Source organism: Tasmannia lanceolata, unplaced genomic scaffold (genome assembly GCF_043159265.1).
Source record: "Tasmannia lanceolata isolate RefF3 unplaced genomic scaffold, GAP_Taslan_0.1 ptg000007l, whole genome shotgun sequence".
NCBI classification, from domain to species: Eukaryota; Viridiplantae; Streptophyta; class Magnoliopsida; order Canellales; family Winteraceae; genus Tasmannia; species Tasmannia lanceolata.
This window is the reverse complement of record NW_027518684.1, coordinates 26,826,825-26,898,913: the sequence shown is the minus strand read 5'-3', so window position 1 is coordinate 26,898,913 and position 72,089 is coordinate 26,826,825. Positions and strand designations below refer to the sequence as shown.

The 72,089-nt window shown below is 37.5% G+C and overlaps 2 protein-coding genes and 1 long non-coding RNA gene across 3 annotated transcripts; 2 read left to right on the top strand and 1 right to left on the bottom strand.

Moving 5' to 3' along the window:
- The first annotated feature begins 17,316 nt into the window (after nt 1-17,316).
- LOC143881194 (uncharacterized) lies at nt 17,317-18,361 on the top strand. Its single transcript, XR_013251904.1, has 3 exons — nt 17,317-17,397; nt 17,967-18,050; nt 18,134-18,361. It is a non-coding gene; the product is annotated as an uncharacterized LOC143881194 (long non-coding RNA).
- A 10,870-nt stretch (nt 18,362-29,231) lies between these two features.
- Nucleotides 29,232-33,114, top strand: LOC143881193 (uncharacterized). The gene is made up of 2 exons (XM_077384177.1): nt 29,232-29,768; nt 32,742-33,114. Exons 1-2 carry the CDS (start codon nt 29,406-29,408, stop codon nt 32,961-32,963), a joined length of 585 nt encoding a protein of 194 aa, XP_077240292.1. The 5' UTR covers nt 29,232-29,405; the 3' UTR covers nt 32,964-33,114.
- A 4,188-nt stretch (nt 33,115-37,302) lies between these two features.
- LOC143882335 (uncharacterized) lies at nt 37,303-57,382 on the bottom strand. The gene is made up of 5 exons (XM_077385878.1): nt 57,197-57,382; nt 38,645-38,759; nt 38,428-38,517; nt 37,892-37,990; nt 37,303-37,767 (listed from the first exon to the last, which is right to left on the bottom strand). The coding sequence occupies exons 1-5, from the start codon at nt 57,262-57,264 to the stop codon at nt 37,666-37,668; spliced, it is 474 nt and encodes a 157-aa protein (XP_077241993.1). The 5' UTR covers nt 57,265-57,382; the 3' UTR covers nt 37,303-37,665.
- Nucleotides 57,383-72,089: the final 14,707 nt, after the last annotated feature.

The window sequence follows — 72,089 nt, the reverse complement described above, 5'->3', positions numbered from 1 at the left end:
GAGGTGCAAGAATTTGGCGAGACTAAAGAAAACCCCGAAAATTCTAAAAATACCAGGTTTTTTCACTTGCTTGGAAACTTGAATTTTTATTTTCTAGATACCATTTGAACACCCTAGAAATATTTAGGATCGCGAATCAACTTTAGAATTCTTTCAACGAGGCGAAATCTACCCTAAAATGCACAGATGCCTAATCCTAGGTGGATTACGGACTCAAAAAGTGACAAACTACCGAATCTTTTACGTTTTTTAAAGTGTAGCAAAATGAGGGTGTCTATAGATGCCCCTCTTTGGTAGAGATGGCGTAGTCATCAAATGCCAAAGCAAAAGTGACAGAAACATTTTGCTTAGCTTTAATCAACAAAAATATTCACTACTCGTAATGCAACATAAATGCTTTCTAATGCAAGACCCTAGATGAAGTCCTAGAATTAAAGTTATTTACCTTGAACACCCTGAGTTTGGTGGCTCAGAATAAATAGAGAAATGAATTCAATTTAAGAGCGAAAATCACGCAACTTAGAATGAAAAATAATCCCGATGCGGCGCCATTCACAAACGGGCAATGAGAGAATGAGATATCATTTTCAAATGGATTCTGAAGAGAAGGAACAAAGATCATTCTCAAACAATTTTTAGAAGAAAATGAGACACCGTTCACAAGCAGGCTCAAGGAGGATAAGAGACCATTCAGAAATGGACTTGGAAAATGAGACACCGTTCACCAACAAGCTCAAAGACGATATGGGGCCATTCACAAATGGACTCGAAAAATGAGACACCGTTCACAAACGGCCTCAAGGAGGATATGAGACCATTTGCAAATGGACTTCGACAATGAGACACCGTTCACAAACGGGCTCAAAGAGGATAAGAGATCATTCACAAATGGACTCGAAAAATGAGACACCGTTCACTGGTCCAAGAAGGACATGAGACCATTCACAAATGGACTCGGAAAATGAGATACCGTTCACAAACGGGCTCAAAGAGGATAAGAGACATTCACAAATGGACTCGGACAATGAGGCACCATTCACAAATGGCCTCAAGGAGGATAGGAGACCATTCACAAATGGATTCCGAAAATGAGATACCGTTCACAAACGGGCTCGAGGAGGATATGAGACCATTCACAAATTGATTCGAAGATAAGAGACCATTCCCAAATTGATTCGAAAAATGTGATACCGTTCACAAACGAGCTCGAAGAATTTTAAGAGACCATTCCCAACTGGACTCGAAAAATGAGACACTGTTCCCAAACGGGCTCAAAGAAACGAGATAGCTTCGATTGATGAATTCAACAACGATGAATTTAGAGATTTTTCATGAATTTGAATTTGACGTAAGATTGGATTTGATGAATTTTAGATTTTTTGAAATCAGGGATAATAGAGATTGTGCCCGATAAAGATATTGGAAACTAAGACTTTGAGGAATGACGAGACGACAAACCTTAGGAACGAAGAAGCATGACTAACGAGAATGGTTTAGGAACACTTTCATGAAACTTCAACAAGATTTTTTGCAAAGAGACTGTTGGTCTTTGTCTTCTGGGAATTTGATAACTGAAACCTTGATCTAAATTCCTGAAGTTAGTAATCTAGAACAACGACTCTCTTGGATACTAACACGGCTCTCTTGGATACTAACATGAAAAAGTGGGATTTGCCTCTTGACAAATGTTTAGATAAACATTTCTTGACCAGGATAGTATTTAACTAACTGGAAGGAAATTCTGAATTTTAATGGTTCATCTTTCTGAGAAATTGGCTCAACCACCATTGCATCTGAGGCTCTTCCAAGCTTAAGGTGCCTTCCTGGGGTATGATCTTCTAAAAGGAACTGGGCTTTCTGATGTTTCTACTTCTGAATTCTTCTGAGCTGATCTTCTTTGAAATGAAGGTGTTTGACTAGATTCTCGAGCTCTTTCAGGTACAATCACAGGGAGCTGACGAGGTCCGGCCTCACTCACCGAGATAGTCCCATCATTTGAACACAAGGACAACGATTGACTCTTTCTAAAGAGAAAACTCAGATAAAAGGCACCACTCAAAGGATTGAAGAGCTCTGAATGAGTGAACTTAGAATAACAAAGATTGACTAACTATACTGACAAATAGAGTGATGCTTCTGACTTAGTTAATATTTTGTTTGGTAAGTCTATCCTTTCGAGGAATAGTTTCTCAATTAGTAAACACTAGACTTCTTCCTTAAAACAGTAATGCCTCAATAATTTAATTACGACTCCTAAGATTGCTTAGCTTCAATGCCCCCAGTTTTTAGGATGGCACTTGAATTTGCCTGAACTTCTGTTGATCTTCAGTCTTGATACCGGCTGTAGCCTTCTTATAATGATTCATTTACCGTGACCAAGTAACCTCTTAGGGGTTTTTAACATGGCGGACCGTGTTAGCCTTTACTTTTGCCTAAACCACCTTTCTAGGTTTTCGATCCAGCAGGCTATCCCCTTAGCTTTTGCCAAAGGCGCCCTTTCGGGTTTTCAACTTAGCATGGGAATGATCTTAAATTTTGCCTAGACCGCCATTTCAAGTTTTCAGTCTAGCAGATCTTCAAACTCCGTTCTTTTTTTTTTCTTTTTCCATTTTTGTGTTTCGGAACCTAGATCATTAATTCTGAACACCGGAAGGACTTTATAGGTAGGATAGGGCTTTTCAAAGAATGGCTTAAGGTTCAACAAAGATTTCGACCGAATCTGTGAACTGGTTGCCTACGTATCCCAGGGTAAGAATCAGGTCGTGCGTAGTTCAGGGCGAATGCCCCTAGTTTGAAGGTAAATTGATTCTTTTTTATTCTTTTTGGAACAATTGAACTTTCTTCTCTGATTGATTGACTTTCTTCTTCTTTTTTTGAACAATTAACCTTTTTTATCTAACTAATTGACTTTTTTTCTTCTTCTTTTTGGAACGATTGAACTTTTTCTTTTGAAACGAACCACCGAACTCGGTTTGACCAAGCTACCTATGTACCCCAGCGTAGGGATCAGGTCTCGCGTAGTTCAGGGCGAATGCCCCTAGTTTGATTGGTTTTTAAGAAAATTTCATTCAGGCTCAAAGGGTTTGCAAACCAGTATTCTTTTGACGCTGAGTTATGATTTTGGGATTTATTCAGCCAAAGAAGGCCTCCCGATGTTCAGATTGGGAATCGATCTAAGTTACTAGAGTCCCTCTGATACTTATTATTATTTTTATTTTTATTATTTTTTCATGGAGTTTGACGGCATTTCCCGGTAAGAGATTATGATTCTTCTTCCTTCTGGATATTGATATGTACTTTGACTTTGAGAGTGCATACTGGTTTTTGGACATCCTTTCATCCTTGAATCGGTGACTCTTGATATTTGATGATCGCTCTGAGATGATTGCTCTTGCACTTTTCATATTGAATTCGATGGCTTTAAATTATCACTGGTGAAACAAGTGACCAGGGCTATTGACTGGAGATACGGAAGTTGTTTCCAATCCATGCCCCTTGTATAGCATGTGACATTTACTTCATTCTTTCTTGAACCTTCTATCTAAGTCTTTTTCCTGGCATTAATGGTAGCGCTTACTGGACCATCTCTTTATTTTTGAAATAAGTTTATCAATTTCTCACACTCTTCAGAGGGTAATGTATTTTCAATCGGCATTCACTGAATCAAAGTTTCAGTGCCAATGTTTATCACTTCAATTTCATCTTTGAAAGGTTGGGATTGGCGCTCCTCTTGTTCAAATAATTGTTGTGACTCAAGTGGAGTTTCGTCAATTTCGTCCTCATTTGAGGAGGGAGTCTTACTTTAAGATCATAAGCATACTTAAGAAACAGACACAAATGAACTATTGGGACTGAAATTTTATTTAAAGAAAAAGCTATTGCATCTGACGACCTATCCTGAACATGCTTAGGATTCACAACTCTAAATAAAAAGAAAACCAAAATATAGCTTGCCTGGACTAGGCTTAGACCTTGCACTGTAAGACCGGACTCAACAATTGTACTAACCATGATGACTGACTCAACATAAAATAGTAAATAACTAAAACTTTAACCGCTGCAACTGTCTAGCTTTGGAGGCTCGGCGAAGGCTGGTTCACATCAGGATAGCAGCTACTAGAACATCTTCACTGTCTGTATCTTCTTCTTCTTCAAAAGGATCTGACCCAGATGTTCAGAGGTTGGTTATAAGGCACAAATAAGAATGAGAGGATCAAAATTTAGGTCTCCTATGGTTATAGCATTGACAGCAGCAGCATGGTTTGCATGACCAGGTAATGGGTTATTAGTAGCATTGGGTCTTGGCTGGAATACAAGGCCTTTATTGTCGAGCAACCTCTGGATTCTCAATTTTAGGGCAATGCAATTATCAGTGAGATGGCCGGAATTTCTATGGTATTCGCAGTGTTGGTCTGCTCTCCAATTTGCTGGTAAAGGATTAGGGGGAGCTCTAATGCCAGGTAGGGTAATACGACATGAGGCTAGGCACTGCCTGAGTATCTCTGATGGTGGAAGAGGGAGAGGGGTGAATTCTGTCTGGGTCGAGGTGCGACCCTTGTTAGATTGTATCCGAATGCCATGGAGTTTTGCGACTGTTAATTCTTGATACATTTCTTATCTCGGGTATCTGAGCTAGTGTAGGTCCCTTAATATCTTTTGAAGGAAAATGGCCCCTATTATAAGTCCCATATGCCGTGGTCTTTTTTAGTTCTTGACCTGTGGAGATCGGGCTTGCAGCATTCACAGCGTATTGATGATTCTGATAATATTCCATGGTTCTGGCGGCAAGGGATCGAGGAATCCATCTGGCAACACTACGTTCAATTTTCCTTCGTCATCTAAATCACTGTCACTGCTGCTGCTACCACTGAGTTCAATTATCGGATCTGGCTTGGAAAACCCGAATCTCTGATTTCCTACATCTGACATTTCTTGTTCCATACTCAACCACTCCAAATCATCGGATCGTGGGATTGAGAGATTGATGAATTCCCTTCTTGGTTTCTTGAATGACTCTCTGTGATCATGTTCATGGGTCAGAGACTTGAGTGGTTCTTTTGAGCTTTGACCGTCCGGATTCCATATAACGAAACTTCGTGCTCTATCATCCTGGTATTCAGAGTCCTGAGGTTGGGAATAATTTGTCGGCATTTGCTGCTTCACTTGATGAACTTCTTGTGTTAACGTGGTCACTTGTCTAGAGAGATTCGCAATCAGTTCTTCAAAACCCATAACCATGGAACTTTGAGAATGCCATATGCCATGGAGAAGCTAGGACTTTTGCCCTTAGAAGCAACAGTGGTTGGACCAAATTTCTCAGTCAGTTGAGCTTTGATGAATTGATTTTCTTTCTTCAATTCCTTCATCTGCTGGACGAGCTGAGTCAAGGCTTCCATGATGTAAGAGAGCTGGGAATTTTTCATGAGTATGGAAGGAGAGGATTAGAGACACTTCCAAAGAAGATGGGGAATTAGCTTCCTCACTGACCATGAATAGATTTAAACCTAAGAAGCTTACCTAGATTTTCAGTTGTGAACAGTCCTGACATGGAAACAATAAGAACGGTGTATGAGCTTGACATTCAAGGGGGGCTTTCTACTTGATGAGTGAAAGATGATTATGGGCTAAATAAGCAATTGGAATGACAGAATGAATCCTATAATGACTGAGGTATGATGACACGACTGCGCAAGGGAATGCCCCTAGTTTAAGGATCATGAGAATGGACTTTGAGGGACTTGGCAAAGCAATCTTGTAAAAAGGTTACCCCTAGAATAAGAAGAGACCAAGGGTACAAGTATAATTAGATCATCAAGATTGCACAATCAAATGATTGAGACACAATTCCTGCTAATTGAGAAAGCGAATGAAGACATAATCGAATCAAACCAGAGGCGAATGATAGACACATGATCAAAAGATTAGATGAGATTGCACGAGATTGCTTTCAATGGGTAGATCAAGAAGAGACTAATCCTATGAGATCATTGGAAAGATGGGATTTATATCTTAATTCCATAGGGAAATTTTTTTTTTAATCTTTTTATATTTTAACAAGGGTTACCTGAAGGACCAACTCTTGACTTTTGTTTGTGGAGAAAGAATCTCCCCTCTTGACTTTGTTTGTGTACCTAATGACCGATCGTAGCTATTGGAAGATGGACTACGGCCTAATCTAGACACAAATGGGTAGGATATCCTAAACTAGGCTCACACACATGGTGGACATGTGTTCGTATACTATATGCATGTGTGGGTTAATCAAGGGGTAAGGCCAAGAGTTCCCTTAGCTTGAATTCGTATTCGATATACTGTACCGGTGTCCGACGTATCAGTACGTGATCTAACGAATCTGTTTATGCACCATAAAGGTACTATGCTAAGGGTGGAATGCTACTCTAGCACAGAGACATCAGGTGATGAAATCCCCGTCAACCATGCTAGATAACACTCCGGGTTCCTAAAAAGACGTGTGTGCATGTGAGATGCAAAGGTTTAGACGCAAGTGATGTAAGTGTGTGCAATATGTTTGCGCAATCTATGATGCCTTCAGGTTTTGTTAGATTAAGTTTGAGTATGATGTGATGAGAAAATAAAGCAAGACAAACAAACTTATCTAGCAAACATATAAGATAGAGTTTTCATGAGCCAATTAAAATAGATTCAAATGAGTTATCCTTTGAAATTTTAATGAAGTTAGGTGGTCCACAGCAGAGTCGCCAGTCTGTGGGACCTGATCCCATGAGAGGGTCACGAGCGCACGAGCCGCCATTCTCTCTCTTGGTCTCTCGTACCCACACGATTGGCGCGTGTCTTTTTATTATTATTATTGATTACCCAACCAAGCCGGCAACAACCAAGCCATAGGGTTCAAACAAACGTGCAAACCAGTACCCACAAGCGTAGGGGTAAGCCGCCGAGCCTAGCAAGCTGTGATTTAATTCATCATTTCCGTGAACTTGGGATCACTAAAAGAATTCAAATTTCACACAAAGGAGAATGACAGAGTCGCCACCTGGATGAGGGATCTAGGACAAATAAATAACCAGAAATCTATACTCATTACCTAGTTACGAGAATGGAAGGTATGAGGAGTTACCACCACATGCACCATCCTCGCCCGATAATCCGGTCTTTGATTCCAAAAGTTAACTCTCTTGAATTTCTTTTAAATGGCTCATTTAACTCTATTGATGTGCGAACTACGTGACATACATCCTAAAATCTAATTTTAATGTAATTCTTAAATGTGTATCTTGATTTTCTTAATTTGTTTGAATTCAATATAAGTGAAAGTTGTCCTAAAATTCTAATTTCATCAAAAGTTCTAAGTGATTTAATTACTTTTAATTCAAGGATTAATATACAAAACCCCACCACTTATGTGTGGAGCCGACTCAAGCTTGGTATGCCACTCAAGTATCTAAGTTGCCTACATATCCCAGCCTCACTGGAATCAGAGTCGATCGTAGTTCGGTGCACCTGAACTAAGCTACTTATGCCTAACTCGTCTAGGACACCGATCTAGACTGGATTGATCGTTTTAACAGTTTAAGAGAAATTATTTAATTCAAGTTGAAAATTTTATTATTCCTAGTACTTCATCTAAGATGCTATATGGTCCTATCTAAGTGTAAGTCGTCCCTTAGACTAATGCATGTTAACCTACATCCTAGGTAACTAGGTTTGTCCTAAGGAAAAATTGGGTGACTACTGTAACTAGATCTATGGCACGGTTGTTATCCATAGCAAACGGCCATAATGAGGCTGAACTCCTAACTTTAAGAATCCCTAAAACCTAGGACACAACGTGACGTAAGTGTTCCTAAGGGGCCCTAAAAGGTTCCTACGAGAGGAGACTGCAATCTAACATCTCCTAAAACTTTGATTAAGTTAATTCAATTTGTTGATATTGGTGATTTTTAGATTGACTGATGTTTTATTTTCAAGGATTTTCGATTCCTAAATATCTAAGGGATACCAAAGGTTCTATGGTTTCCCAGTTTCGGCCTCGAATCGCAACCATGGATGGGAATCGCGCTTTCAACCCTTGTATAATTTAGCACTTAAGTTATAGTATCTTATTCCCTGGCGTGTTTCTTAGGATTTCCATGAACAGTGCTCTCAGAGCCAATATCATACTATAATTTACGCACTCTAATTATGCAGGATTAATCGCAATTAGTATAGAATTGTGGTTGCGATCTCGGCAATTAGACTATCGCGGTATAGCAAATTTACATGGAGATCTATGAACCCTAAGATTTCTGTTTTAAACAAGTTAGGAATTAAATTTATGATGTAAAGTTAAGATTTTTTGGAGGTGTTTACTGACTCTTGTGTTGATTGGCTATTAAATTATGTTTTATTAACATTAAGACCAGATTGCTAGGATCACACAGATCCCTAAGCAGTCGAACTCCAAATCAATTGAAACTTTTTCAGTAACAAGATATGGATGATTGTGGCTTACTGAAATATTTTCATGAATTTTCATTAAGATTTGATATCAATCTCCAATTTGTTAAAATTCAAATGAGTTCATAGGTTAACACAGTATCTTATAGCATATCAATTTCTAATTAATCCAAACTTTCACAGAATAGCGATATAGATGAGTATAGCTCACTGGAAAAATTTTATGGATTATCATTAAGATTTGATATCAATTTCTGATTTCTTAAAATTCAAATCAGTTCATAGATTAAGCCATGTGGGGCATCAGCCATGTGGGGCACCCACCATGGTGGTCGACCCATATGGGTGAACCCACATGAGCTCCATCTTTGTGAGCTTTAGCCCAATGGGCCATTTCACACGGGTTTCGGGCTTTTCTGTAAAATTCAATAAAATCTTTCTAAATTCAACATTCTGTATATGGACCCAACCCATTTGACATTTATGGTGCATCCCTAACACATTATCGAACCATCGTTTATTGAAAAATAACTTTTCGGACCAAAATGCCCCTATTTGACCATTACACATCCAAATGCGACAAAAATACCTTCAAATTGGTTCACCTCTAAAGGGAAAAATAAAGAAAATGGAAAGTCTTTGTGGTCAAACTTCAAAAATAGAAACTTTTAAGGTTTGGTCCTTTCGGTGAGCAATATCAAACAGGATCATTTGATATCCCCTGAAAATACCCAAAATGCCCTTAACACTCAGAATTTCTAAATTAGGCGAAACCCCTGAGAAATTCTAGATTTAGCAGGTTTTCCAAAATTACACAGGAAAAGACCAAATTACCCCGAGGTGCAAGAATTTGGCGAGACTAGGGAAAACCCCGAAAATTCTAAAAATAGTAGGTTTTTTCACTTCCTAGGAAACTTGAATTTTCATCTTCTAGATACCATTGGAACACCCTAGAAACCTTTAGGATCGCGAATCAACTTCAGAATTCCTTCAACGAGGCGAAATCTACCCTAAAATGCACAGATGCCTAATCCTAGGTGGAATACGGACTCGAAACTTGACAAACTACCGAATCTTTTGCTTTTTTTTAAAGTGTAGCAAAATGGTGGTGTCTACAATACCCTGCTTGGTAAATGAATCATTACTAAAGTTGCTCTTGATAGACTTTCTATGATTTCTCAAGGATCCACCGGGGGCTGCTATACGGGAAATGGGCACAATAATCTCCAAACCAATAATGAATTCAACCTCAATTGAACATTACAGGAAGAAATATGGTTGATCAAATACCTAGCACAAACGGAATAGAACTTTATCTTGTGAGAGTACAAGCTACACTGTTCTAAGATCCCAAGCATAACAAACCCACATCAAAATACGTCTGACCTAGATTATATGGTAACCTAAATATATCATGTATGTATAATCACATAATCACCATATAATCAATCCAGAACATTTGATAATTTCCACTAATTCAGACCAAATCGGTTGATACCCTAAATAGGTCGAATTCCAAGCCACTCAATGATTAAAACAAAGTAGGTTTACATCATTAGATAAGCAGTCAGACATATTCACGTTTTTAGAGTTGAACCTTGAGAACAATTCTCAATCATTTGAAAACAATATTCACGACAGCAATACAAGTGATTCCTTACTGAATTTGGGTGCCCAAGAAGATGGTGTAGAGAATTTTGAGATAATCAACTAAAATGAGGATCCTATCAATACCTTAAAATGAAATAATGCAAACATAAAAAATATGACAATACAATGCCGGCCATCTGCATCTTGCTCAAAGAAATAACATCACCATGGCCCAAAGTATTATCAATGACAAACTTCTTTAGAAAATTTAACCAAGCAAGTTCTGAAGACAACCAAGTGTTGTACATTACATCATTTTGTTTTGGGCGAATGTCCTTTAACTAAACGGAAGTGGTAACAAATGTATGACCATCACTAAAGTGTAAGCTACCCCGCCTAACCAATCACCAAGGCATTTAACATGTGACAAGACATATATTTGGACACAGATTATTCATCAAAGAGCAGACAAATTTCATGACTTTGGGAAATCTTTCAATAAACATCAGTCACTGATTGATGATCCTCATAAAATTGAGCAAAATAAGCTACAAGACAAATGAAATATGACAGAGCCAGTGCTTGAAAGGTGGATACTTTGTAAAGATAAACTGAAAGATGTAAGTACTTCAAGATAGTGATTTTAATCAGCAACAATTAATGACCATCACTCAGCCAGGTAAAATAATTTGCAGACGCATGTGATATATAAGCATGCAACATCTTGTATGTGCTATGGCAAAGTGATGGTTATTGAACTTGTATGAACGCAGGATCCATGAAACCCGAAGTAACACTCTCATTCATTAAGGTATGAAACTTAGAAAATTCTGAAACAAAGCTTCCTTAAGACTCCGTGACGAAAATGTAAAGATTGGGCTCATGCCATTATGGAGATATGATGGTACAATGTCCGAAACCTGTATTTACTTTAACGAAATGATTTCATCATTGTTCAAGAAGCAAACCATGGGGAAAATAACAGCGACATCAGTGGGAAATTATTTAACTTTGTATCTTTGCAAAGAACCCATGCTATTGAAATCAGGGTCAACTCTCAGGGCTCATATTAGTGATAATAGCATTACAATGACCCCTTTTTTAAATGAACCATAAATACCAATGAAGCAGAACTAAACAGGGACCAGATCCCATCTTAAAATCACTCAAATACTCCTACAACATCAAATATCGAAGTATGACTATGGTCGACAGCAAGACTGTATACCTATGTTTTTTGTTTGATCAAAACACCCATGATAAAAATCTAAAATGTAGGGGTTGACGTTCAAAATCCTATTGAAACCAACATTCACACAAAAATGTCGTAGTGGTACTGATTTTGGAAAACCAAACAACCCACAAGAATGATAAAAGGAAGGAGAATTTACAGGGTAATGGGAGAGACTACCTTGAAAATGCTATGATCCTTTTGATTGTCCTCCGAACAAACCCCAAATTTAGAGCTCTCTCTTCTTCATTCGAGTAGCCAATCTTTACTCCTTGGAATAGCTAGCAGTGATTAGATCTGGGTTTTGGAAATTGTAGAGATTGCCTGAGAAATTGGTTTTGGGCTTGCTGGTGGGAGCAAATGAAATGGGTTCAGAATTTGTTTTTAAAAAAAATGGTCAGATCTGATGGAGGCTGAATTCTCTTTTTCTTCTTCTCAATGTGAGCTTGAGAAACCCTACTCTAAGCTTCCCTTGCAAACATCTCTTATAAAAACACGAAGATATAGATGTGAGGGTAGATGATGGAGGTGATGGAAAATAAAATGGGGTTAGGAGCTATTGGTGGATCAAGGTGAAAATGGTGGTGGAATGGTATGGGTCAGTGGCAAAGGAAGAGAGATGGCTAATGGAAATGGGCTTGGGGAAGAGTGACCGATCGGAATTTGGAGGTGGGAGAGATGGTGATGAAATGATAGAGATGGGGGTTTTGAATAAAACAGGGGATGGGTTTTAGGAGTGGATGAGATGGGTTTGGTAGTGATAGAGAGGAGAAGATGAAGATGGGTTTTTAAATGGGTTTAGGGTAGTGAAAAGGGTTTGAAGAGGGGCTGGTAAAGAGAGTTCTCGGCCGGATTACAGCAAGATTGCCGGAATCAATGGATGAGGGTTTGGTGGCTGGGTTTTGCAGAGATGGCTGATAGTGGAGGTGGTGTTGATGTGGGTTCTGGGTTGGAGATAAAATGGTGGAGATGAAGGTGGTGGTGATGGTGGGTTGAACGGAGAAGATGATGGTGGAGAGGGGTTTTAATGGAGGTGGGTTTGGGGGTATGGATGAGGGTTGAAATGGAGGAGAAGAAGAGAAAGTTTGGTGGAAAAGGGGTTTTAAATGGTGGATATGGAGATTGAGTAGAAGAAATGAGGTTGGGCCGCGGGTTTCCAACGAGGATCACCAGAGAAGAAGATGATGAGGGGCTGCTGGTCTCGGAAAAGGTGGCGGGCCGGAGATGGGGTCGGTGGTGAGAAGATGGTGGTGGTGGGTGATTAGATCGAGCTCTCCAAGACTCTCTTCTTCCTCTTCTTTCCCTTCACTCTGTTAATTTTTGCCCAAAAACGAGAAGCCCCTTTGCAACCCTAATTCGATGGGTTATGTAGAAGGGGAAATGATAAATTTGACCCCCCCATCACCCCTCCTATGGACAGCCCACTCTAGTATACCTCATACATTTTCTCCTTACCAATGGGGTGGTCCAAGGTGAAAAGAGAAATGATATATTCATACCCTCCATTCTTGCTCTAGACAACCCCCTCTTAGTGTATTTAAAATTCTCTTTTTACTCCTAACAGGGGTGACTCGGGTAGGAAAAGGGGGGGGATTTTGTGAGAAATATCTTCTTTTCCTTTTGATCCCAACCCTTCAAATCACCTTTTTGCTCAAGGTTTGGGATCAAAGGGATTCTAACCACCTAAGAAGCTTCCTAGGATTTTCTCCAACTAACCTCAACCCTAAACCTTCCTTAATCAGGATTAAGCCTAATTGTGGCTTGAAAAGAAAGAAAAGAATCTTCCCTATTTGAACTAGCTTTCCAGGCTCCAGCACACCCCCCTTTCTGGCTCCGGCACTACACTACAAACTTCATCCGTTTACTAGGCAATCGCGATGGATTCTGACGAAATTTCATAAGGACCTAAATGAGACCCTAACCTATTCTAGGAACAAATTTGGGACACTAAAACACTAGTTTGATAGGGTTTCTATCCTAACGACGCCATTAGGGTTCGGTCAAGATGGGGTGTCTACATTCACACACTGAACTTGATCATTTACAGAGTAGCCTATGGGCAAGGTTATGGATAAGACTATTATGCCAGTCATGACCCTTTATATGTCCTTAGACCTGAGGTGTCATATTGGTCTGTGGGCCTGCCTTTTGGCTTTGGTCTATTTCACAAAAGTCCCACATTAGGATCACTTACGAGTAGTATTGGGTCTTAGGGTAACCCATGGGATCAATAGGGATGCCCAACAAGGAATCCTCCACCTCTGTTTAAGAGGATAATCATTTACAGTTTACCTCAGCTAAGTGCGTGTTTGGCGTACCGTTTAAAACGCCGTTTGGCGTTTGAAACACCATTTTGGGGCCAAACGGCCGTTTGGGAGTGTTTGGGTGCGCAGCCACCGTTTGAAACTCCGTTTGAAACACCGTTTTGATCCCTCAAAACGGGGTTTTGCAAACGGAGGGGGGGAGGTCCGTTTGCAAAACGCCGTTTTGAACGGAGTTTTTGGGGCTTGGGTTTTTACATGTTTACCCTCAACAAACCCATTTTTACACCTTCGTTTTTTTGGCACAAGTTAAAAACAAAATTTTCCCCGACTCTCGCTGTGCTCCAAAGAAAGAAGACACGAGACTTGTCTTCCACCTCCAGACGTCTCCTTGCAACCTCAGACTCTCCAAGCTTCATAGCAGGTACGGAGATCTCTCTCTTCTTTCCGTTTATTTTTCCTTTTTTTTATCTTGTTAAATCTCATAAAATAGGGTTTCTAAAAACCCAAAATAGGGTTTTGTGGTTCTCTTTTTGTTGGGGTTTCATGTTTTTTTATTGTTCCTGCATCTGTTATCTTGGTGAAAAACCCAAAATAGGGTTTTGTGGTTCTCTCTGTTTGTTGTGGTTCTCTGTTTGAGGATACCTTATAAAACAGAGGAGAAAAACGTGAGTTTTTTCTCATCTTGGTATGTTTACCCTGCCATTGGAAGGTTGGGGAGGAAGCTTTGATATGTTTATATGGGATTTTGTTCAATTTCTATGTGAACTGAGATTCATTGATTTCCTTCCGTGCTGCTCTATTGCTAAATCTGCAAATATGCTCGCCATCTAAAGTCATATGTACTGACCTGAGTAATAATTTTTTTTAATGGTTACTGAGCCGAGTAAGTTTGACTCTATTTAAGATGAATGGTGCTTTAAACAATTGTAAAATTGGGCTCATATATTGATTTGATCATTGGTAAGTAGTGACTACTTGTCACCAAAAGCATCAACTCTTCTGAGCTTGGCCAATTAACCTATTATAATAATGACAGAGAGTGAGTTTCATGTTCAGGGATGGTAAAACACCCTCTGGTCTCTTATGGATCAACTTTGTGGCATGAATTTTCATAATCTTCTTTTAGAAAGCATGGTAAAACACCCTCTGGTCTCTTATGGATCAACTTTGTGGCATGGATTTTCATAATCTTCTTTTAGAAAGCATGACTTCTGGTAAAAATTCTGGTTTTGACACCATGCAATGGTCTGAACACCATATTTTAGGGGAAGCAGGTTGTCAACCCACAAATCGATTTTCTAAGTATTGCAGGCTAAAGTGGAGCCTACACTAGGTGCCTCTTTTGTTTTTTGTTTTGTATAGAGAAGTAATTTTGAGTCCAAAACTGATTACTCGACTCAGAATTAAGGCCAGTTTGTTTTGGAGTTTGAGAATTGATTTCGAGTCAAAAACTGATTATTGGCCTCAAAATTAAGGGCTGCTGGTTTTGGATTTTCAAAATTGATTTTGATTCCTAAACTGATTATTGACTCAAAATTAGCTGGACATTGAATGGCATTGACCGGCTCTTGTCAATAGGTTGTTTGAGAATTGAATGATTCCAAAACAGATTATTGAACTCAGTTTGAGTCCCCAACAATAATCAGTTTTGGACTCGTAACCAGTTTTTCATAATCCAAGATGAATAGGGAATAAACGTAATTTTGAGCCCAATGATCAGTTTTGGACTCAAAATCCAAAACGAACATGGCCTTGTAGAAATCTATTCTGAAGAAATTTTTGAAGGATATGATATTTCAACCTCCTTTTGCAGCAATTCAAAACCCTGCTGTGGGATTTTTAGCCACATCTCATTGCAGTGGGATTTTTTTAGCCACATCTCATTGCAGTGGCATTGGGACTCCTTTTTCTTTCTTCTTTTTATCTTTCTCTTGTTAATTCTCATGGTGGGTAGAGAAAGCTAATCAAAAGGCATTGGGACTCTTTTTTCTATCTTCTTTTTGTCTTTCTCTTGTTAATTCTCATGGTGGGTTCTGTTTAAATGCCTATTTTCTGGGTTAGATTCAATGGTTTTTTCTCCATTCATTTATTAGAATCTTGATAGCAAAAGCCCAGTTTGATTTTAAAAACCCACGTCCAAAATCCGATTTTTTTATTGATTTAAGTGGTGTTTCTCATTTTCTCTGGTTTGTAACGCTTTTGGTTTTGCATTGTCTGTTATTCTACTTAGAATTGTTGGGAAACTCAGATCTCCTTGATAAGCACAAACCTTAAAAACTTCTAATCTTTTGGTAGTGGTTTTCCTTCTGTTCCTTTCTCCTTTTTACGTTAGCAATTCCTTGATAAGCACAATCCTACTTTGAATTTTTTAGATGGAAAGTGATCAAGCAAAAAAATCTTCCCAGACTACAAAAGGGAAGGCAAATGGAAAAGATATTATTAAGAAAGCTCAATGGGACACTGATAGCCATTATGCTTGGATTGACATATGTAAGGACTTAGTTAGGAGGGGATTTAGACCCGGTTCACACTTGAGTAAGGAAGGGTGGGCGCTAGCAACTGATGGTTTTAATGAGAAGACGGGCAAGGGATTCACTAAGGAACAAATGAAAAATCATTGGGACTCGACTAAAAAGGAGTGGCAGTTGTGGCATTCTTTGTTGACCAGTGCAACTGGTTTGGGTTTTGATCATGCGAAGCATTGCATAGATGCATCAGACGATTGGTGGGATACTCAAATTAAGGTAATCAATAAACTTAAACTTAATTTATTTTTATTATAAGTTTTTTTTCCATTTCAGTAAAAGGATAATGTTTCTTTTTTTGTTTTGTGTAGAGAAATAAAAAGTATGCGTGCTTTAGGAGTCGAGCCTTGGAAAGGTGTTGGGATCTTGAGGAGTTGTTCTTAGATGTTTCTGCAACTGGAAGACTTGCATTTTCTCCTTCTGCAAGCCAAGTTGAGACACAAAATAGCAAACCATCTACCCCATTTGATATAGAGGAAGAGGGAGATGAAGATGTAGGCACACCAGTATCTTCGAATGAGCCTTTTTATGGTGAAGATGAGACGGAACCAGATGTAGTAGCAAGGAAGAAAGAGCCTAATGTAAAACAAAGGGTTGCAAAAAGAAGATCGGTTGCAAATCATATTTCCAAAAACTTAGAGCGTCTCGCGACTGCAGTGGAAAGCAGGAGCACGACTACATTTGTCCGTATGGAGAAGTTTGATGCTGACATGACTAAAATCGTGAGGCAATTAGCCTTGTTGCCAGGTTATGAGAGGGGGTCACTAAATTTTTATGCCGCTTGCAAATTGTTTAAGGTGAAAGAGAATCGTGCATTGTGGGTGGCTATGGGAGATGACAAAACAAAGATTGGTTGGCTACATTATGAGTTGGGAGTCCCATTGCAACCGTCATTCGATGATGACGATATTTACTATCCCCAGCCCATTGATTAGTTTTCTATCTGTTGGTTGTGAACTTGTGTTACTTGGATGTTGACAAGTCACGTTATTTTTTATCTTGTGATCGATGGTTGTGAACTTCTGATAGTTTTTTGGGTATTGCAACTTGTTGGTTGTTACTTTTATTTCGAACTGGTTGGTTTTTATATGTTAGTTGAACAAGCTCAAGACAATGTATAACTTTTTCATTCGTATACAATTTATTTTGAACTGTTTTTACACTACAGAGGCCTCGAGCATACCAGTAACATCTTCCCTTGGTGTGCCATACGGGATTTGAATATGCTAGTTGTTGGTTTTTTATTTCCAGGGAATATGGATTCAGGAGATGGGTCAGATGCATCAATTGAATCAATTGACAGTGACGAAGATTATGATGATGAAGATTTGATGGCCATGGTTGTTGAAGGTGTGCAAGATGCAATTAGGTATTATTCTATGTATTTTTGCAAGACACCTTGCCGAACAAGTAAATACACTGGGCATAAATTTATCATGGACCTATTAGATGGTGCACCAAACCGATGCTATGAGCAACTTCGTATGGAGAAACATGTATTTAGGAACTTGTGTAATTTATTCAAAACAAGATATTGGTTAACACCAACGAAAGCAATGTCTATTGAGGAGATAATGGCAATGTTTCTTATGACATTAGGACATGGCGTTTCTAATAGGTATATGCAGGAGCGGTTCCAACATTCTGGAGAGACAATTAGCCGGCAATTTCATAAAATCTTAACTTGTGCAATGCGATTTTTGTCTGATATGATTAAGCCAGAGCCTAATTACAATGATATTATTCCTGCATACATCCAAAATAGGGCAAAAATTTTTCCATACTTCAAAGATTGTATTGGAGCTATTGATGGCACCCACATTCAAGTGATTGTGCCTCAAGCAGAGCAAATTCCATATCGAGGAAGGAAAGGTTACACCTCAACAAATGCAATGGCATGCTGTGACTTTGACGTGTGCTTCACCTTTACATGGGCAGGATGGGAAGGTGCTGCTCATGACACAAGGATTTTTTCAGAGGCACTGCGTACGCCGGATCTTAATTTTCCTCACCCAAGGGGAGGTAAGTACACAAATAATACTATAAATTTAATATAATATAATATATAATATCTTACATAACTTTCTTTTCAAATTTTGATGTAGATAAATATTATGTGGTTGATGCCGGCTACCCCAATATGAAGGGATACTTGGCCCCGTACAAGGGAGAAAGGTCACATGTTCCAGCTTTTCGACATGGTACTCAACCAATAAGTGGTTCAAATGAGCAATTTAATCAAGCACACGCCTCTCTTAGGAACATTATAGAGCGCACATTTGGTGTATGGAAAAATAGATGGGCCTTGCTATCCAGAATGCCTAAATTCGATTTAAAAACTCAGATACAACTAATTGTAGCATCAATGTCACTACACAACTACATCAGAAAGCATGCAAGTCGTGATGAGGAGTTCGATAGAGCTGACCATGATGATACATATATGCCTACTGTTAATGTTGGTTTGGGTTATGATCATGCTATGGATCATAACGATACATTTGACTATGCACATGATGATGCTTTCATGGGTTCAGTTCGGGATCGCATTCGTGATGAATTATGTTCTATATAAATTACTCATTGTGCCACTTTTTAAATTTTGTTTTTTGGAACAATAGTATAACTATTTATGGCAATGATTTTTAATTTTAATTGTGTTGAATGAGATCCTAATGACCTTCTAATATTGAGCCTAATGAGAGAATAATTGAGTTACATTGAGGCCAACCAAACAATGCCCTTTTTGGTCATTTAACCACTAAAACTCCGATTTGGGGCATTTGCAACCAAACACACAATACCTCCGTTTGCCGTTTAAAACGCCGTTTTGATCTGGCCAACCAAACACCAAAACGCCGTTTTGAACCAAAACGCCGTTTTGCAAAACGGCGTTTCAAACGCAATAACGGTACGCCAAACACACCCTAAGCCTTTTAAAAATGTCTCGCCAAACAATTTGATAAAGTGATTATCAAATGGATTTCAAAAACAATTGTTTGTTTTTCAAAAGGCTTTGCAAATGCAATTGTGGGCCCTACTGATTGATTGGAAGGTAAACCGCCGGGTGGGCCTAGGGATAATTAGTGTCCATCCCTCGTAGGGCCCAGCCCATTAAATGTAAATTGGAGGAAGGACTTACACATCACCGTCATCTCTGATACAACTCCAGGCCAAGAGTTTCCTATTTTCATAACCTTCTATTTTCCCTCTGCCATGCGGGACAAAGAGACAATGAAGTTTCCTTTTTCATGGTTCTAAAGAAAGAACAAACACAGGTAATACCTTATAATTTGAGGCAAGAGTTAACTGGGTAGTAAAGGAAAGGGCAAGTAGGTAATTCCGTATAATAATAGGCAATAGGAGACAAGTTTTATGTAGCTTTTGTGGAAAAAAAAGGGATAAAGTCAAAGAAAGTTACTTTTATAGGAGATTGCTTTTTAGAAATAAAGTTACATGTCACATCAACTTTTGTGAATACTAAATTGCTTGTCTCAAAAGTAACTTGCCAAATACCCCTCCTTTTGTTCCTTTTTAGTAGTGGCTCATGTGACCATGGTTTAAAATTCCGGTTTTAGTACCAGTTTCGGACCTTTCAAAAATCAAAATTTCGATCGAAATTTGGTACTAATTAAAAAAGAATATTTAATTCATTTCAAAATTTCAAACTAAATTTTGTGACATTTTTTTTAAAAAAAATACAATTTCTCGAAATTTCAGACCGAAATTCCGAAAAGGCCGAAATTCGGAATTTCGGCAAAATTCAGTTTCGGTCTACACCGAAATCCGAAATTTCGGATTCCGGCCGAAATTTAAAACCATGCATGTGACTTCTCGGTCACGTGAGTGAAGTCGAAGCAAGCAAACAAACAAAAATAGAGAGAGGTAATTTTTCAACTTGCCCCATCTTATTACTTGGACACCCCCCGTTAAGTTATTCATTCCCTTCTATATACAAGGTAATTTTCACCCCCCCCCAAATTTTCTGTGGGCACCCCTCCACTTTTTTTTCATGTGACCAGAAAAAAAAAGAGGTGTCTTTTCACACACACCCCATTCTTCCTGTGAGCACCCCCTTCAATTAAAGTCAAGCTAGTTCCACCCCCTCTTTTACCTTCAGGCATCCCCCCAAAAAAATTTAAAAAAAAATCAGAAAAAAAGAAAAGGAAAGAGAAATTCCTTCTCTCTATTTTCTCTCTCCTTCTCTTTACTTTCTCTCTCTACCCATCACATTTTCTCTCCCTACTTTCTCTCTCGTTTTCGAGCTATTTTCACTCGGAATTGGCCCGCAACTTCAACACGAAAATTGATGTGTTTGATTAGTAGAGCACACCCATATCAGTTTCAGCACCAGACAATGAGCTTCAGCACAGTTTCAGGAGCCATCTCAGCCATTGATCGCACCCCTTCTTCCAGTCATCAGCTTTCACTCATCCGTTTTCAGATCCGCGACAGACGGTGTGCTTCTTTTAAAATGCCAGATAGATCACACAGTTGATTTCAATTTTCGACGCCAATCACAATGGCTCTGCCCTATGTTCCATATTTTGACGGGTACGACGATCAATATTTCCAAGACCGCACTCCCTATAGTTATTATGAGACTTTGTGTAAGGTGGATCAATGCTCTAGATGCAAATCATGCGTACTACGGCTATGATCACCGAGCTAACATCTACCGAGCCAGCGAAACTGTACGACGACAAGCCCAGAGGTTATGGATAAATCGAATCACGGACCGTCATCGCAGTTCTCTATATCGTCGATGGGAGGATGTTCGCGATGAGTTTATGGGTTTTTATGCAATAAGGGCATATCTGTATGAAAATCAATTGATGCGTGAAGCAGTTGCTCGACGAGAAGCTGCTGCTCGTCATGAACAAGAAGCAGCAGCCCGTAGTGCACGCGAAGCTAAAATTGAAGCTGAGAATTTAGAGTGTCGCATGCGTAAGTCAGGTTTGCAGAGCCGCTCCACTACTTCATCCATCTTACTCATTGCTGATATTCTTACGGGTCCATATGCTAGTATTGATGAGATCATTGAAGTTGAGCCATTGATTCCATCAGATTCAGACTATGAGATGAACGATCCAGAGTTAGAGACTCGGTTGATTGTTGATATTGACATCGTTGGGCATGATGCTTCTGAGATTTCTACTGCATGATTGCCGGTCATTTAGAAAGTGAGCTTCACTCTTCTGAGGCAGATATTGAGACCGAGCCATGTGAGGCTGCTCCACTGACTGAGTCGATTGAGCATCATCCTGAGTAAGAGCAGAGTGACATGACTTTTGAGTCATTACCTGAGACAGATGATCGAGAGTATATTATGGAGGATTGCCCTATTTTTGAGCCGATTGAGCAAATTGTCGAGATTTGTGCTGACACAGAGGTGCTTGTTACACAGATTGACCAAGAGGATTGCCCGCCTGATATTACTATGCCAGATACGATTCTAGCAGATGACTTTATTGTTGATTCCATTGCGCCAGATGTAATACGAGTGGATGATGACCTTATTGAGACTAGTCATGGATTGGTACTTTCCATATCTGTTATACCGATCCCACCGATCTAGGAGGAGTACGTTGCTATCTTTCCGGCCAGTTTGCTTCTTCAGCGTGGGTTGTGTTATTACGATTCTACATGGGCGATTTCTTCACTCTCATTCAATCGGCATTTCAGACGCTTCCCACGGTTTTCACGCGTATTATACTTGACAGAGTTTGATGTATTACTACTACTATTGCTCGAGTTGCTCGTCTACGTATTTGATCCAGGCGGATTAGAACTCGAGGGCTAGTTCTTTTCAAGCGAGGGAGAATGATACAGATATTAGGATTTATTTCCGCATTCTTTAGTTTCTAGTATTTTTATTTTCATTTTATTAGTTTCTAGGATTTTATTTTTCATGTTATTCTTAGGAATTCTTATTTTAGTAGGTTTCTATCTTTTAGGTTGTTTATTTGCTTATATATAGGCCTCTTTACAACTTTATTGTTAACTTTGATGATTAGTACAATTGATTGAGAGCTTCTCCCTCAGATCTCTATTCTTCCCTCTCTTCTTCTACTTCTCTTCTCCTATTCTTCTTCTACATCTCCCTAATTTCGTCTCTTCTTCAGGTTATTTTCGTCTCTTCTTCCCATATTCTTCTAATTCTATCCCCTTTCGTCTGTTTCTCTCCCCTTTCGTCTGTTTTTCTTCATGGTGCTGCATCATATACGATGTATATTTATTGATTAATAAATTTGATTAATTGAGGAAAAATGGGATTTCTAAGATATGGAGAATTATGTGGTGCCAGATAAGAGAGTTTCTAATTTTAAGAGTTCACTTTGGAAACAAATTGTATAGCAAATAGAACATTTTTACAAAAGTAGAAAGAGAAGTTTATGGAAAGGTTGGACGTCCAAGTATTCCTGGATGACCACACACTTTCCACACATATACATAAATACATATATACCTATAAATAGATACATATATGTATATATTAGAGAGATGGGAGGAGAAAATGAGCTTACACGTTTTTACACACTTTCCCATCTCTCCAAAATGTTTTTCAAGAAACTCTCTTATTCCTTATCCATGTTCTTCAAGTTCTTCATAGATTTCCTCATTGGCTTAGAGCCAAGGTAGACGAAGTGTTCTTCACATGTCCTCCCTTGTCCATACGATCAAAGGGTGCCGTCACTCCAACTTTCGAGGCGTTTGAGAAAGGCAAAAGCCGAGCGGGGAGAGGTTACCGCTCGGATTAACCAAATCGGTATTGTTTTCATGATCACTTGGATTTTATTTACATCACCAATCTAGTAATCTAGGTATTCTGGGTTAAAGAACGAGGGAAACTTTTGTTTTCGTAGTTCCATGGCCTCTTTCGCTACGCCTGGATTCCTCATTCACCCAACATATCCAACATGTTGATTTTTTTTAGCATTTCCGTCCAACAAAAAGCTTATACAAGAAGGAATGGGCAACCTCCAAACTTTATATCACAGGAAGGAAATGGCCTTAGGAAAACCAAGAAAGTTGTAGAAAGATCTAACAGTGAAAGCCGACCTAGGATCAGGGTCAAACTGAACTTGAGCAACAATCAATTTATGACTCAAAAGAAATTCCTCAGAAGACAAGATTTATGAAACAATCACTTTTGGACTACTTAAGAATTCTATAGAAAACCGCTTACCAAACTACTCTACCCTCACTCTTTTGTAACAATCAAATACGCTGCTCTACTTATTTCTAGCAATGCCAGAGAGGCTCAGATAAGCAAAGGACAAAGGACCCTCATGTAACCAAACGTCACTCCAAAACCCTAGCCTATTCCTATACCCAACCCTATACCTAAACCTTTGAGCAAAATGGTCAAAAATAGGAAAAACATATTTCCACACCCGCAACTCTCGACAACTACTTAATCTAACAATGTCCCATCCTCCTTTGCTAACGCCATATTTTCCTTTTATAAACTTCCTTCAAAAATTATGCTTCTCGCCAAATACCCACAACCATTTACGCAAAAGCAACTTGTTTCTTCTTATCATTCAAAGGTATTGTGGCACATTCTCTAATCGCAATCCATACACATGACATTGCAAGCAATAAAGAAGAGACTGCCCATCCTAATCGAACTATCAAATCAAGTAGCCCAAGTGCATAAAATGGCCTAGGAAACTAATCACCACGAGCGCCTATGGGATGATGGTCTAGGTGCATTGACGGTTTGGTCAATTCTGTTCCACTACGAATATCATTTTTCTTACAGTATGGTGGGACAATTTTGTGTTTTGCCGATTCTTGTATTCTTTTCTGAGAAGAACACAAACATTATTGAAAGCATTAAAAGATTAATAGAAGAGTACTCCAAAACCTAAATTAGGAACAACATAAATATCTTACTAAATCTAACATCCGTCACTGTCAATTTATTGCCCATCTAGAACCCACATATTCCAAGAAACATCTACATTAAGAGAGTGTTTCAGTAAGTTTGAAACCCAAATTCAATTGGGGTTGGTAGTCCAACCAAATAAGCCGTAATGACATGCATGTTTCCTACAAAAATTATCAGAAAATGAAATGAACAGACTAGAACAACCTGAATAAAATAAACAACAAATTTGAGGGCATAAAATCTTCCCTACAAAAAAAGAATAGAAAATGGAATGGACAGACCAGAACAACCCGCATAAAATAAATAACAAACTTGAAGGTGTAAAAATTACAAAGAAAAATTAGAATAACAAATAAATAAAATGACAAATTTAAAGACATAACTATTACAAAATAAAAACAAGAAGAATGTAAGAAAAGCAAAATACAGTAAAGCAACACAAACACTTTACTAGATCTACCACCTATTAGTTAGGGGTGCAACTAGGGTCGGGTCAACCCGAAAAAAGTCGGGTCGGGATGAATTCGGGTCGGGTCGGGCCGAGTTTTCCCGACCCAGGTTATGTTTGGGTCAGGTTCAGGTTGAGGGTTTGGGCAACCCAACCCGAGTAAAACCAGACAATTTTTATGAATTTTTATTTTGTAAGCTTAAAAACTCAGGTTGGGTCAGGCTGAACTTGGGTCAGGTTCGAGATAGGGGCGCAACTTGGGTTGGATCGGGTTGAACTTTTGGTTAAAAATGAATTGGAATCAACCCAAACCCGACCCAATTTTAAGGTAAAAGCTCAATCCGAATTCCCAAAAAAATCAACCCAAGTTGCACCCCTAGTTCGGGTTCGGTGGGAAAAAAAACAAAAGGGTTCCTCGGGTTGAAACTCGTTGGGTGGGAAATTGGGTCAGGTTGGGTTTGGTTGGAAAAAAGGGTTCCTCAGGTCGGATTGGGTTGGACCCAACCGGACCCGAGTTGCACCCTTACTATTAGTATCAAGTTATCCACCTAGAATCCACATATTCTACGTAGCATCATAAAATCACCATAAATAGTCGATTTTCAAGGTTTAAAATTTTAAATAACCCCATTCAAGAGGAATCATTTTTTCAGAAAAAATGCCATAATATATATATATATATATATATATATATATATATATATATATATATATATATATCATGAAATGATATTTCCACAAGCTACCACCAACCCATTCAATTTGTTTAAAATCGGATGAAACAGTGGCAATTGAAGCAACTGGTAAACCCTCTCTCTGAAGAAGACCAAAAGCAAATGCATAGATGCCATTATTTGTCTCGCATCTCCTTGGTTGCCCACTTCACAATGCAATAACAAGAAAAATAAATGGAATGAAAGACAAAGAGACAGAAACTAATGGAATAAATGAAATCCAAGTGGCAAAAGTGTTTCAAAACACGAATGCGGGTCAAAATGAGGCCAAAGATAATCCTAGTTGACTCGACACAATGTGGTCGAGTACTCAGCTGATGCGGCTGAGTACTCGGTTGATGTGGTCATAACTCGGGAGAGTCAATGGAATTTTAATTGACTTTGTACGGCAAGACATGGACAAAACGCAGACTCAGACAAGAACGCAGCTAAGGGAAAAGGGAGTCCATGCTGATGCGGGGGAGTTTTGAAACTATTGATTTCCTTTGTTCTGAGCCCAAAATCTTGAAGAATGAATCATCCAATCAGTTGGGAGGTCATTGCCAACCTAAAGAAGAGGATTTGGTCTCCAAAGTATTCTTGACTCGAATAGAGCAGCCCCACTTACTTGCCATGTCTGATCTTTTATTAATGGAAGACTCTCTATCTATTGTGATTGCGTGAAAGCCAAATATATAAAAGGCAAATCCCTATGGGATCTGAAGATCACCTCATCATCGTATTGGGAATGGCGTAGCATTCTCAAAGTTGAGACTTGCTAAGCCTTGTGTTCACATTCTTATCGGAGATGGCAGTAATACCAACTTTTGTAATGACCCTTAGCACCCTCATGGCAGTTTATGCGAACAACTCAAAGGTCGCAGCACACATGACATCAGCTTTCCAAAAGTTGCTCATACCATTAGTCTCAACAAACATGGAACATGGGATATGGATCTGTCATGAGGCCCTCGATGCATGCTATTAAAGAACAAAGACAAGCTCAAAGATGCAACCTTCATCTCTAGTTCAAAAGATTCAGCGGTTTGGAAAGATACACCTAATAGAAATTATTCCCTAGTATCAGCTTGCTCAAAGATGGAATCTTCATCTCTAGTTCAAAGGATTCAGCTGTTTGGAAAGCAACACCTAATGGAAATTATTCCCCAGTAACAGCTTGGAATTCCCTTTACATTAAACATCATCAATCTGAATGGTACCCCCGTATATGGTTCAAGGACAACATTACTCGACATACCTTTATGGCTTGGCAAGCAATCCAAGGTAGACTCAACACAAAAGGATCGTTGCTGATTGGGACTCATACGTGGATTATTTCTAGCTTCATCTGAAAAGGACCGATAGAAATGTCATAAAGATAGCTTTCTCCTCCTCCACTTTCCACGTATGGAAAGAACGAAAATTCCGAATAATTGACAAGAACGAACTCCATAAGAGCAATGTTCTCCGTAGTATTCTTGTTGATGCTTGATATTCAATACCACATCTCCTATCTAAAATCCCATGAAGTCCATGCTCCAAGGAATGAAGTAGGCATTTCCATTGAAGAGCCCATGAATTATGGCACACCACAAGGAATATGAGACAAAAATAATATTAATAATATTTTTATAGGAATTTGCAACCAGTATATGAAAACCAATATCGTTTGAAGTCCAAAAGTTTAGAAAAGTGGAACCAAGTAATAAAAACCAACACCGTTTGAATTCCAATATTCTGTTTTCGAAGTTGCCTTAAACATCTTAATTACCCCAACCCCCTCTGACTCCCATTAGCTTGTTGGCTTGACCTCACGGCCGGTTCCGCCAGGATTTGTTCACGGCAGATCCTACCGCCTAAGGACTCATGGTCTCCGTAGGATTCCAGTATCAATAGGGGTTGCGCATACTCCCGTATCGTGTCGGGATAGCTTTATGGCTTCTCATCCCCTTTCCCATCATCTCTTGCATTTCTTTTTATTTCTCATAAAATCTAAATGTTCACTTTATTTTCAAAATAAAAGACAAGCATGATTTAATATTTAACAATGAATATTTTGAATTAAAAATAAGTAAGAAATATTTGAAATAAATAGCATATAATCATATCTCTATCACTATTATTGAGAAAAGATACAACTCAAGTCTAGCTATCACCTGCCTTGATGATTTGCGAATCGAAAAAAAATGAGGCGGAAAAGTGGGCCTCCTTCACCAAATCTACCACATTTTCACTCTCGCCCTCTCTCTTTCTCTCTCTATCTCGCTCTCTCTTTTCCTTTCTCTCTTTCTCTTTCTCTCTTTTCCTTTCTATTTTTCTTCTTCTCTTCCTCTATTTATAGGAAAACTTGAGTTAATAGTAACTATGAATAGTGACAGGCAACTTTCGTCAACCATATTCAACCCTCTTAAATTCCTTTGCAGTTATATTTATATTTTATTAAAAACATATGAGTTGTAAATGTGCAAAATAAATGAATAGTAAAGGTTTTCAACAGTAACAACAGAACGATTAATATTATTTTATTATTATTATTATTTTATATTATTTTTATCGGTAAATATTATTTTATTCTTTATTTAATTTTTTTTTTCGTCGATGAAGCTGAACTACTTATTCAGTGAATTAATGAAAGTGGTTATGGAGGTGATCTATTTATTTTCAAAAAAAATGAAAGTGGGTGTGGAGTTTTAGCGGTGGGTTCCGTTATTGGTGGGTCCCGCTAGTGGGTCCCACTGTGAATAGTAAATATGAATAGTAATTGGTGGGTCCCACTATGAATAGTAATTTTTAAATAGTAAACTTTAATAGTGTTTTTGAATAGTTTGTTATATATGTGCGCATTCTCTTCTGTCATCATCAGAGGTGGTGGCCTAGCGATAGGAAGCGGTTCAATCCAAGTAGCATCTTAGGTTCGAATCGTGCTAGCCACATTATGTCAGATGATCTCATGCCGTGAGTAATTCGGGGAACATAAGCAGAGGCCGATAAATACTCACCTATGAGGCTTTAAATATTTGAATAATTGTCATCCTTTTACCCTTTACCCTTTACTCTTTACTCTATTTGAAGGTACATTCTCGTTGAAAATCATAGTCTTTTTCAGGAGAATTTACAGAGTCGAATTTCGAAGATGAAATTCCTTTTAAATGGGGTAGAATATAATATCCGGCACCACCAAAGGTAAAAATAGCAGCAAATAGAGTAAAAGAGTAAGGGGTAAAAAGATAACAATTATTCAAAAGTTTAAAGTCTCGTAGGTGGGGTATTCATCAGCTTTTGCTCATGTTCCCCCAAATTACTTAGGGCATGAGATAATCTGACATAATAGGCCAAACACGATTCGAACCCAAGACGCTACTTGGATTGAACGGTTTTCTACCACTAAGTCATCATCTCAGATGATGACAGAAAAGAATGTGTGTGTGAGATACTATTAAATAACATTATTCAAGTTTAATATTCAAAAATTACTATTCATAGTGGGACCCACCAATTACTATTTATATTTACTATTCATAGTGGGACCCACTTACAGGATCCCCCAATAGCGAGACCCACCGCCAGTGGGACCCATTGCTAAAACTCCACACCCACTTTCATTAATCCACTAAATAAACATATCACCTCCGCAACCACTTTTATTAATTCACCGAATAAATAGTTCAGCTTCATCGACGAAAAAACATATGAAATAAAGAATAAAACAATATTTACCGACGAAAATAATATGAAATATTATTATTAATAAAATAATATTAATCCTTCTGTTATTGTTCAAAATCTTTACTATTCATTTATTTTGCAGCTTTACTATTCATATAGTTTTAATAAATTATACATATAACTGTCAAGAAATTTAAGAGGGCTGTTGAATATGGGCCCAGCAAGGATAAGAGCGTTGTGGCTCCTTTACCAAAATAGGTAACAAAAAATCCCCAAAAATGTATGCATGCGGTGGAGTGAGATTATCCGCCAACGCCACGCTTGTATCTTCTTAGATTTTGTCCCTTCAAATATAACGTCTCTATACACTTCATCTATTAACAATAGAAATCTCTCTAGATTTACTTACCGAATATATACTATTCATTTAATTTCACCATTATACTATCGTACGCCGAAAGCGCCCCTTCCATCAACCTGAATAAGAAAGTAAGTAGAGAGAAATTGCTCTTGCTTGCTAGTTCCGTACACCTCACCCATCGGAGCATTTTAGAGTTAGCCACCCCTTTTTCCTACTATAAAAACGGGCATCTTGCTCAACTAACTCACAACCTATTTCGGCCTCTGAAACATACTACCAAACTCTATCTAAGATGGACTCCCACTCAACAGCTTCCTCAGGTGACCTTTCTCTCCAATCAGACGCACGTTACATTCCGACGAACCCCTTACCGGAATTTGATGCGCCGGTGGAGGATTCTGAGAACGTGCTCATGCCTCCTCCAGCAAATGATCCAATTGCGAAGGATAATACAAATTTTGAGAAGCAGGATTCCTCTGGTAAGGTAGGTGTACGATCTCCGGTGTGTTGTACGAGTTCCGGCGAGGGAAGTGTAGGGTCTTCGGTGACCCCGGCTATGAGATGCCGGAATACGGCGCCGAATTGCTTGCCAGCGGGATGGCATACGAAAGTGAAGGTTGAAAATTCCGGCGTGATGGCGGGAACAGAAGACAGGGTATTTGATCCTCGAATTCCTTTTTTTCCTCTACAGCTCTTTTTGCATTTTTTTTCTAGTAATTAGGAACTCTGGAAATGGAGACTTTGATGTGATTAGTTTCTCTATTTTATCTACATGATGTTTGTCTTGCTATTGCTAGGATTTGATTCTTATGTTCTTTTAGTGATCTTTTATATTATTTAAGTTGCTTCTATTATTCTTTAGCATTCCCAAGACCTGACATTGGAAAGTTTGTGCTTTATATTCTTTAGGCCTTGTTTTGATTGTAAGAAAAACCTTTATGATGGAAAACTTTTTCTTGGGAAAAATTTCTTTCCAAATGTATGTGGGGAAATAATATGGTTGTGGTTAATTTAGAGGACTATTATAAAAAATTGAACGTCCCTCTAGGTAAAAGGTTAATATGGTTGGTTCAAGTTATATTTTTTGGTGTGTAAAAAACAAGTAACTTTTAGAAATGTTTTTCCTTTCTAAACTTTTTTCATAAAATTCCTACAATCCTAACAAGGCCTAAGATACTTCTGTTATTCTTTAGCATTCCAAAGACCTGACATTTGGGACGTTAGTAATTGTAGCATGAATTATTACTTTATATTCCGATCTTAGGCAACTAAGTTTGAAATAACACAAGCGTTAACATAAACTCAAGTTGTGTGGTTTTCCGATCTTAGCCAGTGTCATGGTCGGATTCCGAGCATGACAGTGGCTCGGAATATATATATATATATATATATATATATATATATATATATATATATATATATATAGAGAGAGAGAGAGAGAGAGAGAGGAAAGTGTTTCTGCCCGCAAGCTCAGATAAGCTTATCTAAGCTTGAGCTTAAAATCTCATGTGGGCCACATTTTTTGGGCTGATCCAAAGCATTTATTTCAAAGGCCCTTACATGGATAGGGTGCCTACAAAAAATCAGGTCCATAGAATTCCTAACTCTTCCATTTGTTGAGGGGAAAAGTGGGCAGATCTGTGGAGAAACAGTATATGTCCATGTTTTCCTCCCTTTTGGATGGGTGAGGATGAGCCTATGGACCTGATTTTTTGTAGGCACCCTATCCATCTAAAGGCCTTTCAAATGAATGCTTTGGATCACCCCAAAAATGTGGGCCCACATTACCTTTTGACGCTCCAGCCCAGATAAGCTATCTGAGCTCGAGCTCGAAACACTTTACTCTATATATATATATATATATATATATATATATATATATATATATATATAAGAGGATCGTTCAATGATCCAAACCTTTTGATTTGTGGTGCTCATTTGTGGAAAAACGGACAATTGGATGATCCCAACCTTTAATTATTAGGTGGACCTACTATTTTGAAACTTATATTTTGATGGGTGGGGTCCACCATTTTAGACCCATGGATAGCATTGTCCAGGATTACTGGTATATATATAGGGAGAGGAAGAGCATCATTCCCAAGAAATCCAAGCAAAAAGTTCCACTTTTGTTGTGGATGGCTTGGATATCATATTGAGGAGACAAGGGTGACACATCACCAGACATGCAATTATTAGCCAATAGACATCTCTGAGAGTCTCTTGGGATAGTGATGTAGATCATCTAGCCCTCCAAAGGCCTAATGATCTAGATTTATCAAAGGCTGAAAAAGCTTCAAAGACGATATTAGATCAATTCGGCACCAATCCATCGGATAGAGTGTCAGATAACATGGATCATCGATCAACCCCGAGATATTGCCCGATCATTGTATCCATAGGCCGATCACCCCAGATTATCCTTAGATCAGAATGGCAACCAAATCAACGACGCTCATTGATCACAATGTTTCAAGAGTTTCTTTTTTACTATTTTTTTATTTTTGTTTTGAATGAAATTTATTTAGGTTGGTCGTCCAGGTTTGCTATGTTTTACGCAAGTTTATAAATTTTAGGACTTTTGAGAGTTTCCAGGAATTTTAGAAATTTTAAGAAAGTTAAGAAAATTTAGGGATTTTGAGTATTTTTAGGAACTTTAGGAAATTGAGGTATTCTGGTAATTTAGAGTGGATGGAAATTTGGAGATTTCTTAGGAAATTTATTTACTTTTTTTAGTTCAGTTAAAATAGGAAACTTGCAATGCGAAAGTTTATAAATTTCTATGCAAAGATGTAAACGAATTTAGGCCAACTTGAATACTAGATCATTATTGTCATTGAATCTAACTACTATGCTACAATAATACAATAGATATAAGATCCTATAATGCTAAGTTTGGTACATGGAATGAATATAAAGAATGATCAGATACTATAATATTTTTTCTTGTTTTTATATATTACCAATGTCATTAGTTGCATTTGGTATTGATTAAGTGGCTTTTAAGGTTTCGTGTTAATTTTCTATTCTTTTCCTAGAAAAATTGTTTCATGAAATTGGTATGTTGTAGCTAATAAGTATGAGAAATTTTATTTGGTTTTGTAGCATTACTATGATTCTGTTTCTCATCAAAGATTCCGATCAAAGAAAGAGGCTTTGGATTTTCTGAAAATAAGTGTTGTCCAAAGACTCAGGCCTGAATCTGTGGATAGCCACACTGTGAGCTTGGTTTTAAATTTTGGTTTCGGGAGTAATTTCGCTCCTCACCGAAACCTAAATTTTAGCCGATATCCCGAAATTTCGGTCGAAATTCGGTAATGGCGTTCGAAATATCAGTTTTTTGGGCTGAAATTTATGCCAAAATTTCAGTAATTTCGGCTGAAATTATGTAAAGAAATAAAAAATTAATATTTTATCAAAAATTTCACCTAAATTTCCTAAATTTGGTAAATTTCGGCAATTTCTGTTTCTGAACATTTTGGTTTCGTTCCTCAACAAAATCCAAAATTTAGCCGAAATTCAAAACCTTGGTTGTGAATTCTAGAATTTACTTCCTGGCAAGTTGAAGATCTATTAGAAACCAGTATTTCATTGCTAACCTTACCTATATGCTAATGTTCATTTTCAGTCTTCTAGAAGCTCTCGACATCATAAGGAAGGTGTTTCTCGTCCTAATGTGAAGAAGGCTATGAAGTTCAATTATGATGACACTCCTGAGACAGTCACATGGACTCTCACTAATCCTGCTGAAGGATCATGGACCCCATTTATTGGTGAAGAAATGGTCTCTGAGTCTACAAAGAAAGAATGGGAAGCTGCCTTTGAGCACCTTATCGGCGGTCCCAATTGATTACAAGAGTAATTTAATACTGTCATGTTCTTTCTGTGATCTAATCAGCACTTTGTTTTTTTGAGTTGTATGCTCTAAATCCTTCTTTGGAGGTTTTTTCCTTGTTTGATTATCAGATATTGTCTCTTTTACAAATGATGACGACACACATTTTGGCATGCATTTTTTGAATTAGCAATTAGTTCTTAAAACTTCCCTTTAGTGAAACAGCTCCATTAATTATCACTGGCTTCTTTGTTGGGCCTTTGGGCCCACATGAGTAGCCAACAACATATCAATTGAAAACATTTTACTCAGGAACCCAAACTTGATGCAAATAAAGTTATTTTGTTTTCATTTTATGTTCCGTCACCTCAGCTTTTCGATCAGGACTATTAATTTTCGATACAATCCCAAGATAGTATTGATCATCTCGAGGCCAAACCTCAAAGCAGTTTCTTCTAAGATCTGCTAGGGAACGAATGGTGGATTATTGATAATCAGTTGATCAATTTTGTCCACTTTGTGCAATGGTTTGTTGGGTAATTGTCTATACATCGAATAATCTGTGTATTTTTCAGACCTGATGATTCCTCTTCCTAAAGGCTCAAAGAGAGAAGACAGATGAGACACTACTAGCAAGGTGTGGTAAAAGTTCATGTTGAGAGAAATATGTAGGGTGGAGAATCAAAAATGAGGAACAAGAGCTAAAAGATAGTGCCCAACTAGAACCCCTCTTGACAATGAACTACATTTAAAAAAGGCTACTAATATCCGCACTACTATGTTTTGATAATTGCACTACTCTCTCTATCTCAACATGAACAGGAGAGTAACTAACTAGTGCTAGTGGGCCCCCTGGTAGAAGCAAATAAGGATGCTATTTTTCTTGCTCAGTGTGAATCCCCTGACCATTTCAACTCACACAATGAGACATTCAGACGGGCATATAGCCCTAGGGTAGCAACTTGGGTCGGGTTTTACCCGACCTGCATCGACCCAACCCGAACATAACATGGGTAGGGTTAAGAAATCATGGGTATGGGGTAGTGTTGGGTTTTAAATTGAACCAATCTTGGGGAGGACAGATAGGGGTGGTTATTCGGTTATAACCGAACCGAAATAACCGAAATTTGATAGCCGCAATAATTTCGGTTATCAAATTTTGGTAACCAAAACCGAACCGAAATTTTTAAAAACCAAACCGAAACCGAACCGATTAAAAATTCGGTTATTCGGTTATAACCGAATAAACCGAATAACCGAATAGTGGGAGAAAAAGAGGGAAAAAGGCTAAATCTTTGTTTCGATCGGAGGGCTAGGATCATCCAATTGAAATGATTTTTTTAGCACAACCTAATTAAGTTGTGATCAATCAAATGGAGGGTTTTGATCATCCTTTGGAGTGCCCATATCACACTTTTTTTGAAAAAATAATGGTTTTTTATCATTATTTCGGTTAACCGAATTTTTTTTGGAGATAACCGAAACCGAAACCGAATAACCGAATTGCCAAAAAAAAAACCGAAACCGAACCGACCGAACCAATTCGGTTCGGTTCGGTTATTCGGTTTTAACCGAATAACGAACACCCCTAAGGACAGGGTTCTCAAAAAAACATGAAACCCGACTGACTCATATGGGTGAACTACTGTGACTTTCTTAAATATCTCATGAATAACATAGAAAATTAGTTTCCCATACAATTGTTTTTAGGGAAATGATTTTAGCACTCCACTACGTTGATATGTCATGAATGCTTATTGTCGTTTTGTATTTAATTGGCATTGTCAAAGCTTCTAGAGAACTGTAAATAACCTTTTGGCAGCCCTTTGAACGGTAAAAGACAAGAAGTTTCCGCCACATATCAAAAGAGTGGATAGTATTTGGTGTGAAGATTTGTTTTTTCTTTTTTTATAATCTTTAAAATTAGTCAAATCCGACAAAAAAAAAAAAAAAAAAAAAAAAAAAAAAAAAAAAAACCTGACCCGACTCGAGAAACCATCTTGGGTAGGGTCGGGTCTACGAATCTCGGGTTTTCCTGTAAAAAGAAAATCAGACCCGACCCGATTCGAGATAATTCTCGAGTAGTGTAGGCTTTTGGAAAACCCGACCTGCCCGACCCAAGTTGCACCCGTAAACAGCCGGGCCAAAAATCCTAACATAAATTAAGACCCTGGCAATTTTTAATAATGGCACTCCTCACTTTCCTTTCTTCATTTGTGGGGCCACCGTGTTGGCTTCTGTTTCCTGATTCTTTTTTCTGGTTTTCTCTGCTGCCATTCTTTATGCTAGCACGGAAAAGCTGGGTTTCTTGTTCAAAGTGAAGGAATTGGATTCTCCATTGATTCTTATTGGAAATCTCATTGTGCTCTCATCAGTTATGTGAGCTCTGCATATGAATCGAGATACCAAACTGGGTTTCCATTACTATCTGAGCCAATGAAAATGGCAATTGCTGCTCCACCTTCTAAAATTAATAAGCCTGCAATGGTGGTCGAATCCTTCAACCTCATCTTTTAATTCCGGTTCCATGAGTCCAAATATCTCTTCCTTATCCAATACACCAAATAGATAAAACAATGAGTGAAAATGCCCTGAATGAAAATAGTGTGAAAACGGTATTCTCAACCACTCTATTTCCGAAAAAAAGGTCTCATGAACGTACAAAATAAGACTGTCATTCCCACAAGTCACTCCCACAATCTGAACTTTCTTCTTTGCCACTCTTCTCTTCCTTCATGGTATCAGAGCAGGGAACAACCTCCCCTTTGGATGTCTTCTGTGGTTCCGGATAAAATTGTGCTCTTTCATTGATCCAAATCTTGCTTCTTTTACCTACCAAAGGCAAGATAAAAAGAAACCTGCTTGTTTTCTAAATCGTTTTGTCTATGAGTCGTAAGGATTGCAGGATGCAAGATTTTTCTACATTCTGATCAACGATTTGCTATCCTCTTTGGAGTCAAATGAAAATGGGTGGGGAAGGTTTTTAAATCGCAAGTAGTCATAAACCTTTTTACCAACATTTAACTAGAGATTTTATATGCTGTTCCCCAAAGTCATTTCCAAAGGATGATCCTAACCCTCTCATCTATGGAGGGAGTCCACATTATAAAAACCTCTACGGATCGGGAGGGTTAGGATCATCCTATGGAAATGATTTTCTGGGCACAACCTATTTACGTTGTAACCCGACAAGCGAACGGTTTTGATCATCCAATGAAGTGGGTACAGTACTTTTTGAAAAAATACAGAAGTATACAGCCACACATCATATAATTTCTCATGTAAGCTATACAACCCCTCTCTCTCTCTCTCTCAACGGCTTAAAGACATACAAGAACATCTTTTTTTTTATCACGCTTTATCAACAGTAATCATTCAACAGAGGGTGGGACCAAGGTAAATTAGATCGGACTTGGTATCGGCCATGGTTTCAAATTTCGGTTTCGGAATGCATTTCGGTCCTCACCGAAACCAAAATTTTGAAATCCAACCAAATCATTCAAAATAATATTTTTATCTAATACAAAATTTCGGTCAACTGGTTTGGCACAGAGGCTTAGTTGAGTACAAAATTTCAGTAAAAATTTCGGGAAAAACAAACGTTACGTTCATTGTGGGTTTCGGTTTCAATCTCAACCAAAATCCAAAATTATGGACGGAAATTTCAGATTTCGGTCGAAATTTAAAAACATGGTATCGGCCAACTATATCCATGGAACCCAACCCGGTAAAAATTGTAGCGACTCCATCCATTTGATCTCCTGTTCACTCGGTTTGGGGGAAATGGCCTTTAACTTGGGCGTTCTTTGGCAACCACGAATTTTTTTTACAGGGAATACCAGTTTGCAAAGTGGTGTGAGAGAGAGGTAAAAAGGGCGGGAGAGGGAGATAATTAAGAGGAAAAATATACCAGTTTGCAAAGGGACAACTGACCAAAAAATAGGAAAAATAAAACTCTATTTTGAGTGTTTTTCTTTTATATGCTTCTAACTTCTCACACTCCTCTGCTCATGCCCTTTCAATTCTCTCCCTCTCCTCACCCCCCCTGTGCCACTTTCATCACTGGATAAAGTAATATTCCATGGTAAAAAAATTTCTTCACTGCCAAACATGGCCTTTAAGAAAATTGAAGTTCGGAAGAACTATTCAAAACCATCTCAAATCCCTAAATACTGGATTTGGGAAGTAAACATATGAAGTTTAAAGTTAAAATTTCTTCCGCAGCACAAAATGATTGTTGAGCAAACCAGGTAACAAAGCCTAAAACATGGCTTTCTACACTAGTCTATCACCTGCTACTTTAGAGGAGAAGATTCATCTGTTATGGGTTAAGATTTTTGAGTGGAGATTCATGTGCCTCCGACCCCCAAGTAATTCTTGGAATTAAAAAAGAAGCATCGTATGCTAAACCTTGACATAATATTTGTTGTGAAAAAACCTAGTTCTCAAATAAAGCGGAAAGAACAATTTTAGGTTTCAATCTGTCTGGGAAGATGAAAATCTATTCAAAACCTCAAATCATGTAAATGAACAGAGGGTTCCATAAACAACACTGATTATAATAAAATCATCCCTCTGAAAAGACCCCTATAAGCATGCAAAACTAGGAAGAGAATTTTACCCCGTGACTAGATTCGGGCGGATTGTCCTGAAACTCAGGCACCAACCCAGAAGCCAAATCCAGGCAGCTGCTAAGCATTAACACGGTGCCCCCAATCTAGGTTGTCTTTGTCTTGGTAACCTTCTTCTTGGGTAGTCTCTTTGGGATCATGTTCTTCATCCCTAGGAAGAAGAGCAATGCCCCGAAAAGAGCCAGATTCTGCAGTAAAAAGTAAAAACTAATCAGTAAGAATTTTAAGCTAGAGAGAACCAGGGGGATGAATATTAAAAATGAGGGCCAGAATTTAATCAAAAGAAACATGACACAGATGAGAATGCCTGACCTGTGTAAACTTGACAAAAAGAAGAAGAAATTCGGGCTTCTCAATATCATAGTTGTAGAAGTCATACAGAATAGGAGTAGTAATTGCCAGATGTAAAACCTGCAAGGATAAATAGTTAAAAATCTTAAAGGACCTATGGAGTCAACGGTAACGGAGAAACAAGCATTGACTTGTGTGAACCAAAGTCACAAATATCTCCAACACTTTCGAAAATATAGCGCTATTTTGTGATTTTATGACAAAATGACATAATCCAAAAATTTTACCAAGATTTTGAAAAGAGTCAAGATATGTTCATATTTTTTTTACCGTGCAAATATCGTGATATTATTTGTTGACGCAAATTTGTTCTTAATGTTATATTTTTTAAAATATTTTTATTTTTTCCATTTTCCTGATATAAACCCAAAATTACGAAAAAATTTAAAATAGCCCAAAGATACACCCTTCCTAAGAAATTCCTGAGACAAACATTTGTAAGTATACAATGAAATAAAGGAGAAAAATAATGCAGAATCGAAGAGATATATGCAGACCAGGAGATATGCACCAAGGCTGCTGCCAAAGATAAATAGGATACCGCCAATCCCCTTCAGTGCTATAGCTGCGGCGACTATATGTTTAATCTGCAAAAAAAAGAAAAAAAGAAAAAGAAATAAATGATAGATAGAATTGAGATTAACAATGTCAGCAGAGTATTGAGATAAGTCGATTTACTAGTAAGAAAAGGATTAAAAAGGCATTGTTTCTCACTTCGATTTCAGGCAACTGTACCCCTAGATTAGAGGTAATGTGATTCGTTAAAATGCCAAACTTGGGTTTGAAAACCTTGGCTGAAGGCCCACCATCATCCCCAAATTCATTAAACCTGTAACAGATAGATGCCATACAGTCATGCTATATGCTAGTTTGGTATAAATGATCAACAGTACTTATCCATTTCTCTTGTGATTTTTCTACAAGGAAAAAGGAAGTGTTTTAACGTTCAATGGGAAAAGAATACCAAAACCTTAGAAGCTTTTAATCTTGAGTGGTATACCTAAAGAAAATAATATATCTACTAGCAACAAAACATTACTCTTTATGGAATATATCTTAGTGGAAATGTAAGTGAAATCTTCACCAGCAGCAAATATTGATGTTATGATACATCATTCCCGTGGTGAATATGCAATTTAAAATAGTAGTTCAAGCTTAATATGGTGTCATGTAAACCAAAATCAGAGTACTGGTACCTGATAAACCAAGGCCATGGCACAATTCAGTATTAAACAATGAAAGGCATTGTTTCTTAATATGATGTCATGTAAATCAAAATCAGAGTATCGGTACCTTATAAACCTAGGGCATGTCACAACTCAATATTAAACAAAGAAAGGCAGTGCTTCCCTATGCCACTAGATCCCATATTACGTTGTGTAAAGACCAACTATATGGATAATATCAAGGGAGTAGAAAACTCTTTCTTGGCCAAGATGTAACGTGACTTAAAAGCAGTCATCTGAAGAGGGTATGAACTATGAAGATGGAATTTCATTCAAATGAAAAAGCAAGAATATAGTTCTGTAAGACGCAAGGTGTACTATAGGACTAGGAGTTCCAAAGGAAAATGAAAATTACAGTTCTCGAAGGTAGAGACTATGATCTCAAAAGTCAAAACTCTAGTAGACAGAACATGGGAGTCGTAAATAGCTTTGAAGGATGATAATAGAAGTGTACAATCACAAGAATTTCCTTGTGAAAACTAAAAGAATTTCAAAAAAAAAAAAAAAAATTCCCTGTGAAAACTCAAAGAGAAATTGCTAGACAATCAGCTATGAAAATGACTCTAAGTGTCAAGACTTGATGATAAGGATCAGTATAACATGTTCATCCAAAGTCATAAGAGAGCAGCAGTCCCAATTTCTTATTTTAAAAGCAACGATGAAGTGGGGCCCATTGGAACTGCGATTAGAAGTTGATGAGCATCAAAGATTTAACAAGGTTGTGTATTCAAGAAAGATCACGAATGGTTTCCCAACAATAAAGAGCCCAGTCCACATGGGACGCACATTAACTTAATTGTAGTTCTATTTCCTTAGCTTTTATTTGTTATTCTTAGAAGTTATTAATAAAATGAATGTTATTAAGGGGGAAACATGGTCCACGAATTGTTTTAAGTGACTATATTTATTACTGCGGTTCTGAAGTTAGAAGTCTAGAGGTTAAGGCTTATTTGCTATTCACGTCACTATTCAGATACATACTAAGGTTCTTAGGAGTCCAAGTTTGGAATTCTCTAGAAGTCATGGAGAATACTATATATTGTAAGCCTTAGAAGTCTCAAGGTTAAGGCTTATTTGCTATTCACCTCACTATTCAGATACATACTAAGGTTCTTAGGAGTCCAAGTTAGGATTCTCTAGAAGTCGTGGAGAATACTATATATTCTAAGCCTAATGGTCATCGAATAGATGCTGACCTTATGAATGAAAGAAACTTATAAAAGTTATGCCAAAGTTTTTTTTCTTTTTTTTTTTTAATGATAGCCAAATTTTGAAACAGAAAATACGAGTTTCAAGTTATAGTATACAAAGAAGGAAAGGAATAAAAATGGCGTCGGGATTATAATAGATAAGAGCCTAAGAAATGAGGTTGTGGATCTTAAAAGGAAGGGTGATAGAATTATTCTAATTACATTAATATTAGGTGAAGAGACGATTAATGTTACTAGTGTGTCTGCCCCTCAAATAGGATTAAATGACTCTGTCAAGAGGCAATTTTGGGAAGATATAAATGAAGTAGTCCAAGGAATACCACATGGAGAGAAGTTATATATAGAAGGAGATTTAAATGGGCATGTGGGAAAAACTAGTGGAGGTTTTGATAGGGTTCATGGAGGACTGGGTTTTGGCAATAGTAATGAGGCAGGAGAAGATACTTTGGAGTTCGCAGTGGCATATGATTTGTTGTTAACAAATACTTTTTTTAAGAAAAGAGATTCACACTTGATAACCTTTAGCAGTGGCACCAACTTTAGCCAGATAGATTTTATCCTCACTAGGAGGACAGAGTTGTGTGTAAAGATTGTAAAGTCATACGTGGGAGTGTTTAGTCACACAACATAAGCTGGTGGTGTTGGGTATATGCATTAAACATTGGAAGAGAAAAGATAGAGACGTTAGACATCCGAGGACTAGGTGGTGGGCTCTCAAAGGAGAAAAACTAAATATGCTTAAGGAGAGATTGCTTAAAGAAGGACCTTGGAGTCGTGACGAAGTGACTAATATTATGTGGAATGAGATGCCTAGTTATATCAGGAAAGTGGCTATAGAGGTACTTGGTGAATCTAGTGGAAGTGGGACAATGTCTAAAGATACGTGGTGGTGGAATGAGGAGGTTCAAAAGGCGTCAGGTTTAAAATGGATTGCTATATTTGTCTTCATAAGTGTAGAAATGAGGAGAACAATGAGAAGTATAAATTGGCTAGAAAAGAAGCTAAGAAGGCAGTAAGGGAAGCTAGAGGCAAGGCCTATGAGGATTTGTACCACAGGTTAGGGACGAAAGAGGGTGAAAAAGATGTTTACAAGCTTGCTACGATGAGATAAAGGAAGAGCTGAGACTTGAATCATATAAAATGCATCAAAGACGAGAATCAAAGATCGTTAGCAAAAGAAAATGAGGTTAACGAGAGGTGGAGAAGCTACTTCTTTAAGTTGTTTAGAGAACCAGTAGCAAAATTGGGAGAACTTGGTAATGCTTTTGATGATACAAACCGGAGGTTTGTTCGTAGTATCCGAACATCAGAGGTAAAAGTAGCTATGAAAAATATGAAATTAAGTAAGGCTATGGGGCCTGATGAAGGTATTCTTAGTGAGACTTGGAGATGCTTGGGTGATGTGAGCTTGGTCTGGTTAACTAGATTATTTAACAATATTTTGAACACTAAGAAGATGCATGATGAATGAAGGAGAAGTACATTAGTACCTATTTATAAGAATAAAGGGCATATTCAGAGTTGCACCAATTACCTGGTAATTAAGCTAATGAGTAACACTATGAAGCTTTGGGAGAGGGTAATTGAGCATAGACTAAGAAAATAGATTAAGGTGTCAGAGAATCAGTTTGGTTTCAAAACCAGACGATAGACTATGGAAGATATCTTTTCTTGATTAGGCGGTTAATGGAGAGATTTAGAGAAAATAAAAAAGAACTTCATATGGTTTTCATTGATTTGGAGAAAGCATATGATAGGGTTCCCATGATTGTTATGTGATGGGTCCTTGAAAGGAAAAAAGTGCCCACTAAATGTGTTGATGTGATTAAGGATATGTACGATAGACAATAACTAGTGTCAGAACTAAGGATAGCACGTCTATTGAGTATCCAATTACAATAGGACTACACCAAGGATCTGCTAAGCCCTTATCTTTTTACGCTAGTTATGGATGAAAATACGGAGGGTATCCAGGATGAGGTGCCGTGGTGTATGTTATTTACAGAGGACATAGTATTAATTGATGAAACAAAAGCAGGAGTTAATGCTAAGTTAGAGTTATGGAGAACTACTTTAGAATCTAAAGGTTTTAGACTAAGTAGACTAAGACAGAGTATATGAAGTGCAACTTTAGTAATGTAAGGAAGCGAGGCGAGTGGTAGTAAATATGACTAGACAGGAGGTACGTAAGATGGATATCTTTCACTATCTTGGTTCAATCCTACATAAGGAGAGATTGAAGATGATGTTAACCACAGAATAAGAGCAGGTTGATTAAAGTGGAAGCATGCTTCAAAAGTTTTGTGTGACCGCAAAATACCTACCAAGTTGAAGGGAAAGTTCTACAAGAGTGTTATGAGGCCAACCATGCTGTTCGGCTCAGAATGTTGGGCCACCAAGAAGCATCATGTGCAGAAGATGAGTGCAGCGGAGATGCAAATGCTTAGATGGATGTGCGGCCACATAAGGTTGGATAGAATTAAAAATGAAGACATCCATAAAAAAATGTGGGGGTCGCACCAATTGAGGAGATGAGAGAGCACCGCTTAAGATGGTTTGGGCAGATCCAACGTACGCCTTTGGATGCTCAAGTGAGAAGAAGTGACTTGTGCCAAGTTGATGGAGTAAAAAGAGGAAAGGGCAGACCGAAAACTACTTGGGTAGAAACAGTGAGGAAAGACTTGATGGCTAGGAACATAACAGAGAACATGGCCTTGGATAGGAGAGAATGGAAGAAAATGATCCATGTAGACGAACCCAACTAGTGTCAGGATTAGACTTAGTCAATTTGAGCCAGGTAGATTCTTTCACCTTCTTCACGAAATTTTCTAAAGGATTCATTCGCTGACCCCAACTAGTTTGGTACAAAGGCTTAGTTGAGTTGAGTTGAGTACAGCCAAATTTCATTGCAAGAACAGACTGAGATGGTCAAAATCCATAAAATCTAAAACACCTAAACAAGAAAAGCTAACCGCTATTACAATAGAGGAATTTAGGGAGGGAGAGAGTCGAACAGTGCCAAAGATTCTTTAGAAACTCCTTTTTCAAGTTCTCCATAGATTTCCTCATTGGCTTAGAGCCAACGTTCTTCAAGTTCTCCATAGATTTCCTCATTGGCTTAGAGGCAACGTGGAGGAAGTGTTATTCACATGTCCTCCCTTGTCCATACGATCAAAGGGTGCCATCACTCCAACTTTCGAGGCGTTTGAGAAAGGCATAAGCCGAGCGGGGAGAGGTTACCGCTCGGATAAGCAAATCAGTATTGTTTTCATGATCACTTGAATTTTATTTACATCACCAATCTACTAATCTAGCGATTATGGGTTAAAGAACGAGGGAAACTTTTATTTTCGTAGTTTCCATGGCTTCTTTCGCTACGCCTGGATTCCTCATTCACCCAACATATCCAACATGTTGATTATTTTTAGCATAACCGTCCAACAAAAAGCTTGTACGAGAAGGAACGAGCAACCTCCAAACTTTATGCCACAGGAAGGAAACGACCTTAGGAAAACTAAGAAAGTTGTAGAAAGATCTAACAGTGAAAGCCCCCCTAGGATCAGGGTCAAACTGAACTTGAGCAACAATCAATTTAGGACTCAAAACCAATTCCCCAGAAGACAAAATTTATGAAACAATCACTTTTGGACTACTTAAGAATTCTATAGAAAACCGCTTACCAAACTACTCTACACTCACTCTTTTGTAACAATCAAATACGCTGGCATACTTATTTCTAGCAATGCCAGAGAGGCTCAGATAAGCAAAGGACCCTAATGTAACCAAACGTCAATCCAAAACCCCGGCCTATTCCTATACCCAACCCTATACCTAAGCCTTTGAGCAAAATGGTCAAAAATAGGAAAAACATATTTCCACACCCGCAACTCTCGACAACTATTTAATCTAACATTGTCCCATCCTCCTTTGCTAACGCCATATTTTCCCTTTATAAACTTCCTTCAAAAAGCATGCTTCTCGCCAAATATACACAACTATTTATGCAAAAGCAACTTGTTTCTTCTTATCATTTAAAGGTATTGTAGCACATTCTCTAATCGCAATCCATACACATGACATTGCAAGCAATAAAGAAGAGACTGCCCATCCTAATCGAACTATCAAATCAAGTAGCCCAAGTGCATAAAATGGCCTAGGCAACTAACCACCACGAACGCCTATGGGATGATGGTCTAGGTGCATTGACAGTTTGGTCAATTCTGTTCCACTACGAATATCATTTTTCTTACAGTATGGTGGAACAATTCTGTGATTTGCCCATTCTTGTATTCTTTTCTAAGAAGAACAAAAACATTATTGAAAGCATTAAAAGATTAATAGAAGAGTACTACAAAACCTAAATTAGGAACAACATAAATATCTTACTAAACCTAAGATCCATCACTATCAATTTATTGCCCATCTAGAACCCACATATTCCAAGAAGCATCTACCTTAAGAGAGTGTCTTAGTAAGTTTGAAACCCAAATTCAATTGGGGTTGGTAGTCCAACCAAATAGGCCGTAATGACATGCATGTTTCCTACAAAAATTATCAGAAAATGAAATGGACAGACCAGAACAACCTGAATAAAATAAATAACAAACTTGAGGGCATAAAATCTTGCCAACAAAAAATGATTAGAAAATTAAATGGACTGACCAGAACAACCCGAATAAAATAAATAACAAATTTGAAGGTGTAAAAATTACAAAGAAAAATTAGAATAAAATAAATGACAAATTTAAAGACGTAACTATTACAAAATAAAAACAAGAATAATGTAAGAAAAGCAAAATACAGTAAAGCAACACAAACACTTTACTAGATCTGCCACCTATTAGTTAGGGGTGCAATTAGGGTCGGGTTCAACCCAAAAAAAAGTCGGGTCGGGATGAGTTCGGGTAGGGTCGGGTCGAGTTTTCCCGACCCAGGTTATGTTTGGGTCAGGTTCAGGTTGAGGGTTTGGGCAACCCAACACGAGTAAAACCCGAAACATTTTATGAATTTTTTATTTTGTAAGCTTAAAAACTAGGGTTGGGTCGGGTTGAACTTGGATCAGGTTCGAGATAGCGGTGCAACTTGGGTCGGGTCGGGTTGAATTTTTGGTTAAAAATGAATTGGAATCAACTCAACCCGATTTTAAGGTAAAAGCTCAACCCGAATTACCAAAAAAATCGACCCAAGTTGCACCCCTTCGGGTTGGGGAAAAAACAAAAGGGTTCCTCGGGTTGAAACTCGTAGGGTGGGAAATCGGGTAGGGTCGGGCCGCGTCTGGATGGAAAAAAGGGCTCCTCGGGTCGGATTGGGTTGGACCCAACCCGACCCGAGTTAGATCACCTCATCAGCGTATTGGGAATGGCGTAGCATTCTCAAAATTCAGACTTGCTAAGCCTTGTGTTCACATTCTTATTGGAGATGGCAATAATACCAACTTTTGTAATGACCCTTAGCACCCTCATGGCAGTTTATGCGAACAATTCAAAGGTCGCAGCACACATGACATCAGCTTTCCAAAAGTTGCTCATACCATTAATCTCAACAAACATGGAACATGGGATATGGATCTGTCATGAGGCCCTCTATGCATGCTATTAAAGAATAAAGACAAGCTCAAAGATGCAACCTTCATCTCTAGTCGACCCGATTTTAAGGTAAAAGCTCAACCCGAATTCCCAAAAAAATTGACCCAAGTTGCACCCCTAATTCGGGTTCGGGTTGGGGAAAAAAACAAAAGGGTTCCTCGGGTTGAAACTCGTCGGGTGGGAAATCGGGTCGGGTCGGGCCGTGTCTGGTTGGAAAAAGGGTTCCTCGGGTCGGATTGGGTTGGACCCAACCCGACCCGAGTATTGGGAATGGGGTAGCATTCTCAAAATTGAGACTTGCTAAGCCTTGTGTTCACATTCTTATTGGAGATGGCAGTAATACCAACTTTTGTAATGACCCTTAGCACCCTCATGGCAGTTAATGCAAACAATTCAAAGGTCGCAGCACACATGACATCAGCTTTCCAAAAGTTGCTCATACCATTAATCTCAACAAACATGGAACATGCGATATGGATATGTCATGAGGCCCTCTATGCATGCTATTAAAGAATAAAGACAAGCTTCATCTCTAGTTCAAAAGATTCAGCGGTTTAGAAAGATACACCTAATAGAAATTATTCCCCATTATCAGCTTGCTCAAAGATGGAATCCTCATCTCTAGTTCAAAGGATTCAGCTGTATGGAAAGCTACACCTAATGGAACTTATTCCCCAGCTTGGAATTCCCTTTACATTAAACATCATCAATCTGAATGGTACCCCCGTATATGGTTCAAGGACAACATTACTCGTCATACCTTTATGGCTTGGCAAGCAATCGAAGGTAGACTCAACACAAAAGGATCGTTGCTGAATGGGACTCATACGGGGAATATTTCTAACTTCATCTGAAAAGGACCGATAGAAATGTCATAAAGATTGCTTTTTCCTCCACATTCCACGTATGGAATGAACGAAAATTCCGAATATTTAACAAGAATTCACTCCATAAGAGCAATGTTCTCCGTAGTATTCTTGTTGATGCTTGATATTCAATACCACATCTCCTATCTGAAATCCCATGAAGTCCATGCTCCAAGGAATGAAGTATGCATTTCCATTGAAGAGCCCATGAATTATGGCACACCACAAGGAATATGAGACAAAACTAATATTAATAATAATTTTATAGGAATTTGGAACCAGTATATGAAAACCAATATCGTTTGAAGTCCAAAAGTTTAGAAAAGTGGAACCAGGTAATAAAAACCAACACCGTTTGAATTCCAATATTCTGTTTTCGAAGTTGCCTTAAGCATCTTAATTACCCCAACCCCCTCTGACTCCCATTAGCTTTTTGGCTTGACCTCACGGCCGGTTCCGCCAGGATTTGTTCACGGCAGATCCTACCGCCTAAGGACTCATGGTCTCCGTAGGATTCCAGTATCAATAGGGGTTGCGCATACTCCCGTGTCGTGTCGGGATAGCTTTATGGCTTCCCATCCCCTTTCCCATCATCTCTTGCATTTCTTTTTATTTCTCATAAAATCTAAATGTTCACTTTATTTTCAAAATGAAAGACAAGCATGATTTAATATTTCACAATGAATATTTTGAATTAAAAATAAGTAAGAAATATTTGAAATAAATAGCATATAATCATATCTCTATCACTATTATTGAGAAAAGATACAACTCAAGTCTAGCTATCACCTGCCTTGATGATTTGCGAATCGGAAAAAATAAGGCGGAAAAGTGGGCCTCATTCACCAGATCTACCACCTTTTCACTCTCCCATCTCTCTTTCTCTCTCTCTATCTCACTCTCTCTTTTCCTTTCTCTCTTTCTCTTTCTCCCTTTTCCTTTCTATTTTTCTTCTGCTCTTCCACTATTTATAGGAAAACTTGAGTGAATAGTAACTATGAATAGTGACGTTAATAATAATAGGCAACTTTCGTCAACCATATTCAACCCTCAAAAATTCCTTTACAGTTATATTTATATTTTATTAAAAACATATGAATAGTAAAGGTGCAAAATAAATGAATAGTAAAGATTTTTAACAATAACAGAACGATTAATATTATTTTATATTATTTTTATCGATAAATATTATTTTATTCTTTATTTAATATATTTTTTTCGTTGATGAAGGTGAACTACTTATTCGGTGAATTAATGAAAGTGGTTGTGGAGGTGATCTGTTTATTTTTAAAAAAAATGAAAGTGGGTGTGGAGTTTTAGCGGTGGGTCCCGTTATTGGTGGGTTCCGCTGTGAATAGTAAATATGAATCGTAATTGGTAGGTCCCACTATGAATAGTAATTTTTGAATAATAAACTTTAACAGTGTTTTTGAATAGTTTGTTATATATGTGAATATATATATGTGCGCATTCTCTTCTGTCATCATCAGAGGTGGTGGCCTAGCGGTAGGAAGCCGTTCAATCCAAGTAGCATCTTGGGTTCGAATCGTGCTAGCCCCATTATGTCAAATGATCTTATGCCCTGAGTAATTCGGGGGAACATGAGCAGAGGCCGATAAATACTCACCTACGAGGCTTTAAATTTTTAAATAACTGTCATCCTTACCCTTTACCCTTTACTCTTTACTCTATTTGGAGGTACATTCTCTTTGAAAATCGTAGTCTTTTTTAAGAGAATTTAGGGAGTAGAATTTTGGAGACGAGATTCTTTTTAAATGGGGTAGAATATAATATCCGGCCCCACTAAGGGTAAAAATAGCAGCAAATAGTGTAAAAGAGTAAGGGGTAAAAGGATGACAGTTATTCAAAAGTTTAAAGTCTCGTAGGTGGGATATTCATCAGCTTTTGCTCATGTTCCCCAGAATTACTTAGGGCATGAGATAATCTGACATAATAGGACTAGCACGATTTGAACCCAAGACGCTACTTGGATTGAACGGTTTTCTACCAATAAGCCACCACCTCAGATGATGACAGAAAAGAATGTGTGTGAGATACTATTAGAAAACACTATTCAACTTTAATATTCAAAAATTACTATTCATAGTGGGACCAACAATTACTATTTATATTTACTATTCATAATGGGACCCACTTACAGGACCCACCAAAAGCGGGACCCACCGCGAATGGGACCCATCGCTAAAACTCCACACCCACTTTCATCAATCCACCAAATAAACATATCACCTCTGCAACCACTTTTATTAATTCACCGAATAAATAGTTCAGCTTCATCGATGAAAAAACATATGAAATAAAGAATAAAATAATATTTACCGACGACAATAATATAAAATAATATTAATCGTTCTGTTACTGTTCAAAATATTTACTATTCATTTATTTTGCAGCTTTACTATTCATATATTTTTAATAAATTATATATATAGCTGTCAAGGAATTTAAGAAGGCGGTTGAATAAGGTTGACGAAAGCTGTTTGTCATTATTCCTATCACTATTCACGTCACTATTCACTCAAGTTTTCCTATAAATAGAGGAAGAGAAGAAGAAAAAAAAATAGAAAAGAAAAGAGAGAGAAAGAAGGGGGAGTGAAAAGATGGTAGATCTAGTGAAGAAGGCCACTTTTCTGTCTCATTTTTCCATTCACAAATCTTTAAGGCAGGTGATAGCTAGACTCGACTGGTATCTTTTCTCAATAATAGTGATAGATATATGATTGTATGTTTTTTATTTCAACTATTTCTTATCTATTTTTAATTCAAAATATTCATTGTGAAATATTAAATCACGCCTGTCTTTCATTCTGGAAAATGAAATGAAAATTTAAATATTATGAGAAATAAAAAGAAATGCAAGAGATGATGGGAAGGGGATGAAGAAGTCATAGAGCTATCCTAACACAGCACGGGAGTTTGCACAACCCCTGTTGATACTGGAATCCTACGAAGAAACTGAGTCCCTAAGAGGTAGGATCTACCGTAAACAAATCCTAGCGGAACCGACCTTGAGGTCAAGCCAACAAGTTAATGGGAACAGGAGGGGCTTAGGGTAATTAAGATACTTAAAGCAACTTCGGAAACAGAATATTGAAAATTATTGGAATTCAAACGGTATTGGTTTTCATTATTTGGTTCCACTTTTCTAAACGTTTGGACTTCAAACTATATTGGTTTTCATTTACTGGTTCCAAATTCCTACAAAAATATTATTAATATTAGTTTTGACTCATATTATGTTCTAGACAAACTATTGCAGATTCTTATCTAATTGTCTCTTATTATTGATCTCTGATACTTATCGAACTTCTAAGCCATTTTCCCCTAGGTTTAGAGAACGTAAATGAAGGAGCTTTTGCAAATGAGAAGACTTAGTCATTGGGATGGGTGTGAAAGCAAATCAGTGGTGGAGATGACATGTCTCGTCAATCTCCTCTAGGGGTGTAAACGAGCCGAGCCGAGCTTGGCCCAGCTCGGCTCGGCTCGTTAAGATCAAGAGCTCGGCTCGTTAAGATCAAGAGCTCGGCTCGGCTCGTTAAGATCAAGAGCTCGGCTCGGCACGGCTCGGGCAGGCTCGCGAGCCTTACCGAGCTCGAGTTATATTAAGGGCAATGAAATATTCACACCCCTCATCTTCCCTGGACAGCCCTATCTACTGTAATTTAACTACTCTTTTTACACCACGGGGGGTGACCCAAGTAGCAAATGGGGTTCCAAAAAAGAAGTGGCATATTTTGCCTCCCCCTTTCACTCCCTGGACAACCCTTTTAGTGTATATATTAATATATATATATATATATATATATATTTATTTATTTATTTTTTTAAATATAGGAAAAGGATTGTGCGCTCGAGCGCACCTAAGCTTAAGTGCGCTCGAGTGCCAAATCACATGGGTCCCACATTTTTTGTGCTGATCCAAACCATTCATTTGCAAGGCCCCATCATAAATAGGATGTGTACCAAAAATCAAGTCCATTGAATCATCCTAACCCCTCCAAAAGTGGAGGGCAAAAGTGGGCAGATTTGTGGACAAACAGAGTCTATCCATTTTGACCTCCACAAATGGATGGGTTAGGATGATCCTATAAAGCTAATTTTTAGTACATAACCCATCTATGTAAGGGCCTTTGAAATGAATGCTTTGGATCATCCTAACAAAGTGAGCCCACATGAGTTGGGGGCACTCGAGCGCACCTAAGCTTAGTGCGCTCGAACGCACAATCCTTTTCCTCATTTAAATATATTAAATCCTTAACGAGCCGAGCCTGGCCTAGCCTAAGCTCGGGCTCGGCTCGTTAAGCTTAACGAGCCTAGCCAGCCGGCTCGGCTCGTCTCGTTAAGGATTCGAGCCGAGCTCGAGCGAGCTTCCGAGCCCGAGCCAAAATTGACACCCTTAATCTCCTCTGTTCAGTTTCTTTATCGAAGAAACATTTTGGTTTTTAGGAACTTTATAATATAATTATGTGTGTTATTTCAGACAATTGAAATTTGAATGATTATAATTAAACTTTCCGTTGCATTTTGGAAAGAAGATTTTAGATGTAAGTAGTCAGAATTATTATTTAAAAAAATTCCTCCTACCTGAAAAGGGCAGATAGAAATATCATTAAGATTGCTTTTTCCTCCTCCACATTCCACGTATGGGATGAACGAAAATTCCGAATCTTTGACAAGAATTCACTCCATAAGAGCAATGTTCTCCGTAGTATTCTTGTTGATGCTTGATATTCAATACATCTCCTATCTGAAATCCCATGAAGTCCATGCTCCAAGGAATGAAGTATGCATTTCCATTGAGGAGCCCATGAATTATGGCACACTCCAAGGAAGCTTATCCACAGTGAACCACAATCCAAATGCACGAGCAGCTGTATTTTTTTCCCTTTAAAAAGCCCTCACCTCATACAAAAGAGGAAATCCCATTCTTCCAACTGGCCATCTCTCTTTTGAAAAAGAAAGAATGAAGAGACTTAGCCTTTCCACTTCTCTCTCATCATCTTACTCTTCCTCCCCCATCATCAACTCTGGTGGATCCCATTTTTCTAGGGAGGCTACTTTTCCGATTATAATTTTGATAGCTGAAAGAGGGCCCACTGTTCAACAATAGGTGTCCCTCACAGCCCGCATATTCTCAATGAATGACCAATCCAGTGGGATAATATTAGTGTTTTCAAATTTTTTAATAAGTTTTTCTTCCATCTTTTGTTCCACAAGCAAACATGGACTATAGAGATAAAGGACGGATCTTTGTTTCCTCCTTAGAATTATCGAAGCCAGTCTGGCATAACTACACGCTTCAATATGAATAATCTCCCATTGACTTCCTAGGTAAAACATTGGCACTCTCAGTTGGACTCAATCGGCACTTCCAAAGTGACTGCAAATATCCTGCTCCTCCATGTCAAACAAACTAGGGGGCTTGATGCCCCCACACCGTCACCTACTATCCACCATAGTTGTTTTTTTTTTTTTTTTTTAATGGTAACATAATTTTATTAAAAGAGTAACACGGGCGACAGAGGACGTCAACCCAAACGGATACAATGAAGACAAAAACAACAGAGAAAAAGAAAAGATACAATCAAAATCTACTGTCAAGGTGGCAAAAAATCGAACCACACCTTCCCTTGCCAAATGATCTGCTAAACTATTAGTCGATCTCCTTACATAATTGAAAGTGATGGAGGACCCCTCAACTTTATCCATGATCTCATCAAAAAACAGAGCCAAGGTGGAACCAAGGATCCCCTAAGCCACCAAATCGTATTTAGAGGGTCAGCTTCCACAATGAAACAGTCAAGACACTCCTTGTCGAACCAAAGGAGTCCATATTGACACCAAATCGTATTTGTTGTTGATCTACCCATGCAGTTGAACCACGAAACGTAGCCATTGACGCCATCATTGTCATGGTTCTAAATGTCGACCAAGACTGACATGAACCAATCGACATGTTTCAGTTTCCATCTCCACCAACATGAAATCCTTCGGTCGACATGTATAGATTTCGGTCATGTTGATCGAAACGTTAGCACTTGTTATGTAAATTATAGAAATTTGGCCAACATGTCGAAATTTTAACCAAAGTGCATAGAGAGGCCTTTGTTTTCACATATTTAGTTGATGAGTGCTTATTTTGTGGTTTTTGGCTTGTTTCTTCAATTATGGTATAAATGCATCAATTAATTGTTTATTTAATGCATGTGAACAAGGATTAGTGCAAGAATTTTCATTTTTTTATGGAATTATGGTTTAGAAAATTGGAATTCTCATTGGGACTCTAACTCTTAGGCTATGGGTTCCAAATTACTTTTCCTCTTTGACGTGCCCAAGTATTGTTGCAATTGTATAATACCATTATTAACAACCTTGTGATAATATTAACATGTCAGTTGCAACTAAAATTTTCATCTATTGGTAGCATATGTTGCCAACCAATATCTAGATTCTCATTTCTATCACCTAAGCTCCTCTCATGCCAGTCTGCAAGCAAAGTTTCCAATGATAGGCACTATGTCACACCAAAACCAAAAAAATAAAGCCACCTCAATCGATAATTCCATCATGCATATGACAATTAAAGTTGAAAATTACAAATGAATGGCATATTAGACACCAAACCAGTAAGAAAAACAAAAAGGTAAGTTAAAAAAACCAAAAAAGAAAATAACAATGGATAAACACATAATCAAATAATAATTTTGTCGTTGCGAAAATTACAATTGCATTAGAAAAAGAAGATGAAACATAAGATAAAAAACACAGGGAAAGTAAAACAAAAAAGCATATGTATTAAATAATCTAGGTCAACGAATGTCAGATATCAAACGTAAAAAGACAATATGTGTCACAAAGAGAAAATATCACAAAAATGCAAAAAAAAAAAAGGTAACAAGAACAGGAACATAGACCCATAGAGACAAGGATCAAGCGCAAAGGTACATACATCTAGGTCAATGAGAATTAAGCACTACGATTCAAAAAAAAAATTAGAGTTAACCACTAACAAATAATAAATGAAAATGACAAGTAAACATGAAAATATAAATAAATGGAAAACAAAAGGAGGGGTAAATAAAAGATATAAAAATATACAAAGAGATGCATAAACTTGGTACGTAAAAAATATCAAACAAACAGTGCAGGAAAAAAACAAAGCATACATTAAAAAAGTGGATAAAAAATAAACAAAAGGTCAAAATATAAATCTTCAAATCTTACAAAAAAAAAACAATGTTTAAAAGCTAAGACTCACGAGAACTCAGCAAAGGAAAAAAAGGGTTGAATCAAACGAGTCAACAATTGATGCAGTCAACTTCAGATTCACTTAATCATGCAGTTTGTGATAATTTGCAATAAATTCCTAACAAAAATAATTGGAAAAAGTTTGATCATTTACAAAAAAAATTCCCAAACCCAACTATCCAACTTTAATCCCTTGATCAACGCTTATGCTCGTGTTTTTAAAGCTTGATTAAATAAAATATTAGTGGATAAGGACTTGAGATTTGAAAACATTTCCACAATTTCACAATGGGCTTAATCATGAGAATATTTAGTTGTTTATCTTAGAACACACATGCCAAACAAATATCTCATAAAGTTAGTTCACTTAACAAAAAGAGAAATATTGTCCATGCGTTCCATGAAGAAGAAAGGAAGATGAGAATAACAAGGAAAAAGAGGAGAAACAGAAAAAAGGTAATCTTGGAATTTTTAAATAAGTCACTTAAATGACTTAATTGAACACGCAAGACATTTAAACAGAGATGTTTTATGGGGCACATTGTTGTCTAAACTGTGCCCTCTTCTTCTTTGGAGATCTCATTGGCTTCTCAAAAAGGAAACTTACGGGACTTTGATGAGTTACAGTTTTGTAAATTTTGTCCAGGCCTCATGATGTTAGAGTTTAGATATAGAGCTGTGATTCTCACTAGAGTTTTATTAGATTTACGAGAGATATTGTTATATAAACACCTTTCACGGCATATTACTTATTTAGATAGCGGAATAGAATTTCTTTTTATTTGGGTATGATGCCCAAGATACTTTGTCAGGAGTAATTCTACAGGTGTGTGTATGGTGTGACTACAGATTCTTGAACATTGTGTTGCTATCCTTTATCCCTTGGTCGTTGTTTAAGCTTTCAGATCAGTCATAGCTAGAATCTGTAGATCAAAAAACATCAAAACAAGTAAAAAAATATATCGATTATTTCAGTTGCAAACCATTTTTCATAGATTAACCCATGACACCATAAGATTATGCGTGTACAAGTTTAGGGTCCCAACACCTCTTCCACCAACCCCATCGTACGACATCTTCACAACCATTAAAGGAAACACTGAGGGCTGTTTGGATACATGGATTTTATAATCCAAGATTGTAAATTCCTGGATTTTACGAGCTAAGACCAGAAATTAATAAGCTAAAACCATCATTTTATAAGCTAAAATTTAGATTTTACAATCACGAAAATGTACAATCCAGGTTTTAGCATACATTTATTCAAAAAAGAAAAAGTCAATTTAAGACATGACAACACCTCTACTCCTGCGTCATAAAACCATTAAAGGAAACACTGAGGGCCGTTTGGATACATGGATTTTATAATCCAAAATTGTAAATTCCTGGATTTTACGAGCTAAAACCAGAAATTAATATGCTAAAACCTTCATTTTATAAGCTAAAATTTAGATTTTACAATCTCGAAAATGTACAATCCAGGTTTTAGCTTACAAAATCCAAGTATTAGCTTGTAAAATCCTTGTATCCAAACAGCCACTAAAATTTTATCCAGATGCCCAAAAACAATCAAATGAACTACCTAAAAAGAATTTAATTAAAAAGAAACAAATAAGCTCCCGAAGGACACAACACACCAGATCTGTAAAGCATAACGATACTAACAAATAAAAAGTGCTCTGATATGGTTTGCTAATAGCAAGAATTGTCACTGAACTGATCAAATAAAATTTTCCCATTCCTTGGTGATTCTATAATCTATATATTTACTATATAAAGTTCAGTAAAAGCAATCAAATATGAGAACAAAAGATACAGGAAGCCTACTAGTCAAAACATACATTCATTCAAAAATAGAAAAGTCAATTTAAGAAATGACTAAACCTCTACATGGATTTTATAAAACCATTAAAGGAAACACTAAAAGGTCATTTGGATACATGGATTTTATAATCCATGATTGTAAATTCCTGGATTTTACGATCTAAAACCAATATTTGACAATTCGAAACCTTGATTTTATAATCTAAAAATTGGATATTACAATCTTGAAGTGTGCAGTCCGTTTTAGCTTATAAAATCCAAGTTTTAGCTTGTAAAATCCATTATAAAAATCCTTGCCACTCAAAAAAAAAAATCCATTATAAAATTTTTGTATCCAAACAGCCAGTGAAAGTTTATCCAGATGCCCTAAAACAGTCAAACGAACTACCTAAACAGAATTTAACCAAAAATTAAAAATTAAAAAAAGAAGCAAATAAGCTCCCAAAGGACACAACACACCAGATCTGTAAAGCGAAATGATACTAACAAAAAAAAGGAAACTAAAACAAAAACAGTAAAATAACAAAGTATAACAGCCTAAAACGGTATTCATCCCTAAGATCTAGTACAAACACTAGTTCCGCAAGCTTGAAATCACCAGATCTGAACACAGCTTCAACCAAATCAATATAATCAGAACAAAAACCCCAGCTTTCATACAAAATCTGCACATCTAACTGAATCCAAAAGAGAAAGAGCAAGAAAAATAGCAAAATCCGGGGGGGGGGGGGGGGGGGGAATGTAGATTTGGCTGAGTGGATATGGATTCAAAAAAAAAAAAAAAAGATTAGGAACAAAAACCCTAGCTTTCAAACAAAATATGAAAAAATTAGGTACAAAAACCCTAGCTTTCAAACAAAATATGAAAATATAACTAAATCCACAAGAGAAAAGCAAAAAAACAAGATCAAAAGCAGAAACAATAAGTAGATTTGACTGAGTGGAGACGGATTCAATCAAATCAATAGAATCGGACCAAAAAAAAAAAAAAAAAAACCCTACCTTTCACACAAAATCTGCACATATAACTGAATCCAAGAGAAAAAAAAAAACAAGAAAAAGAGTAGATTTGGCTGAGTCGAGATAGCTTCAACTAAATCAATAGAATGAGAACAAAAACCCTAACTTTCATACAAAATCTGCACATATAACTAAATCCACCTGAGAAAAAAAAAAGGCAAGAACAAAAGCAAAAGCAGAGAAAAAAAAAGTAGATTTTGATGAGTGGAGATGGAAACAAAAAAGTAGAAACAGATCTAATCATAGAGAGAGAGAGATTTCTTACTCTTGCCATGCGGAGAGGATGAAAACAGAGGCGAAGAGAACTCTGCCTGCAAACGAAGTAAATCCCATGGAACCGAAGGAAATCTCGCAGAGAAACTTCGGGTCCTTTGGACAGACAAACGAAGGGGAAAGGAAAATCAAGGAAAGGGTTTGAAAATGGCTTGAAAGACCGAGGCTCCCTCTCTCTACTTAAGCGAAAGACACGGCAAAAGGTCTTTAGACCAAGTATTTAAATGCCCTTTGTTGTTATGAATATTACGAAAATGGCCTCGGTTGGTCATAATTGGCCTCGACTCGTCCACACGTCGGCGAAGTAATAAAATCTATGGGCTATCTGGTGGGCCTATGTGTAGATACCAAATATGGACTTGATTAAATTTTGGATCTAGAATAAAAGTTGGGTGGATAATGTCCCAAAATTACGTTGATTAAATTTGCCTAATTAAAATTTTCTTCATTAAGGGGGACAAGAATTTTATGGGATAAATCTTTTCTTGACAAAATGAGATTTCTAGGGTTTAACCATGGTTTAAAATTTCGGTTTCGGTAACCGTTTCGGACCCCACCGAAAACTGAAATTTCGGTCCAAATTTGGTAATTTGGTTCGAACCCAATTTTTGAAATTTTAGACTTTTGTAACACTTCTTTTTTTTAATAAATAATGCCATTAAATCGTGTCCGAAATTTGGTAAATGACGAAAAAATGAATTTTTGGAAAATTTCAGTTTCGGTCCCTACCGAAATTCCGGATTTCGGTCGAAATTTTAAACCATGAGTTTAACTAACTTATTTTGCATAGAAATATTTTTCCAAGATGAAAAAGGAAAATGATTGTCTTCATAATGGGACTCACACTTTACTAACCATGTTTTTAATGACTTAATAGCCTTTAGTGACCTGCAACATTTGAGTGAAATTTGCAAATTTGGTCATGTACTCATGCCATTAGTGACCTAAATACTAATGGTAGATTTTCTTGACTCATAAGAGGACTAAAATGTCCTTATACCCGAAAAAAGATGAAAATTATGTTGTAAAAAGACCAAAATATCCGTAACTCATAGTGATATGTTTTGATAGGATCTGCGGATATCATTTCTACATATAGTAGCATTCTTGGTCCATGCAATGCATGGGCATAAAATATTGGGCCCCACCCCATAAAAATGAGGTCTAAATTAGTGGGTCCCACCCTATGCATCGGCTTGGATGGAGATCATGGGATCTACCCATAAAACATGAGGTAAAAGGTGGGCCCCGCCCAGTGCATGGGTTAGAGTTGGGTTGGAGGGTGGCACTATGTCATAAGACTCAAACATATAAGTGAGTGTAATAGGGTATTTTGGTCTTTTCACAAAGTAATATTTGTCCTTTCACTGCAAGGAATTTGGTCATTTTCTAGCGCTCACAAATTAATGGCATGACCTGATTTGCAAAATTCACTCAAATTAATGTGATAACTCTACCTGATTGCTACATATCATCCTCCTAATCAAATAATAATCAATGTAATACCATATTAGCCCTATGTAGGGCCCACCCCCACTAATGTAAAGTCTTATCTATGTGGGTCCATTCATCATAACATATGATGGGGCGCACTCCTTACAACTATGTGACCGCTCGATAGTGATTGTGATAGGAATACTAAATTGATTAAATGCCGTATTTGTCATATGTTAGATGCATGCACCATACACGATTTCAAGAATATTAGAAAAACTATTAGACTGTAGTGCTGATCAAATGAGTTAGTTAGAAACTTATTTATTAATCCCCAATGATTTTGACTACCTTGAGTAGCCTTCTTGTTTGGTATTAAGATGCCTTAAGGGGGTGTTTGAATCTAGGGGGAAATTGTGGGAAAATCATAGAAAATGATATGTCATGTAAAAAATCCAGAGTCTAGTAGATTTGAAATTTTTCTTAAAAATAGGAAAAGTTTTCAATATTAGAAAGAAATCCATGAAAAATGTATTCACAAAATGAGATAGAATCACCTTGGATGATCCAAGTCACTTATCCATCGAGACTTTGATAAAGCATAATTTTATTTAGGGTTCCAAAAAGAAAAGCCAGACCACTGATTTATTTTTATTTTTTAGTCCTTTATCTTATGCTCTTATGCATGGGATGTCAATTTGGATGGAACCAATGGGACCAAGCTAGATAATATGGGCTCATATTATTCCTTTAAAATGTCTTGTTATAATCTCTAACATTTGTAAGGTAGTTTTTTTATCTATTTTAATCCTAGAAATATGCCTAGTGGTAATTTTTAAGTCTATCCAAAATTTTATTTTATGAAAACCCACAAATAATAAATATTGGGAAAATGAGAATTTTCAGCTAGAATCCTAATGATAAATAACTATTTAGCTATTAGGTCATTCATGTTTGGAAAACATGAATTTTTTTCCATTGAATATTAGCTTACGAAGTGTTGAGAAAGGGATTGGGAGAGTGGGAGAGTGGGAGAGGGTGATTGCTGCTTGCATCAGAGGGAGAGAATTGTGAGGGCATCTAAGCGAGGAGATGGTGTGAAGTGGCTGAAAAATAAAGAAAATAAAAACTATAATTTGCATTGAGATTTTATTTTTTTCCGATCCTGTTTTCATCCACTTCTCACCCTCCTCACTCTAGTGCCCTCTCAATTTCTCTTCTCCTCCCACCTCCCTTGTGCCTCTCCCACCGGTTGATAAACTAATATACCATGGGAAAAACTTTCATGGCTGCCAAACATGGCCTTAAAAACAATAAATAGCAATTTACCTATGATTTATTGTCGAGGAATGATAGATGCAAGGGCGCCCTTGCATAAAGAGACAGAAAAGGGCCCTTGATTGGATCCAAGTCATTGAGTGAAACGGAATTTACTTTCTCAATTGATTTAAAAAGGGGGGAATGATAAATGCGCCCCTTTTCTTTACATGGGACAGCCGGTTGTAGTGTATGTGGCAATCAGGTCTCTTGAATCCTTCCCGTGTGAAGTACATCAGACCCTATGCAGTCATAGATACCATGCAAATGGTTGTCCCTCGTATAAAAAAGGGAGCGCATATATCACTTCCCTTAAAAAGGTTACTGAAAATGGCGTGGATCCAATCAAGGCCCTTTTCCGGCTCTTTATGCAAGGGCACCCTTGTATCTATCTAAACACATAAAAAATAAATAAAAAGGATGATATTTTTTGTATAAGTGTGACGGTAGTTGATTAATAAATAAATGTAAAACAATAGAGAAAGAAAATAAATGAGATAAATGAATAGATAAAATTTTAAATAACTATTAATTATGGATAATTAAATGAAATAAAAGCTTAACAAAATAAATCAGAGAACTATAATATAAATAAACAAATAAATAAACGAAAAGAATTTGGTGCTTCCCCAATCTATGCAGTTTGTTGGTCCGATCATTGACAACGGATCTGTCGTGAGTAGATGAGGAGATGTGGTTGGCCGTGGGAAGCCCTGTGTGAAGATCGAAAAGGATGTCCGCGATTGATGCATTGCCCTAGTGTAAAGGTAATTGAAAGGTGAAAAGAATTGTAGAGAAAATATGGGACCTTTTCTTTTCTCTCTGTGATGAAAGAGTAAAAGAAAAAAGAATACAATGTGGTGAGAGTTGAGAGTTGAGATTTGAGAGTAGTGTGTATTTTTTTGTATTGTTCTTGTAGAAGAGAGAATGAGTCCATTTTAAAACAGAGTCAATTTTAAAAGGTGAGAGAAAAAGGCAAGTGTGTGTTGGCTTCTTAAACGACAAAGAAATAAATTTGATTTTTTTATTAGAAGGTTGTGTTGGGTAAAAAAAAGGAAGTGAGATAAATAGTATTATTTATATTATTAATTTGAATTTAAAATATTTTACTAAAATTTAGGTGTTTACACTATCATTCCTCTTTGTTGTTTATAGACTTTTGAGTTTTGCAATAGAATTTAACAACTAATTAGAAAAGTGTAAAAAAGAAGAGAGGATAGTCATTATTAAAACAAGGGGATATTGATATTATTCCCCAAATTAACATTTGCTTTAGTTTAGTCACAGCTATGTGTGTTAGTATTTATCATTTTAAATGTTAATACCTACTAATTTCTAAGAACATCGCAATCATAGTGTACGTATCACAATAATTTTATATAATTCAGATAAACAAAATGATACAAAGTCTGTAAGTAATTTCATCATTATGATATTAAATGGGTACTCATATCCGCACAACTGTATTTTGATAATGGTACTATTCAATTTATTTATACTTTTATGATTAGATGTTGGTACCATGTCGAGTATTCTAATAGCCCTGAAAAGCTAATTTAAACGGTGTAAAAAATGATCTGTGCCATTATCAAATTATGTATGGAAGTGCAGATATCAATTCCTTATTATTAAAGGGAAATGATTTCAGCACTCCAATGTTTTGATAAACATGCGCCCACTTGTTTGTCGTGTAGTATTTAAAGGACTTTAAGAGCTTTTTGAGAACCGTAATATCCTCTGACATCCCTTTAAATATTACACAACAAACAAGTAGAGCACATGTTTATCAAAACATGTGAGTGTAGAAATCATTTCCCAATGGTCATTTTAAATGTTATATTAATAGCTTCTATAAGTATTGAAGTTATCATCTATCTCCATAAGAGGTGATCTAAAAGGCCGAGATTAACATCCAGAGGAAACATGGCTGACAGCAGCCACCCAAAATAATTTTTTGCCCCCCGTTTGGAGGTAGCAAAAAAATTATGGAAATTTTTTATTCCATGGAAAAAGTATTTCAGAGTCAAGTAGGGATGCATTTTCTTGAAAAATAGGAAAAAATTTCAACTTGGAAAAACGTCTGTGGAAAACGTGTCAGCCAAACATTGGAAAAACTCATTCACCATAAGAAAAAAAAATTCTAAGATATATTCTCCGAGCATCTAAACATCCTTTTAATTTTTGTGCACTAACTCCTAGTCGACTAAGGTTAGATATCCTCTCACTCTCTGTTTGGATGGTTGAAATAAGGAATTAGAATTGGCATCCCATTCCGATTTCTATTCTGATTCTTCCGTAAATGGAATGGACAAAATTTATTTAAAAAATCAAATAAAATTTCATTCTGACCAGGGAGGAATCCGAATATAATCTCTTGGGGCGAGAAACAGACCCCCCTCTGGCAATCGAAATGCACCTTCATAGCAATCCTATAAAGATATTCAGATACATGGTTTAAAGATATTTTATTAGAACGCGGACACGTCTTTACACTTTCTATGTTTTCGGCATTAAAAGCTTTTCAAACAAAATGGTGTCTCAGTGTTTGACCGCGTTTATAGATCATCACATACAGCTAATATTTCAAGGAATTAAATGAATAAGACAAAATTTGGTGAAAAGTCTGCCAATGTGGCTGTTTTCTCATGCAAAAGTCGGCCGTGACATATTTCTACTTTCAAAAAGAAAAAGAAAAGCAGAGTAACGTTCGGGCAGGGTTAGACTATCTTTATCCATGTTCCATTCATAGCAATGACTAGGAAATAAATGATTTATATCATCCACGAAGTTTCCCTTATACTTTTGCCCCCTCGTATCTTTCTTTCTACAAAATATGTACATCCGTGGTGGATCGGATCCACCAATGTCTTGTCACTATCCGATAGAACCCTTGTGGATCGGATACTTCTTCAAAGTACTTTTCGGATACTACTTTCTAGGTCTAAGTAACTATCCATTAATTTTCGGATTCAAATTCGAATGTCCGTCCCACTGTCCTAGGTTTTACTTATGTTGTACACAATTAGGGCATGGAGTTGAGGGAGAGATGAGGGAAGAAACATGGGAAGAAGAAAAAAGATTGTCATGGAATCCGAAAGCTAAAAAATGAAATATTGTTTGCCATTTTGAGAAGGGTTTTTAAATGTTATAAAAATACTCCTCATATACTCAACTCAACTAAACGAAGCATTTGTCCCAAACTAGTTGGGGTCGGCTAATAAAAATATACCCCTCATAAAGAGACATAAATAAGGGAAAATATGAATGGGGTGGGGATACCCTGTGTCATCCTAAAAGAAAAAAAAAGGAAAATATGAATGGTATTTTTGTACCACCGCAGAACGGTCTAAAGGAAGGTTTTTAATTTTTTTCATGTGAGAATTAAAAGTTTCAAGGATAACTCAGCCTGTTTCTATAAACAAAGACCATTCTGAAAGTCTTTCTTTATGCGTCAACAAGTAACAACTATGAAAAGAACGTGTCACAGCTATGAAAAGCTAACATCAACTAATATAATGTGAGTAGCCCAGTTAAAAGAGGACCAAATGCAAGCCCTAACTTGACTTCTTTTAACTTTAAATTAAATAAGTACGGATCGGGAACATTTGTTCAAAGATTTAATCCATTTTACTTGCATTCGATCTACTACCACTGGCTCAACATTAGGCATCACGGCACTTTGTCTTATTTGATTTACTTTAATCCGCATATTGGACAAATTGGCTGCATACATCTAGTCCTCCCCAACCCCACAATGGCGGGAGCCTCGTGCACAAGGCCGCCCTTTTTATATAGGACAAATTGGCACTGTGCTTATTTTTAAGGGTGTTTGTCTCGGCATTATAGATCAGATGTGAACTAGATCTATGCATACATGTGTATAATTCAATACAATAGAAAAAACTGAAAATGCTTAAATTTTGAAGTTGTGCTGGAAAGATTTAATAGATCTCAAGTCGATGTGCGATAACGAAAAGATCAGATGCTAAATCCTGTTGGATTAGTGAGATAAAATCACTTGAAATAGCTTCTTTAAGAAGGGGCATTCTTGGAATGTGTTAAAAAGTCTACTAAAGAGGGTTTTATTTTTAGTTGGGTGATTTTTCTAAGGAAGGGGATTTTGGGGCTTTTCTCTAAAAGAAAAGGTTGTTATCTCTCCAAGGGTTTCTTCTACTTCTTCTTCTTTTGCAAGGGCCTTGGTGAAAACATTGTAAAGAGGGAGTTGGTGGGGTTTTCACCGTCGTTGGAGAGGTAAGAGTTTTAACCCTTGTTTGTAATTTCTCATCATTGATAGTGAAGTTTACTTTCTGGATTGGCCGTGGAGTAGGCCAAAGTGCCGAACCATGTAAATCTCTAGTGTCTCTTGGTTTCTTGTTTTCTTCCTTATTTCACTGCACTCTTGATTTATTGCACACATCCATTTGGGCTAATTCTGTGGGTTGCTGGAGGCTATTTGTCATTGTTTGCTTGGAGTAGTTTCCGATAACCGGATTTCTAGTGCGGGTTCTTGCCGCAACAAGTGGGATCAGAGCACCTTGATTTTGCACAGAAGGTATTTGTGAGAGGCAAAGTTTGAGAAGATGGCGAGTCATCGGTTTGAGGTAGAGAAATTTGATGGGAAAAAGAATTTTGAGTTGTGAAAATAAAAATCCATGACTTGTTAATCCAAAATGGGCAACATAAGACATTGCTTGGAAAAGACAAGAAACCAGAATCTATGTCTAGTGATGATTGGGAGGAATTGGACTTGAAGGCTAGGTCTACTATTCGCTTGTGTTTAGCAAATGAAGTTTTATTCAGCATAGCGGGAGAAAAGACGGCCACCGATTTATGGGCTAAATTGGAAAGTTTGTATAAAAGAAAGTCTCTCACCAAATCGGATTTTCTTGAAGAGAAAGCTATATTCTTTGAGAATGAAGGAAGGCACAAACATATTTGAGCACTTGAATACGTTCAACAACATCATTTGCCAACTTGAAAGTATTGGTGTGAAGATGGATGATGAAGATAAGGCGGTTACAGTATTGTGTACTTTGCCGGAGAGTTATGAAAATTTGGTCACAACTTTGAGTTGTTTCAAGGATGATTCTTTTAGCTTGGATGATGTTTGTAGTGCAATGCTTGCCGATGAACTCCGAAAAAGGTACCATTGGAGAGTTCGGGTCAAGTGGAAAATGAGGCTCTTGTCATAAGAGGGAGATGAAGTGAGTGTAGTAGCTCATTAAAAGGGACTTCAAGAAGCAAGTCCAAGTATCGATCAAAATCAAGGGGTCAGTATGACAACGATGCTTGTTGGAATGGTGGAAAGAAAGGTCACCAAAAGAAAAGATTATCGGTACAAGAAGGGTTTCCAAGAGGGTAAAGAGAAGTAAAATGTTGAAGTCAAGAATGAAGCCAATCAAGTTGAAGAGTCTACATCTGGGTTCATTGAAGATGAAGTGTTCACAGCTAATAGCAATCCCATTTTTTACCAAAATTGAATCTTTGATAGTGGTGCCACTCACCACATGTGTCATCATAGGTCATGATTTGTTACATATGAGCCATGTGACGGTGGTTCGGTTTTGATGGGGAATAACTCTACAAGCAAGATGGTGGGAGTTGGTATGGTGCGATTAAGGATGTTTGATGGGATGGTGAGAACACTTGAAAATGTGAGGCATGTGCTGGAATTAAAGAAAAGTTTGATTTCATTTTCGGATTTGGATTCAAGTGGCTACAAATTTACCGGGCAAGATGGGATCCTTAAAATCTCTAAGGGTGCTTTAGTTGTTATGAAAGGCATCTGCGTTGGTAACTTGTACATCTGGATTGGTAACTTGTATAAGTTACTTGGAAGCACGGCGGTCGATGATGCACATATGGTTGCGAAAAATGATGAGTTTCCAACTGGGTTATGGCATAGACGGTTGGGCCACATGAGTGAAAGGGGCATGGAAATTTTGATGAAAATGGATCTTAATTATTGTGAGCATTTTGTGGGCACGGTTGGGCCACTAAGATTACCTTTGGTGAAAAGGGATTTTGTGAGCATTTTGTCTATGAGAAACAACATAGACGGGTTTTCAAGGCATCAAGTCATACAAGTAAAGGTATTCTTGATTACATACATTCCGATTTATGTGGTCCCTTGGAGGCGTTTTATGGTGGTGCCAAGTATTTTGTTACTTTCACTGACGATTTTTCAAGGAAAGTATGGGTGACAATGCTCAAGTCCAAGGGTGATGTGTTTATGGCTTTTAAGAACTTCAAGGCCGAGGTGGAGAAGACAATGGGCAAATGCATCAAGGTATTAAGGACGGATAACGGAGCGGAATATGCCTCCAATTAGTTTGTTAAATTTTGCAAGGATGAAGGAATTGTTCTGCATTACACAACGATATATACTCCTCAATAAAATGGCATAGCAGAACACATGAATAGAACGTTAATGGAAGGGGCTCGGGCTATGTTGAGCAATGCTAGCTTATAGGAAGGATTGTGGGCCGAAGCTGTATCAACTTACATATATTGAAAAAGTCCTTATATGGACTAAAACAAGCTTCAAGAGATTGGTACATGACATTTGATTCTTTCATGTTGAGTAGAAGTGACTATGATCATTGCATGTATATGAAATTCTTTGATGATGGTACATTCCTTTATCTTAGCTTTGTATGTGGATGATATGCTCTTGGTGTCCAAAGATAAGGCTAAGATTGAAGAGCTCAAGGGGTGTTTGAACAAGAAGTTTGAAATGAAGGATCTTAGTCTGGCCAAACAAATTCTTGGTATTGAGATTCAAAGAGATAGGAGGAATGAAAACTTGTCACTTTCACAAAGGGGATTTGTGGAGAAAGTGCTTGACAAGTTTGGCATGAGCAAGGCAAAGGCGGTTAAAACCCCTTTGGCATCACATTTCAAGTTATCTTCCGATGATAGTCCAAAGACCAAAGAAGAAAAGGAGCTCATGGCTAGGTTTTCCTATGCAAGTGTTGTTGGGAGTTTGATGTTTCTAATGGTGTGTACTAGACCAGATATTGGTCATTCAGTTGGTGTGTTAAGTAGGTTCATGGCTAATCCCGAAAAGGTGCATTGGCAAGCGGCAAAGTGGGTGCTTCAGTATTTGACAGGCACACAAGATTATTCCATTACTTTTAGCAAAAGTTAGGCATCAATTCTAGGGTTTTGTTGATGCAAGTTATGCCGATGATCGTGATAGAGGGAGATCTACTATGGGTTATGTTTTTCGATTTGCTAATGGACCGATAAGTTGGATGTCTAAACTTCGAACAATGGTGGCATTATCAACTACCGAGGCCGAGTACATGGCGGCAACAGAAGCTTGCACGGAAAGCGGGTTGGCTTCAATGTTTGATGGGTGAGATTGGAAATGAGTCAAAACCCATGGATTTGTTTTCTGATAATATGACTGCCATTTATTTGGCTAAGAACCCGGTTAATCACAAAAGGACCAAACACATATTCGTCTAACATCACTACATTCGGGAAATCATTGAAGACGATAGGATCCGGTTGTTGAAAGTGGGAACCCAAGAGAGTGTGACAGATATGCTTACTAAGGTGGTTCCAGGAGAGAAGTTGGAGTGGAGCTTATGCCAAGGTGAGCTTGGTGATTTTGGTAATGGCAAGTGTTGATTGTCTATCAAGGTAGAGATTGTTGGATTAGTGATATAAAATCACTAGGAATAACTTCTTTAAGAAGGGGCATTCTTGGAATGTGTTAAAAAGTCTACTAAAGAGGATTTTATCTCTTTAGTTGGGTGATTTTTCTAAAGAAGGGGATTTTGGGGCTTTTCTCTACGGCTCTGTTCACTTGTTTTTCCTCTGCAGGAAAGGAAAAGAGAGGAAATGAATCTGAAGTGGAAAAATGGAAAGGAAAGGAAAAAAAACTGTGATTTTCCCTCGCTTTCTCGCTGTTCACTTGCCCAAAAAGCGAGGGAAAATATGCAGAAAATCATATTAAACATATTTTTTCCCCAGATTTTTTTTGCAACAGAAGCTTTCACGGAACTCCGTTGTTACCCATGGAGTTCCGTGAAATATTTTTTTTTCCGACAGAAGATTTCACAGACCTCCGTGGGATACCAACGGAGTTCCGTGAAATTTTTTTTCTGACAAAAGCATTCACGAAACTCCATGGGTATCCACGAAAAACCCAACCCACATCAGCACCTCAGACCCACCACCAAAAAAATACATCCCCAACCTACATTAGCACCTCAAATCCACCACCCAAAAAATACATCCCCAACCTACATCAGCACCTGAGATCCACCACAAAAAAAAAACATCCCCAACCCACATTAGCCCCTCAAATCCACCACAAAAAAATACATCCCCAACCAATATCACCATCAACCAAAACTGTAATAACCAGTAAAAATAAAAAAAAATAAAAAATATATATATATATATATATATAAAATAAATAAATAAAAATGGCCTCATAGGTGGGTAATCATTGGCCATTACTCATTTTTCCCGAGTTAATCGGGCATGAAGACATCTGACATAATGGGGCTTACGCGATTCGAACCCAACGCTGAGCGTGGATTGAACTGCTTCCTACCACTAAGCCACCACACCAGATGTCAATTAGAAATGAGTAGATATACTTACATATATTGAAGATTACCAATAGTCACTATTCAAAATTTGCTATGCATTGACATTATTTACATCACTATTCATATTTACTATTCACAATAGTTACTATTCAAAATTACTATACATTGACACTATTTACATCACTATTCATATTTACTAATTCACAGTAGGACCCACCAAGTACTATTTACTAGCGGGCCCCACCGCCAGCGGGACCCATCACTAGTGGGAACCACTACCAGAATGACACACCGCAACCACTTTCATTAACTCACTGACTAAGCGGGTGAACTCCACAACCACTATCATTAATGAGTAGTTGCGCTTTACCGACGAAAATAATAATTAAATAATGTTAATCATTCGGTTACTATTCAAGCAGCCTTTACTATTCATTTATTTATAACTTTACTATTTATATATTTTCATAAATGCATTTAAGACAGTAGTTGAAAAAGTTAACGAAAGTTACGAAAGTTCTTGCTCCCTATTCAGTGTCACTATCCATTCACTATTCCAGCACTATTCAAATGTCACTATTCAAACGTCACTATTCAAACACTATTCATGTCACTATTCACTTCAGCTCTCCCTATAAATAGAGAAAGAGAAGAAGAAGAAAAAGAGAAAGGAAGAGAGAGAGAGAGAGAGAGAGAGAGAGAGAGAGAGAGAGAGAGAGAAAATAAAGAAAAAGAAAGAGTGTCAAGAAAAAGTAGAGAGAGGAAAAGAGATAGAGAGGAGAAAAGAGAAAGAAAAAGAGTTGGGAAAACTACTTTTTTCTGTTCATCACCACTAAAGTAAGTCTTTAATATGCATCATGATAGATAGTTTTAAAGTTATTTGTCATGTGTATTACTAATATGGGTCGGTTCTACCACCTATGTTAGATTTTGTTTCCAAAATATTGGGATGAAGCATGCATAAGTGGTGATAACTCGCTATAGATTATACATGTTTTATCATTATGTGAACCCCGATCCGAGGACAGTGAAGGAACGAGTCCCTAACATCCTCTGGATCATCCACGTGTGAAGGAGAGCTCTACCAAAGAACTCTCAAAACGAATGCCACTCTCATAGCATAGCACGAGTGATGATATAAAAAGAAAGAGATATGTCTTGATCCGGAGCCAAGGCTCGAAACCCAGACATACCTAAAATAAACTCAGAGTCGCCATCTATGGATACGCCATGGAACCCCAAAACCAAATCCTCTGTGCAATGGATAACCAGAAATATATATGGGTTCATGCCTGATTACGAATGGAGAAGGTCTGAAGAGCACCCCCAATTCGTCCGGGTGCAAGCACTTGGTCTCTTTTGCCATTTTTATTAACTCCAAAGAAGTTTGAGTAAAAATCGTGTGAAATGGGAACAAATATCCCTGAGTGAACGTCTACCTAATCATGCGTGACTCGGGGATGAAATAATAATCACACATAAAGTAAGATAAAAGATGTGTCACCCAATGACAACTAGGTTGTGAGTGACATGCCTAACTGGTGTCTAAGTTCTAATGGACAAACGCATGCAAGCTACAGCTAAATGTATAGGATCAGTACAAGAAAGTAAGAAAACACATCAAAACATGCAATAACAACACAACAAATCCTAAAACTCTAAATGATTTAACTCGAGTCTTCGAATGGTCTGATGTTCATCCAAAGAAGCCTACGTATCCCCGCCTACACAAGAATCAGAGTCACGTAGTTCTTCGCGCATATTCTAAACTATGATGCCTAAGACACCTAGACCTCTATCCTAGACTCGATCTAAAAGACCGGACCAGTTATTAAAAGTTTCTTGTACGATTATTTAAATTCCAGTGAATTGTGGATTTTAGGACACCCTATATGCCATAACTAAATGCAGATTAGCCCTAAACTAATGCAGGTGGTTCCTATAACTTATGTGTAACTAGGCTGTGTTTCCTAAGAAAAACAAAGGGTGTACTAGCGTATCCTACTCTAGTCATCACTCGGCGATGTGGATCGCCGACTGACCGGACGGAGGCGTTCCTACAACTCTAGGACAGAGTCATAACTCTAAAACAAGCACACAACAAACAAACAAACAAACAAATAAACAACCTATTAAAAGAAACTCCTAACTCTGAAACTCTCTATCTAGGAGAAACTCCTAACTCTAGAGGAGGATCTTTTGAAAACAAGGTTTTAAAGGTTGCTTATTCAAAAAGGTTTTAAAATATTATTTACAAAAGTTTGGCTGGACTTGGGATATATATCCCAAGCTGCACTACGTACCTCGTGGAAGAGGATTAAGCCAACGTAGTTCAAAACGAAGTCTTCTAATTACTGTTTCTAAAAACACTCAACACTTTAGGCTTTTTTCAAGGTTTTCAAATATTTTTGATGTTTTAAATTTCTAATGTTTTTGAGTTTTATATGTTTTAACATGTTTTTGAATTTTAAGGTATTTCAATATTTTTGGATTTTTTAAATGTTTTAACATGTTTTTGGATTTTAAAATTTTGATTTCACCCTTTTGGTCAAAGACCGGAGGGAACATACAAAGTAAAACCCTAGGGCAAATAGGGGAAACCCCTAAACAAGGTAAACTAATGATCAAGGATAAAGACAACAATCTAAAATCCCAAAAGGTAAAGCTCTAATGAGACTATGCTAGTCCCTAACAAAACAAGAGTGACGACAACACTAAGGAGAAGCTCCTAAAAACAACTATAGAAAAGGGGGAAATGAGTCAAAGACTCTCTAATACCGCTATCAAAGGACGAGTGAATCAAAGACTCTCTAACAATGCCATCCAAAGGACGAGTGAGCCAAAGGCTCTCTAATACTACAACTTAAAGGAGGAATGAGTCAAAGACTCTCTAATACTACCACTAAAAAGGATAAATGAGTCAAAGACTCTCTAACACTCTATAAAGGGGGACAAATAAGACATAGCATGTCTTTTAGCTCAAAAGAGAGACAAACCGGGGAAGTTTCTATAAATGAGGCTCTGTATGCCTCCAATGGGAAAAGACGGGCTCTAAGCAACGAGGCTTGCTCCCAGAAGAGAGCTGCCTAACGAGACAAAGTGTGTCTCTTATGATGGGACTCGCTAATAAGACCACAATGGTCTCCTAAATGAGGAAGAGAAACTATCATCTAATGGTTTCTAAAAAGACTAAAAAAGTCTACTAAAGAGAGAGGGGAACACTATTTGGACTAAGCAAGTCCCCTGAGGTTGATGGGCTTGGTCTAAAGAGACACAAATTGTCTCTCCAAATGGGAGGCTCTAACTATCGCCATCATTGCCCGATAAAGAAATAAATTCTGTAAACACTATGAAATCACCATATGCCTCACCAGTGTACAAAATATTATGCATTCAAACCAAACAGATAAGGAGTAAACATTTGAGCATGTCATTGTACCTTTACACTGTATGAATAACTAGAGCGAACCCCCAATGTCAAAACTATAAAAATCAGCATATTATCCAATACAAAATAGTAACATTGAACCAGTGAATGACTGAACTAGTGCATAAACCAATGGG

Excerpts from the sequence above, each read along its gene's own strand:
- LOC143881193 (XM_077384177.1), top strand. The coding sequence starts at position 29,406 with ATGGACTCCCACTCAACAGCTTCCTCAGGTGACCTTTCTCTCCAATCA. Across the intron at positions 29,769-32,741 it reads TGGCGGGAACAGAAGACAGG|TCTTCTAGAAGCTCTCGACA; the intron begins GTATTTGATCCT and ends GTTCATTTTCAG.
- LOC143882335 (XM_077385878.1), bottom strand. The coding sequence starts at position 57,264 with ATGGGATTTACTTCGTTTGCAGGCAGAGTTCTCTTCGCCTCTGTTTTC. Across the intron at positions 38,760-57,196 it reads ATCCTCTCCGCATGGCAAGA|GTTTAATGAATTTGGGGATG; the intron begins GTAAGAAATCTC and ends TATCTGTTACAG. Across the intron at positions 38,518-38,644 it reads TACAGTTGCCTGAAATCGAA|ATTAAACATATAGTCGCCGC; the intron begins GTGAGAAACAAT and ends TTTTTTTTGCAG.